This window comes from Ranitomeya imitator, chromosome 4 (genome assembly GCF_032444005.1).
Source record: "Ranitomeya imitator isolate aRanImi1 chromosome 4, aRanImi1.pri, whole genome shotgun sequence".
Classification (NCBI taxonomy): domain Eukaryota; kingdom Metazoa; phylum Chordata; class Amphibia; order Anura; family Dendrobatidae; genus Ranitomeya; species Ranitomeya imitator.
This window is the reverse complement of record NC_091285.1, coordinates 104,791,115-104,863,203: the sequence shown is the minus strand read 5'-3', so window position 1 is coordinate 104,863,203 and position 72,089 is coordinate 104,791,115. Positions and strand designations below refer to the sequence as shown.

Genomic DNA, 72,089 nt, shown 5'->3' with positions numbered 1-72,089 from the left:
TATGATTAGGCGATGCTGGGGAAGGTTCAAAGAACGCTGATAGGTCTGCATACGGCTGGAGTGTACGGGCGAACGGCGGATATGTGAGCAAAGTCCACGCACTTTGAGGAGCAGGTCGGATAACCCCGGATACCTTTTCAGGAAGCACTGCACCACCAGGTTTAAGGTGTGAGCCAGGCAAGGAATGTGTTTCAGTTGGGAAAGGGAGATGGCAGCCATGAAATTCCTTCCGTTATCACTCACTACCTTGCCTGCCTCAAGATCTACAGTGCCCAGCCACGACTGCGTTTCTTTCTGCAAGAACTCGGACAGAACTTCCGCGGTGTGTCTGTTGTCGCCCAAACACTTCATAGCCAATACAGCCTGCTGACGTTTGCCAGTAGCTGCCCCATAATGGGAGACCTGGTGTGCAACAGTGGCAGCTGCGGATGGAGTGGTTGTGCGACTGCGGTCTGTGGACGAGCTCTCGCTTCTGCAGGAGGACGAAGAGGAGGAGGAGGGGGTGCGAACGGCTACAGCCAATTGTTTCCTAGACCGTGGGCTAGGCAGAACTGTCCCAAACTTGCTGTCCCCTGTGGACCCTGCATCCACCACATTTACCCAGTGTGCCGTGATGGACACGTAACGTCCATGGCCATGCCTACTGGTCCATGCATCTGTTGTCAGGTGCACCTTTGTGCTCACAGATTGCCTGAGTGCATGGACGATGCGCTCTTTAACATGCTGGTGGAGGGCTCGGATGGCTTTTCTGGAAAAAAAGTGTCGACTGGGTAGCTCGTAGCGTGGTACAGCGTAGTCCATCAGGGCTTTGAAAGCTTCGCTTTCAACTAACCGGTAGGGCATCATCTCTAACGAGATTAGTCTAGCTATGTGTGCGTTCAAACCCTGTGTACGCGGATGCGAGGCTAAGTACTTCCTTTTTCTAACCATAGTCTCATGTAGGGTGAGCTGGACTGGAGAGCTGGAGATCGTGGAACTAGCGGGGGTGCCGGTGGACATGGCAGACTGAGAGACGGTGGGAGATGGTATTGTTGCCACCGGTGCCCTAGATGCAGTGTTTCCTACTACGAAACTGGTGATTCCCTGACCCTGACGGCTTTGGCCTGGCAAAGAAACCTGCACAGATACTGCAGGTGGTGCGGAAAATGGTGGCCCTACACTGCCGGAAGGGATGTTGCGTTGCTGACTAGCTTCATTGGCCGAGGGTGCTACAACCTTAAGGGACGTTTGGTAGTTAGTCCAGGCTTGCAAATGCATGGTGGTTAAATGTCTATGCATGCAACTTGTATTGAGACTTTTCAGATTCTGTCCTCTGCTTAAGGTAGTTGAACATTTTTGACAGATGACTTTGCGCTGATCAATTGGATGTTGTTTAAAAAAATGCCAGACTGCACTCTTTCTAGCATCGGATACCTTTTCAGGCATTGCAGACTGAGCTTTAACCGGATGGCCACGCTGTCCTCCAACAGGTTTTAGCTTTGCCACGCGTTTTGGGCAAGATACGGGCCCGGCAGATGGAACCTGTTGCGATGTTGATGCCTGCTGCGGCCCCTCCTCCTCCGCTTTAGAACTGCTGCCGCCTGCACCCTGTTCTCCCAATGGCTGCCAATCGGGGTCAAGAACTGGGTCATCTATTACCTCTTCTTGTAGCTCGTGTGCAACTTCGTCTGTGTCACCGTGTCGGTTGGTGGTATAGCGTTCGTGATGGGGCAACATAGTCTCATCAGGGTCTGATTCTTGATCAGCACCCTGCGAGGGCAATGTTGTGGTCTGAGTCAAAGGACCAGCATAGTAGTCTGGCTGTGGCTGTGCATCAGTGCACTCCATGTCAGATTCAACTTGTAATGGGCATGGACTGTTAACTGCTTCACTTTCTAAGCCAGGGACGGTATGTGTAAAGAGCTCCATGGAGTAACCCGTTGTGTCGCCTGCTGCATTCTTCTCTGTTGTTGTTTTTGCTGAAGAGGACAAGGAAGCGACTTGTCCCTGACCGTGAACATCCACTAACGACGCGCTGCTTTGACATTTACCAGTTTCACGAGAGGAGGCAAAAGAGCTAGAGGCTGAGTCAGCAAGATAAGCCAAAACTTGCTCTTGCTGCTCCGGCTTTAAAAGCGGTTTTCCTACTCCCAGAAAAGGGAGCGTTCGAGGCCTTGTGTAGCCAGACGACGAACCTGGTTCCACAGCTCCAGACTTAGGTGCAATATTTTTTTTCCCACGACCAGCTGATGCTCCACCACTACCACTACCCTCATTACCAGCTGACAATGAACGCCCCCGGCCACGACCTCTTCCACCAGACTTCCTCATTGTTTTAAAAATGTTACCAAACGAACGGTATTTGTTGCTGTCACACAACTTACACGGTGAGCTATAACTTCAGTATGATTTAGCTACCCCTTTACAGGTGGGTGAGACCACAACGAAAATCAGCCACAATGTTACACACTCTGTTGTTGTTGGCAACAAATGAGATGGCACACACGCAGGACTGTCACTGAAGCGCAAATGTAAATATTTATCTCCCACTGATTTGTGTTTGTTTTTTTTAAAAGGGAGACTTCAGAAAAAAAAAAAATTTAAAAAAAATTATTTTTTACAGAAGAATTTATAAAACAAATAAAATGAAATGATTGTTTCAGGGAGAATTTAGGAAAAAAAAAAAAAAAAAGGCTTTGTAGGGCCCACTGAGTGAGAGAGGACGCACACAGGAGTCAGGAGTGCCACACAAGCCCAGAGGCCAATATTAATCTCCCACCGATTGATTTAGTTATTTTTTTTGGGAGATTTTGGAACCCAAATCAAGCAAAAAAATTAATAGGCTTTCTATGGCCCACAATTGGGGAGAGAGAGATGGCACACCCAGGAGTCAAGACTGGCACACAAGCAGAAGGGGCAATATGAATCTCCCACAGATTTTTTTTTTTTTTTTTTTTTTTTTTAGGGAGACTTGAGAGAAAAAAAAATACAAAAAAAATGATTTTTTTCAGGAATAATTTAGAAACCAAAGAAAATAAAATGATTTGTTTCAGGGAGAATTTAGAAAACAAATAAAACAAAAAATAGGCTTTCTAGGGCCCACTGAGTGACAGATGACGCACACAGGAGTCAGGAGTGGCACACAAGCCCAGAGGCCAATATTAATCTCCCACTGATTGATTTAGTGATTTTTTTTGGTAGATTTTGGAACCCAAATCAAGCAAAAAAATTAATAGGCTTTCTATGGCCCACAATTGGGGAGAGAGAGAGAGATGGCACACCCAGGAGTCAAGACTGGCACACAAGCAGAAGGGGCAATATGAATCTCCCACAGATTTTTTTTTTTTTTCAGGGAGACTTGAGAGAGAAAAAAATACAAAAAAATGATTTTTTTCAGGAATAATTTAGAAACCAAAGAAAATAAAATGATTGTTTCAGGGAGAATTTAGAAAACAAATAAAACAAAAAATAGGCTTTCTAGGGCCCACTGAGTGACAGATGACGCACACAGGAGTCAGGAGTGGCACACAAGCCCAGAGGCCAATATTAATCTCCCACTGATTGATTTAGTGATTTTTTTTGGTAGATTTTGGAACCCAAATCAAGCAAAAAAATTAATAGGCTTTCTATGGCCCACAATTGGGGAGAGAGAGAGAGATGGCACACCCAGGAGTCAAGACTGGCACACAAGCAGAAGGGGCAATATGAATCTCCCACAGATTTTTTTTTTTTTTTCAGGGAGACTTGAGAGAAAAAAAAATACAAAAAAAATGATTTTTTTCAGGAATAATTTAGAAACCAAAGAAAATAAAATGATTGTTTCAGGGAGAATTTAGAAAACAAATAAAACAAAAAATAGGCTTTCTAGGGCCCACTGAGTGACAGATGACGCACACAGGAGTCAGGAGTGGCACACAAGCCCAGAGGCCAATATTAATCTCCCACTGATTGATTTAGTGATTTTTTTTGGTAGATTTTGGAACCCAAATCAAGCAAAAAAATTAATAGGCTTTCTATGGCCCACAATTGGGGAGAGAGAGAGAGATGGCACACCCAGGAGTCAAGACTGGCACACAAGCAGAAGGGGCAATATGAATCTCCCACAGATTTTTTTTTTTTTTTTTTTTTTTTCAGGGAGACTTGAGAGAAAAAAAAATGATTTTTTTCAGGAATAATTTAGAAACCAAAGAAAATAAAATGATTGTTTCAGGGAGAATTTAGAAAACAAATAAAACAAAAAATAGGCTTTCTAGGGCCCACTGAGTGACAGATGACGCACACAGGAGTCAGGAGTGGCACACAAGCCCAGAGGCCAATATTAATCTCCCACTGATTGATTTAGTGATTTTTTTGGTAGATTTTGGAACCCAAATCAAGCAAAAAAATTAATAGGCTTTCTATGGCCCACTATTTGTGAGAGAGATGGCACGCTCAGGACTGGCACACAAACCCAGAGGCCAATATTAATCTCCCATTTTTTTTTTTCCAGGGAAAATTTATAAACCCAATAAAAAAAATAATAATAAATAGGCTTTCTATGGCCCACTATCTGAGAGAGAGAGATGGCACGCTTAGGACTGGCACACAAGCCCAAAGCCCAATATTAATCTCCCACTGATTGATTGATTGATTGATTTTTTCAGGTAGAATTATGAACCCAAATCAACCAAAAAAATAAATAGGCTTTCTATGGCCCACTATTTGTGAGAGAGATGGCACGCTCAGGACTGGCACACAAGCCCAGAGGCCAATATTAATCTCCCACTTTTTTTTTTTCCAGGGAAAATTTATAAACCCAATAAAATAATAAAAAAATAGGCTTTCTATGGCCCACTATCTGAGAGAGAGAGAGATGGCACGCTTAGGACTGGCACACAAGCCCAAAGGCCAATATTAATCTCCCACTGATTGATTTAATGATTTTTTCAGGTAGAATTTAGAACCCAAATCAAGCAAAAAAATTAATAGGCTTTCTATGGCCCACTGAGTGAGAGATGGCACACACAGGAGTAAGGAGTGGCACACAAGCCCTGAGGCCAATATTTTTCTCCCACTGATTGATTGATTGATTTTTTCAGGTAGAATTATGAACCCAAATCAACCAAAAAAATAAATAGGCTTTCTATGGCCCACTATTTGTGAGAGAGATGGCACGCTCAGGACTGGCACACAAGCCCAGAGGCCAATATTAATCTCCCATTTTTTTTTTTTTTCCAGGGAAAATTTATAAACCCAATAAAAAAAATAATAATAAATAGGATTTCTATGGCCCACTATCTGAGAGAGAGAGATGGCACGCTTAGGACTGGCACACAAGCCCAAAGGCCAATATTAATCTCCCACTGATTGATTTATTGATTTTTTCAGGTAGAATTTAGAACCCAAATCAAGCAAAAAAATTAATAGGCTTTCTATGGCCCACTGAGTGAGAGATGGCACACACAGGAGTAAGGAGTGGCACACAAGCCCTGAGGCCAATATTTTTCTCCCACTGATTGATGTTGTGATTTTTTCTGGTAGATTTTGGAACCCAAATCAAGCAAAAAAATAAATAGGCTTTCTATGGCCCACTGAGTGAGAGATGACACAGACAGAGATGGCACTCTAGCAGAAATGTCAATCTTAATCTCCCACAAAAAACAAAAAGGAACTGTCCTTCAATTACTATCTCCCTGCAGTAATCTCAGCCAGGTATGGCAGGCAGCAATAAGGAGTGGACTGATGCACAAATTAAACAAAAAGTGTGGACAAACAAACAAGATAGCTGTGCAGAAAGGAAGGAACAAGAGGATTTGTGCTTTGAAAAAAAGCAGTTGGTTTGCACAGCGGCGTACACACAGCAATGCAGCTATCAGGGAGCCTTCTAGGGCAGCCCAATGAGCTACAGCGCTGAGGAAAAAAAAAAAAAAAGGAGCTTCCACTGTCCCTGCACACCGAAGGTGGTGTTGGGCAGTGGAAATCGCTACAGCACAAGCGGTTTTGTGGTTAATGGACCCTGCCTAACGCTATCCCTGCTTCTGACGAAGCGGCAGCAACCTCTCCCTAAGCTCAGATCAGCAGCAGTAACATGGCGGTCGGCGGGAACTCCCCTTTATAGCCCCTGTGACGCCGCAGACAGCAAGCCAATCACTGCAATGCCCTTCTCTAAGATGGTGGGGACCAGGACCTATGTCATCACGCTGCCCACACTCTGCGTTTACCTTCATTGGCTGAGAAATGGCGCTTTTCGCGTCATTGAAACGCGACTTTGGCGCGAAAGTCGCGTACCGCATGGCCGACCACGCACAGGGGTCGGATCGGGTTTCATGAAACTCGACTTCGCCAAAAGTCGGCGACTTTTGAAAATGTTCGACCCGTTTCGCTCAACCCTAGTAGAGAGCACTCTAGTGTGCTGTAACAGAGAGCGTACAGGTGCTGGGCTGACTGTCCATGGACATGTAGAGAGCACTCTAGTGTGCTGTAACAGAGGGAGCACAGGTGCTGGGCTGACTTTACATGGACATGTAGAGAGCACTCTAGTGTGCTGTAACAGAGAGCGTACAAGTGCTGTGCTGACTGTACATGGACATGTAGAGAGCACTCTAGTGTGCTGTAACAGAGAGCGTATAGGTACTGTGCTGACTGTACATGGAGACATGTAGAGAGCACTCTAGTGTGCTGTAACAGAGGTAGCACAGGTGCTGGGCTGACTGTACATGGAGACATGTAGAGAGCACTTTAGTGTGCTGTAACAGAGGGACCACAGGTGCTGGGGTGACTGTACATGGAGACATGTAGAGAGCACTCTAGTGTGCTGTAACAGAGTGCACAGGTGCTGGGCTGACTGTACATGGAGACATGTAGAGAGCACTCTAGTGTGCTGTAACAGAGTGCACAGGTACTGTGCTGACTGTACATGGAGACATGTAGAGAGCACTCTAGTGTGCTGTAACAGAGGGAGCACAGGTGCTGGTCTGACTGTACATGGAGACATGTAGAGAGCACTATAGTGTGCTGTAACAGAGTGCACAGGTACTGTGCTGACTGTACATGGAGACATGTAGAGAGCACTCTAGTGTGCTGTAACAGAGTGCACAGGTACTGTGCTGACTGTACATGGAGACATGTAGAGAGCACTCTAGTGCGCTGTAACAGAGGGAGCACAGGTGCTGGGCTGACTGTACATAGAGACATGTAGAGAGCACTCTAGTGTGCTGTAACAGAGTGCACAGGTACTGTGCTGACTGTACATGGAGACATGTAGAGAGCACTCTAGTGCGCTGTAACAGAGGGAGCACAGGTGCTGGGCTGACTGTACATGGAGACATGTAGAGAGCACTCTAGTATGCTGTAACAGAGGGAGCACAGGTGCTGGGCTGACTGTACATGGAGACATGTAGAGAGCACTCTAGTGTGCTGTAACAGAGAGTACACAGCTGCTGTGCTGACTGTACATGGAGACATATAGAGAGCACTCTAGTGTGCTGTAACAGAGGGAGCACAGGTGCTGTGCTGACTGTACATGGAGACATGTAGAGAGCACTCTAGTGTGCTGTAACGAGAGTGCACAGGTGCTGGGCTGACTGTACATGGAGACATGTAGAGAGCACTCTAGTGTGCTGTAACAGAGGGAGCACAGGTGCTGGGCTGACTGTATATGGAGACATGTAGAGAGCACTCTAGTGTGCTGTAACAGAGGGAGCACAGGTGCTGGGCTGACTGTACATGGAGACATGTAGAGAGCACTCTAGTGTGCTGTAACAGAGAGTGCACAGGTGCTGGGCTGACTGTACATCGAGACATATAGAGAGCACTCTAGTGTGCTGTAACAGAGGGAGCACAGGTGCTGTGCTGACTGTACATGGAGACATATAGAGAGCACACTAGTGTGCTGTAACGGAGGGAGCACAGGTGCTGGGCTGACTGTACATGGAGACATATAGAGAGCACTCTAGTGTGCTGTAACAGAGGGAGCACAGGTGCTGGGCTGACTGTACATGGAGACATGTAGAGAGCACTCTAGTGTGCTGTAACAGAGAGTGCACAGGTGCTGGGCTGACTGTACATCGACATGTAGAGAGCACTCTAGTGTGCTGTAACAGAGAGAGCACAGGTGCTGGGCTGACTGTACATAGAGACATGTAGAGAGCACTCTAGTGTGCTGTAACAGAGCGCACAGGTGCCTGGCTGACTGTACATGGACATGTAGAGAGCACTTAGTGTGCTGTAACAGAGAGCGCACAGGTGCTGGGCTGTCTGTACATGGACATGTAGAGAGCAATCTAGTGTTCAGTAACAGAGGGAGCACAGGTGCTGGGCTGACTGTACATGGACATGTAGAGAGCACTCTAGTGTGCTGTAACAGAGGGAGCACAGGTGCTGGACTGACTGTACATGGAGACATATAGAGAATACTCTAGTGTGCTGTAACAGAGAGCGTACAGGTGCTGGGCTGAATGTACATGGAGACATGTAGAGAGCACTCTAGTGTGCTGTAACAGAGAGCGCACAGGTGCTGGGCTGACTGTACAGGGAGACATGTAGAGAGCACTCTAGTATGCTGTAACAGAGGGAGCACAGGTGCTGGGCTGACTGTACATGGACATGTAGAGAGCACTCAAGTGTGCTGTAACAGAGAGCGCACAGGTGCTGGGCTGACTGTACAGGGAGACATGTAGAGAGCACTCTAGTATGCTGTAACAGAGGGAGCACAGGTGCTGGGCTGACTGTACATGGACATGTAGAGAGCACTCTAGTGTGCTGTAACAGAGGGAGCACAGGTGCTGGGCTGACTGTACATGGAGACATGTAGAGAGCACTCTAGTGTGCTGTAACAGAGGGAGCACAGGTGCTGGGCTGACTGTACATGGAGACATATAGAGAGCACTCTAGTGTGCTGTAACAGAGGGAGCACAGGTGCTGGGCTGACTGTACATGGAGACATGTAGAGAGCACTCTAGTGTGCTGTAACAGAGGGAGCACAGGTGCTGGGCTGACTGTACATGGAGACATGTAGAGAGCACTCTAGTGTGCTGTAACAGAGGGAGCACAGGTGCTGGGCTGACTGTACATGGACATGTAGAGAGCACTGTAGTATGCTGTAACAGAGGGAGCACAGGTGCTGGGCTGACTGTACATGGAGACATGTAGAGAGCATTCTAGTGTTCTGTAACAGAGGGAGCACAGGTGCTGCGCTGACTGTACATGCAGACATGTAGAGAGCACTCTAGTGTGCTGTAACAGAGGGAGCACAGGTGCTGGGCTGGCTGTACATGGAGACATGTAGAGAGCACTCTAGTGTGCTGTAACAGAGGGAGCACAGGTGCTGTGCTGACTGTACATGGAGACATGTAGAGAGCACTCTAGTGTGCTGTAACAGAGGGAGCACAGGTGCTGGGCTGACTGTACATGGAGACATGTAGAGAGCACTCTAGTGTGCTGTAACAGAGGGAGCACAGGTGCTTGGCTGACTGTACATGGAGACATGTAGAGAGCACTCTAGTGTGCTGTAACAGAGAGTGCACAGGTGCTGGGCTGACTGTACATGGAGACATGTAGAGAGCACTCTAGTGTGCTGTAACAGAGGGAGCACAGGTGCTGGGCTGACTGTACATGGAGACATGTAGAGAGCACTCTAGTGTGCTGTAACAGAGGGAGCACAGGTGCTGGGCTGACTGTACATGGAGACATGTAGAGAGCACTCTAGTGTGCTGTAACAGAGGGAGCACAGGTGCTGGGCTGACTGTACATGGAGACATGTAGAGAGCACTCTAGTGTGCTGTAACAGAGCGAGCACAGGTGTTGGGCTGACTGTACATGGAGACATGTAGAGAGCACTCTAGTGTGCTGTAACAGAGGGAGCACAGGTGCTGGGCTGACTGTACATGGAGACATGTAGAGAGCACTCTAGTGTGCTGTAACAGAGGGAGCACAGGTGCTGGGCTGACTGTACATGGAGACATGTAGAGAGCCCTCTAATGTGCTGTAACAGAGGGAGCACAGGTGCTGGGCTGACTGTACATGGAGACATGTAGAGAGCCCTCTAGTGTGCTGTAACAGAGGGAGCACAGGTGCTGGGCTGACTGTACATGGAGACATGTAGAGAGCCCTCTAGTGTGCTGTAACAGAGGGAGCACAGGTGCTGGGCTGACTGTACATGGAGACATGTAGAGAGCACTCTAGTGTGCTGTAACAGAGGGAGCACAGGTGCTGGGCTGACTGTACATGGAGACATGTAGAGAGCACTCTAGTGTGCTGTAACAGAGGGAGCACAGGTGCTGGGCTGTCTGTACATGGAGACATGTAGAGAGCACTCTAGTGTGCTGTAACAGAGGGAGCACAGGTGCTGGGCTGACTGTACATGGAGACATGTAGAGAGCACTCTAGTGTGCTGTAACAGAGGGAGCGCAGGTGCTGGGCTGACTGTACATGGAGAAATGTAGAGAGCACTCTAGTGTGCTGTAACAGAGGGAGCGCAGGTGCTGGGCTGACTGTACATGGAGACATATAGGGAGCACTCTAGTGTGCTGTAACAGAGGGAGCACAGGTGCTGGGCTGACTGTATATGGAGACATGTAGAGAGCACTCTAGTGTTCTGTAACAGAGGGAGCACAGGTGCTGGGCTGACTGTACATGGAGACATGTAGAGAGCACTCTAGTGTGCTGTAACAGAGAGTGCACAGGTGCTGGGCTGACTGTACATGGAGACATGTAGAGAGCACTCTAGTGTGCTGTAACAGAGGGAGCACAGGTGCTGTGCTGACTGTACATGGAGACATGTAGAGAGCACTCTAGTGTGCTGTAACAGAGGGAGCACAGGTGCTGGGCTGATCGTACATGGACATGTAGAGAGCACTCTAGTATTCTGTAACAGAGAGTGCACAGGTGCTGGGCTGACTGTACATGGAGACATGTAGAGAGCACTCTAGTGTGCTGTAACAGAGAGTGCACAGGTGCTGGGCTGACTGTACATGGAGACATGTAGAGAGCACTCTAGTGTGCTGTAACAGAGAGTGCACAGGTGCTGGGCTGACTGTACATGGAGACATGTAGAGAGCACTCTAGTGTGCTGTAACAGAGGGAGCACAGGTGCTGTGCTGACTGTACATGGAGACATGTAGAGAGCACTCTAGTGTGCTGTAACAGAGGGAGCACAGGTGCTGTGCTGACTGTACATGGAGACATGTAGAGAGCACTCTAGTGTGCTGTAACAGAGAGTGCACAGGTGCTGGGCTGACTGTACATGGAGACATGTAGAGAGCACTCTAGTGTGCTGTAACAGAGGGAGCACAGGTGCTGTGCTGACTGTACATGGAGACATGTAGAGAGCACTCTAGTGTGCTGTAACAGAGGGAGCACAGGTGCTGTGCTGACTGTACATGGAGACATGTAGAGAGCACTCTAGTGTTCTGTAACAGAGGGAGCACAGGTGCTGGGCTGACTGTACATGGAGACATGTAGAGAGCACTCTAGTGTTCTGTAACAGAGAGTGCACAGGTGCTGGGCTGACTGTACATGGAGACATGTAGAGAGCACTCTAGTGTGCTGTAACAGAGGGAGCACAGGTGCTGGGCTGACTGTACATGGAGACATGTAGAGAGCACTCTAGTGTGCTGTAACAGAGGGAGCACAGGTGCTGGGCTGACTGTACATGGAGACATGTAGAGAGCACTCTAGTGTGCTGTAACAGAGGGAGCACAGGTGCTGGGCTGACTGTACATGGAGACATGTAGCGAGCACTCTAGTGTGCTGTAACAGAGGGAGCACAGGTGCTGTGCTGACTGTATATGGAGACATGTAGAGAGCACTCTAGTGTGCTGTAACAGAGGGAGCACAGGTGCTGGGCTGACTGTATATGGAGACATGTAGAGAGCACTCTAGTGTTCTGTAACAGAGGGAGCACAGGTGCTGGGCTGACTGTACATGGAGACATGTAGAGAGCACTCTAGTATTCTGTAACAGAGAGTGCACAGGTGCTGGGCTGACTGTACATGGAGACATGTAGAGAGCACTCTAGTGTGCTGTAACAGAGAGTGCACAGGTGCTGGGCTGACTGTACATGGAGACATGTAGAGAGCACTCTAGTGTGCTGTAACAGAGAGTGCACAGGTGCTGGGCTGACTGTACATGGAGACATGTAGAGAGCACTCTAGTGTGCTGTAACAGAGGGAGCACAGGTGCTGTGCTGACTGTACATGGAGACATGTAGAGAGCACTTTAGTGTGCTGTAACAGAGGGAGCACAGGTGCTGTGCTGACTGTACATGGAGACATGTAGAGAGCACTCTAGTGTTCTGTAACAGAGGGAGCACAGGTGCTGGGCTGACTGTACATGGAGACATGTAGAGAGCACTCTAGTGTTCTGTAACAGAGAGTGCACAGGTGCTGGGCTGACTGTACATGGAGACATGTAGAGAGCACTCTAGTGTGCTGTAACAGAGGGAGCACAGGTGCTGGGCTGACTGTACATGGAGACATGTAGAGAGCACTCTAGTGTGCTGTAACAGAGGGAGCACAGGTGCTGTGCTGACTGTACATGGAGACATGTAGAGAGCACTCTAGTGTGCTGTAACAGAGGGAGCACAGGTGCTGGGCTGACTGTATATGGAGACATGTAGAGAGCACTCTAGTGTTCTGTAACAGAGGGAGCACAGATGCTGGGCTGACTGTACATGGAGACATGTAGAGAGCACTCTAGTGTTCTGTAACAGAGAGTGCACAGGTGCTGGGCTGACTGTACATGGACATGTAGAGCGCACTCTAGTATGCTGTAACAGAGAGTGCACAGGTGCTGGGCTGACTGTACATGGAGACATGTAGAGAGCACTCTAGTGTGCTGTAACAGAGAGTGCACAGTTGCTGGGCTGACTGTACATGGAGACATGTAGAGAGCACTCTAGTGTGCTGTAACAGAGGGAGCACAGGTGCTGGGCTGACTGTACATGGAGACATGTAGAGAGCACTCTAGTGTTGTGTAGCAGAGGGAGCACAGGTGCTGGGCTGACTGTACATGGAGACATGTAGAGAGCACTCTAGTGTTCTGTAACAGAGAGTGCACAGGTGCTGGGCTGACTGTACATGGAGACATGTAGAGAGCACTCTAGTGTGCTGCAACAGAGGGAGCACAGGTGCTGGGCTGACTGTACATGGAGACATGTAGAGAGCACTCTAGTGTGCTGTAACAGAGGGAGCACAGGTGCTGTGCTGACTGTACATGGAGACATGTAGAGAGCACTCTAGTGTGCTGTAACAGAGGGAGCACAGGTGCTGGGCTGACTGTATATGGAGACATGTAGAGAGCACTCTAGTGTTGTGTAGCAGAGGGAGCACAGGTGCTGGGCTGACTGTACATGGAGACATGTAGAGAGCACTCTAGTGTTCTGTAACAGAGAGTGCACAGGTGCTGGGCTGACTGTACATGGAGACATGTAGAGAGCACTCTAGTGTGCTGCAACAGAGGGAGCACAGGTGCTGGGCTGACTGTACATGGAGACATGTAGAGAGCACTCTAGTGTGCTGTAACAGAGGGAGCACAGGTGCTGTGCTGACTGTACATGGAGACATGTAGAGAGCACTCTAGTGTGCTGTAACAGAGGGAGCACAGGTGCTGGGCTGACTGTATATGGAGACATGTAGAGAGCACTCTAGTGTTCTGTAACAGAGGGAGCACAGGTGCTGGGCTGACTGTACATGGAGACATGTAGAGAGCACTCTAGTGTTCTGTAACAGAGAGTGCACAGGTGCTGGGCTGACTGTACATGGACATGTAGAGCGCACTCTAGTATGCTGTAACAGAGAGTGCACAGGTGCTGGGCTGACTGTACATGGAGACATGTAGAGAGCACTCTAGTGTGCTGTAACAGAGGGAGCACAGGTGCTGGGCTGACTGTACATGGAGACATGTAGAGAGCACTCTAGTGTGCTGTAACAGAGAGAGCACAGGTGCTGGGCTGACTGTACATGGAGACATGTAGAGAGCACTCTAGTGTGCTGTAACAGAGGGAGCACAGGTGCTGGGCTGACTGTACATGGAGGCATGTAGAGAGCACTCTAGTGTGCTGTAACAGAGAGAGCACAGGTGCTGGGCTGACTGTACATGGACATGTAGAGAGCACTCTAGTGTTCTGTAACAGAGAGTGCACAGGTGCTGGGCTGACTGTACATGGACATGTAGAGCGCACTCTAGTATGCTGTAACAGAGAGTGCACAGGTGCTGGGCTGACTGTACATGGAGACATGTAGAGAGCACTCTAGTGTGCTGTAACAGAGAGTGCACAGTTGCTGGGCTGACTGTACATGGAGACATGTAGAGAGCACTCTAGTGTGCTGTAACAGAGGGAGCACAGGTGCTGGGCTGACTGTACATGGAGACATGTAGAGAGCACTCTAGTGTGCTGTAACAGAGAGTGCACAGGTGCTGGGCTGACTGTACATGGAGACATGTAGAGAGCACTCTAGTGTGCTGTAACAGAGGGAGCACAGGTGCTGTGCTGACTGTACATGGAGACATGTAGAGAGCACTCTAGTGTGCTGTAACAGAGGGAGCACAGGTGCTGTGCTGACTGTACATGGAGACATGTAGAGAGCACTCTAGTGTTGTGTAGCAGAGGGAGCACAGGTGCTGGGCTGACTGTACATGGAGACATGTAGAGAGCACTCTAGTGTTCTGTAACAGAGAGTGCACAGGTGCTGGGCTGACTGTACATGGAGACATGTAGAGAGCACTCTAGTGTGCTGCAACAGAGGGAGCACAGGTGCTGGGCTGACTGTACATGGAGACATGTAGAGAGCACTCTAGTGTGCTGTAACAGAGGGAGCACAGGTGCTGTGCTGACTGTACATGGAGACATGTAGAGAGCACTCTAGTGTGCTGTAACAGAGGGAGCACAGGTGCTGGGCTGACTGTATATGGAGACATGTAGAGAGCACTCTAGTGTTCTGTAACAGAGGGAGCACAGGTGCTGGGCTGACTGTACATGGAGACATGTAGAGAGCACTCTAGTGTTCTGTAACAGAGAGTGCACAGGTGCTGGGCTGACTGTACATGGACATGTAGAGCGCACTCTAGTATGCTGTAACAGAGAGTGCACAGGTGCTGGGCTGACTGTACATGGAGACATGTAGAGAGCACTCTAGTGTGCTGTAACAGAGGGAGCACAGGTGCTGGGCTGACTGTACATGGAGACATGTAGAGAGCACTCTAGTGTGCTGTAACAGAGAGAGCACAGGTGCTGGGCTGACTGTACATGGAGACATGTAGAGAGCACTCTAGTGTGCTGTAACAGAGGGAGCACAGGTGCTGGGCTGACTGTACATGGAGACATGTAGAGAGCACTCTAGTGTGCTGTAACAGAGAGAGCACAGGTGCTGGGCTGACTGTACATGGAGACATGTAGAGAGCACTCTAGTGTGCTGTAACAGAGAGAGCACAGGTGCTGGGCTGACTGTACATGGAGACATGTAGAGAGCACTCTAGTGTGCTGTAACAGAGGGAGCACAGGTGCTGTGCTGACTGTACATGGAGACATGTAGAGAGCACTCTAGTGTGCTGTAACAGAGGGAGCACAGGTGCTGTGCTGACTGTACATGGAGACATGTAGAGAGCACTCTAGTGTTCTGTAACAGAGGGAGCACAGGTGCTGGGCTGACTGTACATGGAGACATGTAGAGAGCACTCTAGTGTTCTGTAACAGAGAGTGCACAGGTGCTGGGCTGACTGTACATGGAGACATGTAGAGAGCACTCTAGTGTGCTGTAACAGAGGGAGCACAGGTGCTGGGCTGACTGTACATGGAGACATGTAGAGAGCACTCTAGTGTGCTGTAACAGAGGGAGCACAGGTGCTGGGCTGACTGTACATGGAGACATGTAGAGAGCACTCTAGTGTGCTGTAACAGAGGGAGCACAGGTGCTGGGCTGACTGTACATGGAGACATGTAGCGAGCACTCTAGTGTGCTGTAACAGAGGGAGCACAGGTGCTGTGCTGACTGTATATGGAGACATGTAGAGAGCACTCTAGTGTGCTGTAACAGAGGGAGCACAGGTGCTGGGCTGACTGTATATGGAGACATGTAGAGAGCACTCTAGTGTTCTGTAACAGAGGGAGCACAGGTGCTGGGCTGACTGTACATGGAGACATGTAGAGAGCACTCTAGTATTCTGTAACAGAGAGTGCACAGGTGCTGGGCTGACTGTACATGGAGACATGTAGAGAGCACTCTAGTGTGCTGTAACAGAGAGTGCACAGGTGCTGGGCTGACTGTACATGGAGACATGTAGAGAGCACTCTAGTGTGCTGTAACAGAGAGTGCACAGGTGCTGGGCTGACTGTACATGGAGACATGTAGAGAGCACTCTAGTGTGCTGTAACAGAGGGAGCACAGGTGCTGTGCTGACTGTACATGGAGACATGTAGAGAGCACTCTAGTGTGCTGTAACAGAGGGAGCACAGGTGCTGTGCTGACTGTACATGGAGACATGTAGAGAGCACTCTAGTGTTCTGTAACAGAGGGAGCACAGGTGCTGGGCTGACTGTACATGGAGACATGTAGAGAGCACTCTAGTGTTCTGTAACAGAGAGTGCACAGGTGCTGGGCTGACTGTACATGGAGACATGTAGAGAGCACTCTAGTGTGCTGTAACAGAGGGAGCACAGGTGCTGGGCTGACTGTACATGGAGACATGTAGAGAGCACTCTAGTGTGCTGTAACAGAGGGAGCACAGGTGCTGTGCTGACTGTACATGGAGACATGTAGAGAGCACTCTAGTGTGCTGTAACAGAGGGAGCACAGGTGCTGGGCTGACTGTATATGGAGACATGTAGAGAGCACTCTAGTGTTCTGTAACAGAGGGAGCACAGATGCTGGGCTGACTGTACATGGAGACATGTAGAGAGCACTCTAGTGTTCTGTAACAGAGAGTGCACAGGTGCTGGGCTGACTGTACATGGACATGTAGAGCGCACTCTAGTATGCTGTAACAGAGAGTGCACAGGTGCTGGGCTGACTGTACATGGAGACATGTAGAGAGCACTCTAGTGTGCTGTAACAGAGAGTGCACAGTTGCTGGGCTGACTGTACATGGAGACATGTAGAGAGCACTCTAGTGTGCTGTAACAGAGGGAGCACAGGTGCTGGGCTGACTGTACATGGAGACATGTAGAGAGCACTCTAGTGTGCTGTAACAGAGAGTGCACAGGTGCTGGGCTGACTGTACATGGAGACATGTAGAGAGCACTCTAGTGTGCTGTAACAGAGGGAGCACAGGTGCTGTGCTGACTGTACATGGAGACATGTAGAGAGCACTCTAGTGTGCTGTAACAGAGGGAGCACAGGTGCTGTGCTGACTGTACATGGAGACATGTAGAGAGCACTCTAGTGTTGTGTAGCAGAGGGAGCACAGGTGCTGGGCTGACTGTACATGGAGACATGTAGAGAGCACTCTAGTGTTCTGTAACAGAGAGTGCACAGGTGCTGGGCTGACTGTACATGGAGACATGTAGAGAGCACTCTAGTGTGCTGCAACAGAGGGAGCACAGGTGCTGGGCTGACTGTACATGGAGACATGTAGAGAGCACTCTAGTGTGCTGTAACAGAGGGAGCACAGGTGCTGTGCTGACTGTACATGGAGACATGTAGAGAGCACTCTAGTGTGCTGTAACAGAGGGAGCACAGGTGCTGGGCTGACTGTATATGGAGACATGTAGAGAGCACTCTAGTGTTCTGTAACAGAGGGAGCACAGGTGCTGGGCTGACTGTACATGGAGACATGTAGAGAGCACTCTAGTGTTCTGTAACAGAGAGTGCACAGGTGCTGGGCTGACTGTACATGGACATGTAGAGCGCACTCTAGTATGCTGTAACAGAGAGTGCACAGGTGCTGGGCTGACTGTACATGGAGACATGTAGAGAGCACTCTAGTGTGCTGTAACAGAGGGAGCACAGGTGCTGGGCTGACTGTACATGGAGACATGTAGAGAGCACTCTAGTGTGCTGTAACAGAGAGAGCACAGGTGCTGGGCTGACTGTACATGGAGACATGTAGAGAGCACTCTAGTGTGCTGTAACAGAGGGAGCACAGGTGCTGGGCTGACTGTACATGGAGGCATGTAGAGAGCACTCTAGTGTGCTGTAACAGAGAGAGCACAGGTGCTGGGCTGACTGTACATGGACATGTAGAGAGCACTCTAGTGTTCTGTAACAGAGAGTGCACAGGTGCTGGGCTGACTGTACATGGACATGTAGAGCGCACTCTAGTATGCTGTAACAGAGAGTGCACAGGTGCTGGGCTGACTGTACATGGAGACATGTAGAGAGCACTCTAGTGTGCTGTAACAGAGAGTGCACAGTTGCTGGGCTGACTGTACATGGAGACATGTAGAGAGCACTCTAGTGTGCTGTAACAGAGGGAGCACAGGTGCTGGGCTGACTGTACATGGAGACATGTAGAGAGCACTCTAGTGTGCTGTAACAGAGAGTGCACAGGTGCTGGGCTGACTGTACATGGAGACATGTAGAGAGCACTCTAGTGTGCTGTAACAGAGGGAGCACAGGTGCTGTGCTGACTGTACATGGAGACATGTAGAGAGCACTCTAGTGTGCTGTAACAGAGGGAGCACAGGTGCTGTGCTGACTGTACATGGAGACATGTAGAGAGCACTCTAGTGTTGTGTAGCAGAGGGAGCACAGGTGCTGGGCTGACTGTACATGGAGACATGTAGAGAGCACTCTAGTGTTCTGTAACAGAGAGTGCACAGGTGCTGGGCTGACTGTACATGGAGACATGTAGAGAGCACTCTAGTGTGCTGCAACAGAGGGAGCACAGGTGCTGGGCTGACTGTACATGGAGACATGTAGAGAGCACTCTAGTGTGCTGTAACAGAGGGAGCACAGGTGCTGTGCTGACTGTACATGGAGACATGTAGAGAGCACTCTAGTGTGCTGTAACAGAGGGAGCACAGGTGCTGGGCTGACTGTATATGGAGACATGTAGAGAGCACTCTAGTGTTCTGTAACAGAGGGAGCACAGGTGCTGGGCTGACTGTACATGGAGACATGTAGAGAGCACTCTAGTGTTCTGTAACAGAGAGTGCACAGGTGCTGGGCTGACTGTACATGGACATGTAGAGCGCACTCTAGTATGCTGTAACAGAGAGTGCACAGGTGCTGGGCTGACTGTACATGGAGACATGTAGAGAGCACTCTAGTGTGCTGTAACAGAGGGAGCACAGGTGCTGGGCTGACTGTACATGGAGACATGTAGAGAGCACTCTAGTGTGCTGTAACAGAGAGAGCACAGGTGCTGGGCTGACTGTACATGGAGACATGTAGAGAGCACTCTAGTGTGCTGTAACAGAGGGAGCACAGGTGCTGGGCTGACTGTACATGGAGACATGTAGAGAGCACTCTAGTGTGCTGTAACAGAGGGAGCACAGGTGCTGGGCTGACTGTATATGGAGACATGTAGAGAGCACTCTAGTGTTCTGTAACAGAGGGAGCACAGGTGCTGGGCTGACTGTACATGGAGACATGTAGAGAGCACTCTAGTGTTCTGTAACAGAGAGTGCACAGGTGCTGGGCTGACTGTACATGGACATGTAGAGCGCACTCTAGTATGCTGTAACAGAGAGTGCACAGGTGCTGGGCTGACTGTACATGGAGACATGTAGAGAGCACTCTAGTGTGCTGTAACAGAGGGAGCACAGGTGCTGGGCTGACTGTACATGGAGACATGTAGAGAGCACTCTAGTGTGCTGTAACAGAGAGAGCACAGGTGCTGGGCTGACTGTACATGGAGACATGTAGAGAGCACTCTAGTGTGCTGTAACAGAGGGAGCACAGGTGCTGGGCTGACTGTACATGGAGACATGTAGAGAGCACTCTAGTGTGCTGTAACAGAGAGAGCACAGGTGCTGGGCAAACTGTACATGGAGACATGTAGAGAGCACTCTAGTGTGCTGTAACAGAGAGAGCACAGGTGCTGGGCTGACTGTACATGGAGACATGTAGAGAGCACTCTAGTGTGCTGTAACAGAGGGAGCACAGGTGCTGTGCTGACTGTACATGGAGACATGTAGAGAGCACTCTAGTGTGCTGTAACAGAGGGAGCACAGGTGCTGTGCTGACTGTACATGGAGACATGTAGAGAGCACTCTAGTGTTCTGTAACAGAGGGAGCACAGGTGCTGGGCTGACTGTACATGGAGACATGTAGAGAGCACTCTAGTGTTCTGTAACAGAGAGTGCACAGGTGCTGGGCTGACTGCACATGGAGACATGTAGAGAGCACTCTAGTGTGCTGTAACAGAGGGAGCACAGGTGCTGGGCTGACTGTACATGGAGACATGTAGAGAGCACTCTAGTGTGCTGTAACAGAGGGAGCACAGGTGCTGGGCTGACTGTACATGGAGACATGTAGAGAGCACTCTAGTGTGCTGTAACAGAGGGAGCACAGGTGCTGGGCTGACTGTACATGGAGACATGTAGCGAGCACTCTAGTGTGCTGTAACAGAGGGAGCACAGGTGCTGTGCTGACTGTATATGGAGACATGTAGAGAGCACTCTAGTGTGCTGTAACAGAGGGAGCACAGGTGCTGGGCTGACTGTATATGGAGACATGTAGAGAGCACTCTAGTGTTCTGTAACAGAGGGAGCACAGGTGCTGGGCTGACTGTACATGGAGACATGTAGAGAGCACTCTAGTATTCTGTAACAGAGAGTGCACAGGTGCTGGGCTGACTGTACATGGAGACATGTAGAGAGCACTCTAGTGTGCTGTAACAGAGAGTGCACAGGTGCTGGGCTGACTGTACATGGAGACATGTAGAGAGCACTCTAGTGTGCTGTAACAGAGAGTGCACAGGTGCTGGGCTGACTGTACATGGAGACATGTAGAGAGCACTCTAGTGTGCTGTAACAGAGGGAGCACAGGTGCTGTGCTGACTGTACATGGAGACATGTAGAGAGCACTCTAGTGTGCTGTAACAGAGGGAGCACAGGTGCTGTGCTGACTGTACATGGAGACATGTAGAGAGCACTCTAGTGTTCTGTAACAGAGGGAGCACAGGTGCTGGGCTGACTGTACATGGAGACATGTAGAGAGCACTCTAGTGTTCTGTAACAGAGAGTGCACAGGTGCTGGGCTGACTGTACATGGAGACATGTAGAGAGCACTCTAGTGTGCTGTAACAGAGGGAGCACAGGTGCTGGGCTGACTGTACATGGAGACATGTAGAGAGCACTCTAGTGTGCTGTAACAGAGGGAGCACAGGTGCTGTGCTGACTGTACATGGAGACATGTAGAGAGCACTCTAGTGTGCTGTAACAGAGGGAGCACAGGTGCTGGGCTGACTGTATATGGAGACATGTAGAGAGCACTCTAGTGTTCTGTAACAGAGGGAGCACAGATGCTGGGCTGACTGTACATGGAGACATGTAGAGAGCACTCTAGTGTTCTGTAACAGAGAGTGCACAGGTGCTGGGCTGACTGTACATGGATATGTAGAGCGCACTCTAGTATGCTGTAACAGAGAGTGCACAGGTGCTGGGCTGACTGTACATGGAGACATGTAGAGAGCACTCTAGTGTGCTGTAACAGAGAGTGCACAGTTGCTGGGCTGACTGTACATGGAGACATGTAGAGAGCACTCTAGTGTGCTGTAACAGAGGGAGCACAGGTGCTGGGCTGACTGTACATGGAGACATGTAGAGAGCACTCTAGTGTGCTGTAACAGAGAGTGCACAGGTGCTGGGCTGACTGTACATGGAGACATGTAGAGAGCACTCTAGTGTGCTGTAACAGAGGGAGCACAGGTGCTGTGCTGACTGTACATGGAGACATGTAGAGAGCACTCTAGTGTGCTGTAACAGAGGGAGCACAGGTGCTGTGCTGACTGTACATGGAGACATGTAGAGAGCACTCTAGTGTTGTGTAGCAGAGGGAGCACAGGTGCTGGGCTGACTGTACATGGAGACATGTAGAGAGCACTCTAGTGTTCTGTAACAGAGAGTGCACAGGTGCTGGGCTGACTGTACATGGAGACATGTAGAGAGCACTCTAGTGTGCTGCAACAGAGGGAGCACAGGTGCTGGGCTGACTGTACATGGAGACATGTAGAGAGCACTCTAGTGTGCTGTAACAGAGGGAGCACAGGTGCTGTGCTGACTGTACATGGAGACATGTAGAGAGCACTCTAGTGTGCTGTAACAGAGAGAGCACAGGTGCTGGGCTGACTGTATATGGAGACATGTAGAGAGCACTCTAGTGTTCTGTAACAGAGGGAGCACAGGTGCTGGGCTGACTGTACATGGAGACATGTAGAGAGCACTCTAGTGTTCTGTAACAGAGAGTGCACAGGTGCTGGGCTGACTGTACATGGACATGTAGAGCGCACTCTAGTATGCTGTAACAGAGAGTGCACAGGTGCTGGGCTGACTGTACATGGAGACATGTAGAGAGCACTCTAGTGTGCTGTAACAGAGGGAGCACAGGTGCTGGGCTGACTGTACATGGAGACATGTAGAGAGCACTCTAGTGTGCTGTAACAGAGAGAGCACAGGTGCTGGGCTGACTGTACATGGAGACATGTAGAGAGCACTCTAGTGTGCTGTAACAGAGGGAGCACAGGTGCTGGGCTGACTGTACATGGAGGCATGTAGAGAGCACTCTAGTGTGCTGTAACAGAGAGAGCACAGGTGCTGGGCTGACTGTACATGGACATGTAGAGAGCACTCTAGTGTTCTGTAACAGAGAGTGCACAGGTGCTGGGCTGACTGTACATGGACATGTAGAGCGCACTCTAGTATGCTGTAACAGAGAGTGCACAGGTGCTGGGCTGACTGTACATGGAGACATGTAGAGAGCACTCTAGTGTGCTGTAACAGAGAGTGCACAGGTGCTGGGCTGACTGTACATGGAGACATGTAGAGAGCACTCTAGTGTGCTGCAACAGAGGGAGCACAGGTGCTGGGCTGACTGTACATGGAGACATGTAGAGAGCACTCTAGTGTGCTGTAACAGAGGGAGCACAGGTGCTGTGCTGACTGTACATGGAGACATGTAGAGAGCACTCTAGTGTGCTGTAACAGAGAGAGCACAGGTGCTGGGCTGACTGTATATGGAGACATGTAGAGAGCACTCTAGTGTTCTGTAACAGAGGGAGCACAGGTGCTGGGCTGACTGTACATGGACATGTAGAGAGCACTCTAGTGTTCTGTAACAGAGAGTGCACAGGTGCTGGGCTGACTGTACATGGACATGTAGAGCGCACTCTAGTATGCTGTAACAGAGAGTGCACAGGTGCTGGGCTGACTGTACATGGAGACATGTAGAGAGCACTCTAGTGTTCTGTAACAGAGAGTGCACAGGTGCTGGGCTGACTGTACATGGAGACATGTAGAGAGCACTCTAGTGTGCTGCAACAGAGGGAGCACAGGTGCTGGGCTGACTGTACATGGAGACATGTAGAGAGCACTCTAGTGTGCTGTAACAGAGGGAGCACAGGTGCTGTGCTGACTGTACATGGAGACATGTAGAGAGCACTCTAGTGTGCTGTAACAGAGAGAGCACAGGTGCTGGGCTGACTGTATATGGAGACATGTAGAGAGCACTCTAGTGTTCTGTAACAGAGGGAGCACAGGTGCTGGGCTGACTGTACATGGAGACATGTAGAGAGCACTCTAGTGTTCTGTAACAGAGAGTGCACAGGTGCTGGGCTGACTGTACATGGACATGTAGAGCGCACTCTAGTATGCTGTAACAGAGAGTGCACAGGTGCTGGGCTGACTGTACATGGAGACATGTAGAGAGCACTCTAGTGTGCTGTAACAGAGGGAGCACAGGTGCTGGGCTGACTGTACATGGAGACATGTAGAGAGCACTCTAGTGTGCTGTAACAGAGAGAGCACAGGTGCTGGGCTGACTGTACATGGAGACATGTAGAGAGCACTCTAGTGTGCTGTAACAGAGGGAGCACAGGTGCTGGGCTGACTGTACATGGAGGCATGTAGAGAGCACTCTAGTGTGCTGTAACAGAGAGAGCACAGGTGCTGGGCTGACTGTACATGGACATGTAGAGAGCACTCTAGTGTTCTGTAACAGAGAGTGCACAGGTGCTGGGCTGACTGTACATGGACATGTAGAGCGCACTCTAGTATGCTGTAACAGAGAGTGCACAGGTGCTGGGCTGACTGTACATGGAGACATGTAGAGAGCACTCTAGTGTGCTGTAACAGAGAGTGCACAGTTGCTGGGCTGACTGTACATGGAGACATGTAGAGAGCACTCTAGTGTGCTGTAACAGAGGGAGCACAGGTGCTGGGCTGACTGTACATGGAGACATGTAGAGAGCACTCTAGTGTGCTGTAACAGAGAGTGCACAGGTGCTGGGCTGACTGTACATGGAGACATGTAGAGAGCACTCTAGTGTGCTGTAACAGAGGGAGCACAGGTGCTGTGCTGACTGTACATGGAGACATGTAGAGAGCACTCTAGTGTGCTGTAACAGAGGGAGCACAGGTGCTGTGCTGACTGTACATGGAGACATGTAGAGAGCACTCTAGTGTGCTGTAACAGAGGGAGCACAGGTGCTGTGCTGACTGTACATGGAGACATGTAGAGAGCACTCTAGTGTTCTGTAACAGAGAGTGCACAGGTGCTGGGCTGACTGTACATGGAGACATGTAGAGAGCACTCTAGTGTGCTGCAACAGAGGGAGCACAGGTGCTGGGCTGACTGTACATGGAGACATGTAGAGAGCACTCTAGTGTGCTGTAACAGAGGGAGCACAGGTGCTGTGCTGACTGTACATGGAGACATGTAGAGAGCACTCTAGTGTGCTGTAACAGAGGGAGCACAGGTGCTGGGCTGACTGTATATGGAGACATGTAGAGAGCACTCTAGTGTGCTGTAACAGAGGGAGCACAGGTGCTGGGCTGACTGTACATGGAAACATGTAGAGAGCACTCTAGTATGCTGTAACAGAGGGAGCACAGGTGCTGGGCTGACTGTATATGGAGACATGTAGAGAGCACTCTAGTGTTCTGTAACAGAGGGAGCACAGGTGCTGGGCTGACTGTACATGGACATGTAGAGAGCACTCTAGTATGCTGTAACAGAGAGCGTACAGGTGCTGGGCTGACTGTACATGGAGACATGTAGAGAGTACTCTAGTATGCTGTAACAGAGGGAGCACAGGTGCTGGGCTGACTGTACATGGACATGTAGAGAGCACTCTAGTGTGCTGTAACAGAGAGAGCACAGGTGCTGGGCTGACTGTACATGGAGGCATGTAGAGAGCACTCTAGTGTGCTGTAGAGAGCGCACATGTGCTGGGCTGACTGTACATGGACACATGTAGAGAGCACTCTAGTATGCTGTAATAGAGGGAGCACAGGTGCTGGGCTGACTGTACATGGAGACATGTAGAGAGCACTCTAGTGTTCTGTAACAGAGAGTGCACAGGTGCTGGGCTGACTGTACATGGACATGTAGAGCGCACTCTAGTATGCTGTAACAGAGAGTGCACAGGTGCTGGGCTGACTGTACATGGAGACATGTAGAGAGCACTCTAGTGTGCTGTAACAGAGGGAGCACAGGTGCTGGGCTGACTGTACATGGAGACATGTAGAGAGCACTCTAGTGTGCTGTAACAGAGAGAGCACAGGTGCTGGGCTGACTGTACATGGAGACATGTAGAGAGCACTCTAGTGTGCTGTAACAGAGGGAGCACAGGTGCTGGGCTGACTGTACATGGAGACATGTAGAGAGCACTCTAGTGTGCTGTAACAGAGGGAGCACAGGTGCTGGGCTGACTGTATATGGAGACATGTAGAGAGCACTCTAGTGTTCTGTAACAGAGGGAGCACAGGTGCTGGGCTGACTGTACATGGAGACATGTAGAGAGCACTCTAGTGTTCTGTAACAGAGAGTGCACAGGTGCTGGGCTGACTGTACATGGACATGTAGAGCGCACTCTAGTATGCTGTAACAGAGAGTGCACAGGTGCTGGGCTGACTGTACATGGAGACATGTAGAGAGCACTCTAGTGTGCTGTAACAGAGGGAGCACAGGTGCTGGGCTGACTGTACATGGAGACATGTAGAGAGCACTCTAGTGTGCTGTAACAGAGAGAGCACAGGTGCTGGGCTGACTGTACATGGAGACATGTAGAGAGCACTCTAGTGTGCTGTAACAGAGGGAGCACAGGTGCTGGGCTGACTGTACATGGAGACATGTAGAGAGCACTCTAGTGTGCTGTAACAGAGAGAGCACAGGTGCTGGGCTGACTGTACATGGAGACATGTAGAGAGCACTCTAGTGTGCTGTAACAGAGAGAGCACAGGTGCTGGGCTGACTGTACATGGAGACATGTAGAGAGCACTCTAGTGTGCTGTAACAGAGGGAGCACAGGTGCTGTGCTGACTGTACATGGAGACATGTAGAGAGCACTCTAGTGTGCTGTAACAGAGGGAGCACAGGTGCTGTGCTGACTGTACATGGAGACATGTAGAGAGCACTCTAGTGTTCTGTAACAGAGGGAGCACAGGTGCTGGGCTGACTGTACATGGAGACATGTAGAGAGCACTCTAGTGTTCTGTAACAGAGAGTGCACAGGTGCTGGGCTGACTGTACATGGAGACATGTAGAGAGCACTCTAGTGTGCTGTAACAGAGGGAGCACAGGTGCTGGGCTGACTGTACATGGAGACATGTAGAGAGCACTCTAGTGTGCTGTAACAGAGGGAGCACAGGTGCTGGGCTGACTGTACATGGAGACATGTAGAGAGCACTCTAGTGTGCTGTAACAGAGGGAGCACAGGTGCTGGGCTGACTGTACATGGAGACATGTAGCGAGCACTCTAGTGTGCTGTAACAGAGGGAGCACAGGTGCTGTGCTGACTGTATATGGAGACATGTAGAGAGCACTCTAGTGTGCTGTAACAGAGGGAGCACAGGTGCTGGGCTGACTGTATATGGAGACATGTAGAGAGCACTCTAGTGTTCTGTAACAGAGGGAGCACAGGTGCTGGGCTGACTGTACATGGAGACATGTAGAGAGCACTCTAGTATTCTGTAACAGAGAGTGCACAGGTGCTGGGCTGACTGTACATGGAGACATGTAGAGAGCACTCTAGTGTGCTGTAACAGAGAGTGCACAGGTGCTGGGCTGACTGTACATGGAGACATGTAGAGAGCACTCTAGTGTGCTGTAACAGAGAGTGCACAGGTGCTGGGCTGACTGTACATGGAGACATGTAGAGAGCACTCTAGTGTGCTGTAACAGAGGGAGCACAGGTGCTGTGCTGACTGTACATGGAGACATGTAGAGAGCACTCTAGTGTGCTGTAACAGAGGGAGCACAGGTGCTGTGCTGACTGTACATGGAGACATGTAGAGAGCACTCTAGTGTTCTGTAACAGAGGGAGCACAGGTGCTGGGCTGACTGTACATGGAGACATGTAGAGAGCACTCTAGTGTTCTGTAACAGAGAGTGCACAGGTGCTGGGCTGACTGTACATGGAGACATGTAGAGAGCACTCTAGTGTGCTGTAACAGAGGGAGCACAGGTGCTGGGCTGACTGTACATGGAGACATGTAGAGAGCACTCTAGTGTGCTGTAACAGAGGGAGCACAGGTGCTGTGCTGACTGTACATGGAGACATGTAGAGAGCACTCTAGTGTGCTGTAACAGAGGGAGCACAGGTGCTGGGCTGACTGTATATGGAGACATGTAGAGAGCACTCTAGTGTTCTGTAACAGAGGGAGCACAGATGCTGGGCTGACTGTACATGGAGACATGTAGAGAGCACTCTAGTGTTCTGTAACAGAGAGTGCACAGGTGCTGGGCTGACTGTACATGGACATGTAGAGCGCACTCTAGTATGCTGTAACAGAGAGTGCACAGGTGCTGGGCTGACTGTACATGGAGACATGTAGAGAGCACTCTAGTGTGCTGTAACAGAGAGTGCACAGTTGCTGGGCTGACTGTACATGGAGACATGTAGAGAGCACTCTAGTGTGCTGTAACAGAGGGAGCACAGGTGCTGGGCTGACTGTACATGGAGACATGTAGAGAGCACTCTAGTGTGCTGTAACAGAGAGTGCACAGGTGCTGGGCTGACTGTACATGGAGACATGTAGAGAGCACTCTAGTGTGCTGTAACAGAGGGAGCACAGGTGCTGTGCTGACTGTACATGGAGACATGTAGAGAGCACTCTAGTGTGCTGTAACAGAGGGAGCACAGGTGCTGTGCTGACTGTACATGGAGACATGTAGAGAGCACTCTAGTGTTGTGTAGCAGAGGGAGCACAGGTGCTGGGCTGACTGTACATGGAGACATGTAGAGAGCACTCTAGTGTTCTGTAACAGAGAGTGCACAGGTGCTGGGCTGACTGTACATGGAGACATGTAGAGAGCACTCTAGTGTGCTGCAACAGAGGGAGCACAGGTGCTGGGCTGACTGTACATGGAGACATGTAGAGAGCACTCTAGTGTGCTGTAACAGAGGGAGCACAGGTGCTGTGCTGACTGTACATGGAGACATGTAGAGAGCACTCTAGTGTGCTGTAACAGAGAGAGCACAGGTGCTGGGCTGACTGTATATGGAGACATGTAGAGAGCACTCTAGTGTTCTGTAACAGAGGGAGCACAGGTGCTGGGCTGACTGTACATGGAGACATGTAGAGAGCACTCTAGTGTTCTGTAACAGAGAGTGCACAGGTGCTGGGCTGACTGTACATGGACATGTAGAGCGCACTCTAGTATGCTGTAACAGAGAGTGCACAGGTGCTGGGCTGACTGTACATGGAGACATGTAGAGAGCACTCTAGTGTGCTGTAACAGAGGGAGCACAGGTGCTGGGCTGACTGTACATGGAGACATGTAGAGAGCACTCTAGTGTGCTGTAACAGAGAGAGCACAGGTGCTGGGCTGACTGTACATGGAGACATGTAGAGAGCACTCTAGTGTGCTGTAACAGAGGGAGCACAGGTGCTGGGCTGACTGTACATGGAGGCATGTAGAGAGCACTCTAGTGTGCTGTAACAGAGAGAGCACAGGTGCTGGGCTGACTGTACATGGACATGTAGAGAGCACTCTAGTGTTCTGTAACAGAGAGTGCACAGGTGCTGGGCTGACTGTACATGGACATGTAGAGCGCACTCTAGTATGCTGTAACAGAGAGTGCACAGGTGCTGGGCTGACTGTACATGGAGACATGTAGAGAGCACTCTAGTGTGCTGTAACAGAGAGTGCACAGGTGCTGGGCTGACTGTACATGGAGACATGTAGAGAGCACTCTAGTGTGCTGCAACAGAGGGAGCACAGGTGCTGGGCTGACTGTACATGGAGACATGTAGAGAGCACTCTAGTGTGCTGTAACAGAGGGAGCACAGGTGCTGTGCTGACTGTACATGGAGACATGTAGAGAGCACTCTAGTGTGCTGTAACAGAGAGAGCACAGGTGCTGGGCTGACTGTATATGGAGACATGTAGAGAGCACTCTAGTGTTCTGTAACAGAGGGAGCACAGGTGCTGGGCTGACTGTACATGGACATGTAGAGAGCACTCTAGTGTTCTGTAACAGAGAGTGCACAGGTGCTGGGCTGACTGTACATGGACATGTAGAGCGCACTCTAGTATGCTGTAACAGAGAGTGCACAGGTGCTGGGCTGACTGTACATGGAGACATGTAGAGAGCACTCTAGTGTTCTGTAACAGAGAGTGCACAGGTGCTGGGCTGACTGTACATGGAGACATGTAGAGAGCACTCTAGTGTGCTGCAACAGAGGGAGCACAGGTGCTGGGCTGACTGTACATGGAGACATGTAGAGAGCACTCTAGTGTGCTGTAACAGAGGGAGCACAGGTGCTGTGCTGACTGTACATGGAGACATGTAGAGAGCACTCTAGTGTGCTGTAACAGAGAGAGCACAGGTGCTGGGCTGACTGTATATGGAGACATGTAGAGAGCACTCTAGTGTTCTGTAACAGAGGGAGCACAGGTGCTGGGCTGACTGTACATGGAGACATGTAGAGAGCACTCTAGTGTTCTGTAACAGAGAGTGCACAGGTGCTGGGCTGACTGTACATGGACATGTAGAGCGCACTCTAGTATGCTGTAACAGAGAGTGCACAGGTGCTGGGCTGACTGTACATGGAGACATGTAGAGAGCACTCTAGTGTGCTGTAACAGAGGGAGCACAGGTGCTGGGCTGACTGTACATGGAGACATGTAGAGAGCACTCTAGTGTGCTGTAACAGAGAGAGCACAGGTGCTGGGCTGACTGTACATGGAGACATGTAGAGAGCACTCTAGTGTGCTGTAACAGAGGGAGCACAGGTGCTGGGCTGACTGTACATGGAGGCATGTAGAGAGCACTCTAGTGTGCTGTAACAGAGAGAGCACAGGTGCTGGGCTGACTGTACATGGACATGTAGAGAGCACTCTAGTGTTCTGTAACAGAGAGTGCACAGGTGCTGGGCTGACTGTACATGGACATGTAGAGCGCACTCTAGTATGCTGTAACAGAGAGTGCACAGGTGCTGGGCTGACTGTACATGGAGACATGTAGAGAGCACTCTAGTGTGCTGTAACAGAGAGTGCACAGTTGCTGGGCTGACTGTACATGGAGACATGTAGAGAGCACTCTAGTGTGCTGTAACAGAGGGAGCACAGGTGCTGGGCTGACTGTACATGGAGACATGTAGAGAGCACTCTAGTGTGCTGTAACAGAGAGTGCACAGGTGCTGGGCTGACTGTACATGGAGACATGTAGAGAGCACTCTAGTGTGCTGTAACAGAGGGAGCACAGGTGCTGTGCTGACTGTACATGGAGACATGTAGAGAGCACTCTAGTGTGCTGTAACAGAGGGAGCACAGGTGCTGTGCTGACTGTACATGGAGACATGTAGAGAGCACTCTAGTGTGCTGTAACAGAGGGAGCACAGGTGCTGTGCTGACTGTACATGGAGACATGTAGAGAGCACTCTAGTGTTCTGTAACAGAGAGTGCACAGGTGCTGGGCTGACTGTACATGGAGACATGTAGAGAGCACTCTAGTGTGCTGTAACAGAGGGAGCACAGGTGCTGTGCTGACTGTACATGGAGACATGTAGAGAGCACTCTAGTGTGCTGCAACAGAGGGAGCACAGGTGCTGGGCTGACTGTACATGGAGACATGTAGAGAGCACTCTAGTGTGCTGTAACAGAGGGAGCACAGGTGCTGTGCTGACTGTACATGGAGACATGTAGAGAGCACTCTAGTGTGCTGTAACAGAGGGAGCACAGGTGCTGGGCTGACTGTATATGGAGACATGTAGAGAGCACTCTAGTGTGCTGTAACAGAGGGAGCACAGGTGCTGGGCTGACTGTACATGGAAACATGTAGAGAGCACTCTAGTATGCTGTAACAGAGGGAGCACAGGTGCTGGGCTGACTGTATATGGAGACATGTAGAGAGCACTCTAGTGTTCTGTAACAGAGGGAGCACAGGTGCTGGGCTGACTGTACATGGACATGTAGAGAGCACTCTAGTATGCTGTAACAGAGGGAGCACAGGTGCTGGGCTGACTGTACATGGAGACATGTAGAGAGTACTCTAGTATGCTGTAACAGAGGGAGCACAGGTGCTGGGCTGACTGTACATGGAGGCATGTAGAGAGCACTCTAGTGTGCTGTAACAGAGAGAGCACAGGTGCTGGGCTGACTGTACATGGAGACATGTAGAGAGTACTCTAGTATGCTGTAACAGAGAGCGTACAGGTGCTGGGCTGACTGTACATGGAGACATGTAGAGAGTACTCTAGTATGCTGTAACAGAGGGAGCACAGGTGCTGGGCTGACTGTACATGGACATGTAGAGAGCACTCTAGTGTGCTGTAACAGAGAGAGCACAGGTGCTGGGCTGACTGTACATGGAGGCATGTAGAGAGCACTCTAGTGTGCTGTAGAGAGCGCACATGTGCTGGGCTGACTGTACATGGACACATGTAGAGAGCACTCTAGTATGCTGTAATAGAGGGTGCACAGGTGCTGGGCTGACTGTATATGGGGAAAACGTGCTGTCAGGTTCCCTAGTGTGTAGGATCATCTAGGATGAGGGGCTCCCAGCCTCCTCCAAAGCGAGGCCCTGGCTGCCTATGACGTATACAACCTGCCATAAGGCGGGGCGGTGTTACAGCGCATGCCCAGCATTTCGAGTGTAGAGACCGCCTGCAGTCCAGAGCTCCTTCTTGGCCAGAGAGACATCTGCTGTAACAGAGGTGAGAGCCGGGTGTGTAGCCGCAGCGAGCCGACCTGCCGTGGTTACTGGGCAGCATCGTACTGTGTGAGGGCCGCGTAGTTGTTTCGCCATTTGTGTACTGACTGTGTATGCATTGTGTAGCTTCGTGTGCGTACTGCCCAGCGTTTCTGCCACGTCACCATACTGTTGTGGCCGTGCACGCTACCTTGCTAACGAGTGACCGGTTCTCCTCTGTATTGTGTTCACGTTGTGCTGCAGGTTCAGTCTTAGCCGCGCGCCGCCGCCATTTTGTCTTTGTGACGAAACAGCCAGTCACGTGTTTGTACTTTCCGCCCTTCTGTGTCTGTGACGGAGAAAATGTCTGAAGGCGGTGAAGGCAACGTTGTGAAGATCCGCGGGCTCCCGTGGTCCTGCTCTGCGGAGGAGATTGAGAGCTTCTTCGCCGGTGAGTACAATGGCCGCTGTGCCGCGTGCCGGCCGGGCCGTCCTGGTGACACTCTGCCTTGTCCTCAGAATGTAAGATCCTGAATGGCAGCTGCGGAGTGCACTTCATCTACACCCGGGAAGGCCGGCCGAGCGGGGAGGCGTTTGTGGAGTTTGAAAGCGAAGAGGATCTCAATATTGGCCTGAAGAAAGACCGAGAAACCATGGGCCACAGATACGTGGAAGGTGAGTGCAGTGTGTGAGGGGCTGCCTATGTGTGTGTGTGTGTCCGGCAGGCCGTGTGTGTGTGTGTCCGGCAGGGCGTGTGTGTGTGTGTGTGTGTGTGTGTGTGTGTGTCCGGCAGGCCGTGTGTGTGTGTGTCCGGCAGGCCGTGTGTGTGTGTGTGTCCGGCAGGCCGTGTGTGTGTGTGTGTCCGGCAGGCCGTGTGTGTGTGTGTGTCCGGCAGGCCGTGTGTGTGTGTGTGTGTGTGTGTGTGTGTGTCCGGCAGGCCGTGTGTGTGTGTCCGGCAGGCCGTGTGTGTGTGTCCGGCAGGCCGTGTGTGTGTGTCCGGCAGGCCGTGTGTGTGTGTCCGGCAGGCCACGTGTGTGTGTGTGTCCGGCAGGCCGCCTGTGTCCGGCAGGCCGCCTGTGTCCGGCAGGCCGCCTGTGTCCGGCAGGCCGCCTGTGTCCGGCAGGCCGCCTGTGTCCGGCAGGCCGCCTGTGTCCGGCAGGCCGCCTGTGTCCGGCAGGCCGCCTGTGTCCGGCAGGCCGCCTGTGTCCGGCAGGCCGCCTGTGTCCGGCAGGCCGCCTGTGTCCGGCAGGCCGCCTGTGTCCGGCAGGCCGCCTGTGTCCGGCAGGCCGCCTGTGTCCGGCAGGCCGCCTGTGTCCGGCAGGCCGCCTGTGTCCGGCAGGCCGCCTGTGTCCGGCAGGCCGCCTGTGTCCGGCAGGCCGCCTGTGTCCGGCAGGCCGCCTGTGTCCGGCAGGCCGCCTGTGTCCGGCAGGCCGCCTGTGTCCGGCAGGCCGCCTGTGTCCGGCAGGCCGCCTGTGTCCGGCAGGCCGCCTGTGTCCGGCAGGCCGCCTGTGTCCGGCAGGCCGCCTGTGTCCGGCAGGCCGCCTGTGTCCGGCAGGCCGCCTGTGTCCGGCAGGCCGCCTGTGTCCGGCAGGCCGCCTGTGTCCGGCAGGCCGCCTGTGTCCGGCAGGCCGCCTGTGTCCGGCAGGCCGCCTGTGTCCGGCAGGCCGCCTGTGTCCGGCAGGCCGCCTGTGTCCGGCAGGCCGCCTGTGTCCGGCAGGCCGCCTGTGTCCGGCAGGCCGCCTGTGTGTGTGTGCCTGTGTCCGGCAGGCCGCCTGTGTGTGTGTGCCTGTGTCCGGCAGGCCGCCTGTGTGTGTGTGCCTGTGTCCGGCAGGCCGCCTGTGTGTGTGTGCCTGTGTCCGGCAGGCCGCCTGTGTGTGTGTGCCTGTGTCCGGCAGGCCGCCTGTGTGTGTGTGCGTGTGTCCGGCAGGCCGCGTGTGTGTGTGTGCGTGTGTCCGGCAGGCCGCGTGTGTGTGTGTGCGTGTGTCCGGCAGGCCGCGTGTGTGTGTGTGCGTGTGTCCGGCAGGCCGCGCGCGCGTGTCCGGCAGGCCGTGTGTGTCCGTTATTGTCCCTGAGCTTTCCTTCATTGTTTTCTTTAGACTATTTAATATTCTGTGTAGGGATACTGAGCAGGACCCATCTCGTACCCGTTGTCCTGTACTGTGGGGCAGAAGCAGCCCTTGGAGCAGGATAATACTCCGGCCTACATGTCCAATGCCTTCTCCCGCATGGCCTCTGGCTTCTAGAGGCCAGAAGCTCCATAGCTTCCAGCACTCATGGAGGCCCAGATATAAGGCCCACTCAGAGCCAGACTGCTCTGAATCCTGGGACTTGTGTTCAGGATACAGGGAATGGGGATGCTGCATTAAAATAATGAAGTGCTGATTGTAGCAGGGGGCAGAAGGCAAAGCCAAACTGGGGACAGGACCGGATCATGGGAGCTTGTGAGCACACTAGTGGTGTATGATATGTGCACACATTCTCGGGATCCACTGCCGGCAGCTCTGTTTGCTATTGCTAATCAATGATGTGCTCTATAGCAGACACACTTTAGATAAATGGCCATTTCATTGGTTCCGCCATCAAATTGGTATAATGCTTTGCTGTTGGTGTGACTGCAGTGATGTCTGGCTAGCGTACATTGTGCCAGATGTGTTTGGTAGGAGACATGTCCGGAGATGCTGATGCCATGTTTAACCCCTTAGTGACCGCCGATACGCCTTTTAATGGCGGCAGCTAAGGGTACTTAAACCACAGTGCCGTTAATTAATGGCGCTGTGGAAAAAGTCCATTGCGCCCCCCAGAGGCCGATTTTTCTCCGGGGTCTCGGCTGCTGAGGGTAGCCGAGACCCCAGAGAACATGATTCGGGGGGTTTTTAACCCACCCCGCATTTGCGATCGCCGGTAATTAACCGTTTACCGGCGATCGCAAAAAAAAAAAAGCGATCTCTTTTTAATTTCTCTGTCCTCCGATGTGATCGCACATCGGAGGACAGAGAAAAGGGGTCCCAGGTGGCCCCCCAATACTCACCTAGCTCCCCCGATGCTCCTCGTGTCTCCCGGTGGGCGCCGCCATCTTCAAAATGGCATGCGCAGTGCGCCCGCCGGCCGGCACCGGGAGAATCTTTGGGGTCTCGGCTGCCGGGGGTAGCCGAGACCCCAAAGAGCATGATCGGGGTCGGTATTACCGACCCCTGTTTTGCGATCGCCGGTAATTAACTGTTTACCGGCGACCGCAAAAAAAAAAAAAAAAAGTAAAGTGTAATTCTCTGTCCTCTGATGTGATCGCACATCAGAGGACAGAGAAATAGGGGGATTCGGGGACCCTAGCATACTCACCTAGGTCCCTGGATCCTCTTGCTGCTCCTCCTGGCCGCCGGCAGAAGAACATGGCGGACGCATGCCCAGTGCGCCCGCCATCTGTCTCCATCTGCCGGCCGGCAGGAGAACAGCAGTTGGGGCTAAAATTAGGGTTAGGGTTGGGGCTAAATTTAGGGTTGGGGCTAAATTTAGGGTTAGGCTTCTTTCACACTTACGTCGGTACGGGGCCGTCGCAATGCGTCGGCCCGACATACCGACGCACGTTGTGAAAATTGTGCACAACGTGGGCAGCAGCTGTAGTTTTTCAACGCATCCGCTGCCCAATCTATGTCCTGGGGAGGAGGGGGCAGAGTTACGGCCACGCATGCGCGGTCAGAAATAGCGGATGCGACGTACAAAAAAAATGTTTCATTGAACGTTTTTTTGTACCGATGCTCCGCCAAAACACAACTGATCCAGTGCACGACGGACGCGACATGTGGCCATCCGTCACGATCCGTCGGCAATACAAGTCTATGGGCAAAAAAACGCATCCTGCGGGCACATTTGCAGGATCCGTTTCTTGTCCAAAACGACGGATTGTGACGGAATGCCAAATGACGCAAGTGTGAAAGTAGCCTTAGGGCTAGGGTTGGGGCTAAAGTTAGGGTTAGAGCTGGGATTAGGGTTAGGGTTTGGATTAGGGTTGGTATTAGGGTTAGGGTTGGCATTAGGGTTACGCTTGGGATTAGGGTTAGGTTTGGGATTAGGGTTAAGGTTAGGGTTGTGATTAGGGGTGTATTGGGATTAGGGTTAGGTTTGAGGTTAGGGTTGAGATTAGGATTAGGGGTGTGTTGGATTTAGGGTTTTGATTAGGGTTATGGTTAGGGTTGACATTAGGGTTGTTTTGGGGTAAGGGTTGTGATTATGGTTAGGGTTAGTGATTAGGATTATGGATCAGGTTGGGATTAGGGTTAGGGGTGTGTTGGGGTTAGGGTTGGAGCTAGAATTGGGGGGTTTCCACTGTTTAGGTACATCAAGGGGTCTCCAAACACGACAGCCAATTTTGCGCTCAAAAAGTCAAATGGTGCTCCCTCCCTTCTGAGCTCTGCCGTGCGCCCAAACAGTGGGTTACCCCCACATATGGGGCATCAGCGTACTCTGGATAAATTGGACAACAACTTCTGGGGTCCAATTTCTCTTGTTACCCTTGTGAAAATAAAAACTTGGGGGCTACAAAATCTTTTTTGTGAAAAAAAAAAAATATTTTTTATTTTCACGACTCTGCATTCTAAACTTCTGTGAAGCACTTGGGCATTCAAAGTTCTCACCACACATCTATATAAGTTCCTTGGGGGGTCTAGTTTCCAAAATGGGGTCACTTGTGGGGGGTTACTACAGTTTAGGTATATCAGGGGCTCTGCAATCGCAACATAATGCCCACAGACCATTCTATCAAAGTCTGCATTCCAAAAAGGCGCTCCTTCCCTTCCGAGCTCTGCCGTGCGCCCAAACAGTGGTTTACCCCCACATATGGCGCATCAGCGTACTCGGGATAAATTGGACAACAACTATTGCAGTCCAATTTCTCCTGTTACCCTTGTGAAAATAAAAACTTGGGGGCTACAATATCTTTTTTGTGGAAAAAAAAATATTTTTTATTTTCACGACTCTACATTATAAACTTCTGTGAAGCACATGGGGGTTCAAAGTGCTCACCACACATCTAGATATGTTCCTTAAGGGGTCTAGTTTCCAAAATGGTGTCACTTGTGGGGGGTTTCCACTGTTTAGGCACATCAGAGGCTCTCCAAACACGACATGGCGTCCAATCTCAATTCCTGCCAATTCTACATTGAAAAAGTAAAACGGCGCTCCTTCACTTCCAAGCTCGCCATATTTCCGTTTTTTTCATAAATAATCGCAAGTAATATCGAAGAAATGTTACCACTAACATGAAGTACAATATGTCACGAAAAAACAATCTCAGAATCAGCGGGATCCGTTGAAGCGTTCCAGAGTTATAACCTCATAAAGTGACAGTGGTCAGAATTGCAAAAATTGGCCTGGTCATTAAGTACCAAATTGGCTCTGTCACTAAGGGGTTAAAAACTGCTCCAGGGACACTTTTTTTAGATGTTCTTGTGAAGGCCTTTGCCCACATGGTCTCCAAACCAATCTCGATCTATAATTGTCGAAAGCAAAAGTCAGTTTGTTTGTTTTTTGTCTGAAAATTCAGAATAAAATGCAATTTTAAAATGTTAAGTACCCTAATAAAAATTTGATGTCACCCCACATAAGTTGTAGCTCTTAACGAAGACAATGAAGAAAAAAATCAGCTTTTAAAAAAAAAAAAAAAAAATAGTTCTTGATTTAGTAGTAACCCTAAAAATAAAGCCCTATAAAAAAAATTTTTGTACCTGATGTTTATTCAATTTCCCCCAAAATGAGATTCAGACGATAATCCAACTGAAATCGCTCACTGTAAGGGCGCGGTCACACACAATGTATAAAAAATCTGTCCGATTTTTGTCTACTGAGAATCGCACAAATGTTCTCCATATGGTGATCCGTATCTCATCCGTGTGCAATGCCAGGATGCGTTTTTTCTCAAAAAAGTATACGTGTGTCACCGGTATCTCATCCGTATGGTGAAATTTTCTCACACACTTGCAAAATGAGCAAATAATGGCTGAGCCTTTCCTGTCACCTGCCCAATGCCGGAGAATGATGGTCCGTGTGTAATCCGTATTTTTCTTGCCCCCATAGACTTGCATTGGCGTTTCTCAGCTGAGATACGCGGACAATCGCAGCATTCTGCGATTTCACTCGCAAGTGTAATACGGACAAGAAAAAAAACGGATGATGGGAGTTGCCCCATAGATTAACATTGGGCAGAGTGTTATGCATGGTTTTTTTTTTTTTTTTGTTTTTTATCGCTGAACACTCATCTGTATTATGCTGTAGTGTGACCCCAGCCTAAGGCAGATGGGGTCACTTTAGTCTCTGTCTGGCCTCTGTTGCGGCAGTATCTGTTTTTATTTATTTTATTTTGGGTGTCTTTTTGGTGTAACAAGATGTGGCCCACTGCATTTGTGTGCACTTCTAAAACTATGGGACCCTTCTGGAACAGAAGCCAAATAGACCAAGTTGACTCCACCTATCTCTTAGGGAGAGGGTTATGACCGAATTTCGTTTTTGGGGAATTTGGAATGAAACCCCCTGGAATAAGTGCTCAGTATAGTGCATATTATTTATTTATATAGCACCATTAATTCCATGGTGCTGTACATGAGAAAGGGGTTACATACAGGGTTATAGATATCGTTTACAGTAAACAGGTTTACAGTGACAGACTGGTACAGAGGGGAGAGGACCCTGTCCTTGCGGACTTACATTCTATGGGATAGTGGGGAAGAGACAGAAGGTAGGGTTGAGGCGGTGGCATTGTTATTGTAGGCTTTCCTGAAGAGATGGGTTTTCAGGTTCCGTCTGAAGGATCCGAGGGTGGTGGATAATCGGATGTGTTGAGGCATTGAATTCCAGAGGATGGGGGATATTCGGGAGAAATCTTGGAGGCGGTTGTGTGAGGAACGAATAAGTGGAGGAGAGTAGGAGGTCTTGGGAGGATCAAAGATTGTGAGGGAAGATATTGGGAGATTAGTTCAGAGATATAGGGAGGGGTCAGGTTGTGGATGGCTATGTAGATCAGTGTTAGTAGTTTGAACTGGATTCATTGGGACATTGGGAACCAGTGGAGGGATTTGCAGAGGGAGAAGCAGGGGAGTAGCGAGGAGAGAGGTGGATTAGCTGGGCAGCAGAGTTGAGGACAGACTGGAGTGGTGCAAGGGAGTTAGCAGGGAGGCCACAGAGGAGGGTGTTGCAGTAATCGAGGCGGGAGATGATGAGAGCATGCACGAGTTTTGGTAGATAGTGGGTTGAGGAAGGAACAGATTCTGGCAATATTTTTGAGTTGGAGGTGGCAAGAGCTTGGACGTGCGGTTTGAAGGACAGGGCAGAGTCGAGAGTTACCCTGAGGCAGCGGATTTCAGGTGCGGGAGAGAGCGTGATGCCGTTTACCATAATAGATAGATCGGGTAGGGGGAGGATACGTGAGGTGGGGGAAAGATGATGAATTCGGTTTTGTCTACATTGAGTTTTAGGAAGCGAGAGGTGAAGGAGGATATGGCTGACATACTCTTCGGGATTCTGGACAGCAGGGAGGTGACATCTTTGCTAGAGAGGTAGATCTGACTGTCATCTGCATACAGGTGGTACTGGAAGCCATGGTACTTTGAGTTGTCCTAGGCCAAGCGTATAGATGGGGGAAAAAAGTAGGGGCCCTAGGACAGAGCCTTGAGGGACTCCAACAGAGAGAGGGCGGGATGAGGAGGTAGTGTGGGAATGGGAAACGCTAAATGTGCGGTTGGATAGGTATGAGGCAATCCAGGGCAAGGTCTTTGATGCCAAGGGAAGAAAGAATGAGCAGTGATCGACTTGTGTCGAAAGCAGAGGACCGGTCAAGAAGGAGAATTGTCTGTTAGCTTTGGCTGTGACTAATGGTACCGTCGCACTAAGCGATGCTGCAGCGATACCGACAACGATGTCGATCGCTGCAGCGTCGCTGGAGAGCTGTCACACAGACAGCTCTCCAGCGACCAACGATCCCGAAGTCCCCTGGTAACCAGGGTAAACATCGGGTTACTAAGCGCAGGGTCGCGCTTAGTAACCCGATGTTTACTCTGGTTACCAGTGTAAATGTAAAAAAAACAAACACTACATACTTACATTCCGATGTCTGTCCTCCGGCGCTCTGCTTTCCTGCACTGTGAGCGCCGGCCAGCCGGAAAGCAGAGCGGTGACGTTAAAAATTGTCCATTCCTGCTCAATTAAAAAAAAATAAAAATGTCAATCAATGCAGAGTGACTGTACTTGTAGCTAGAAGACATTATCTTGTCCCTGCTGCAGCATAGCACAAATGACTGGAAGGAGTAGCAAGCAGAGTTTATGTATCTGTCACTATTAGTATGGCTGCCCAAGAACATAAGGTCTGATTATTCAATTAACTATGTACTAATGGTTTCTTTCTTATTCCAGTTTTCAAGTCTAACAGTGTTGAAATGGACTGGGTTTTAAAGCACACTGGTCCAAACAGTCCCGACACTGCCAATGATGGCTTTGTTCGTTTAAGAGGTCTGCCCTTTGGCTGCAGCAAGGAAGAAATAGTTCAGTTTTTTTCAGGTACAGGAACCATTTTAATGGTGTGGTTTTTGAAAGATGATGATGCGTTAGGAAACTTCTTTCACAAAGTATATTAGAATGTTAACCGTTACTTTTAAAGTGTGTCTTATTGCCCATCATAGCAACTTTTAATTCAATAGTGTTGTTGCTTTTCATAATACTAGTGTAAAGAATCCTCATATTAAGCACCTGTATAAAATACACGTGAAAGATCTGCTAAGACCGATCATAGCCTTCATAATTTGTTTGTGTTTAGTACAATATTGTTGTGCATTATAAACAATATATTTACTTAATTACATTTTCAACTATGATTTTACTTAAAACTAGTTTTTAAGACCAAGTTTATAGTATAATTTCCTTTATTATAACCCAGATTTCCACTGCTCCACATCATATATCCGTTACAGGGATAGGTAATATAAACTATTTATAAAATGGGTGATAATTCCTTGATTGCTGCATGTGTGATTGCAGGGAATGCGCCGCTGCTCCATTCTACTGGGGATTACATTTGTTGGAATAAAAAATTCCCTATTCTAGTGGGGTTTCAGCTGTCAGATCCCCAATGATCAACAAGTTATCACCTATTCCTTTAAGTGACTTAATATCCTCTTAAAAGAGAACTTAAGAATTTGTTTCCTGTATGATGTTTGTTTTTAAAGGTACATTATTTTATTTACAGCCCTCGTTTCCATAAACTTTGTTAAATATTTACATTACAAATATGAGGGGGAATATTAAAGCTGCATTTACACTGCAAGAGAACTCTGAACAAGCGTTCTTAAAAACATTTAATTTGACAATTCTGTTCTAGTGTAAACGGGCTGCCAATGAACAAGCCAAACGCTCTTTCATCTTGTGATATATTTTTGTGCGATGCACAAAAGATCGTCGTTCTCAGCTGTGCATTGTCCTGTGTTGCCAAAAGCAATGACTGCCTATCTATTACAGATTGCTCAATGTGTATCGTTTATTTTGGTCTGCCTATGCAAATAAACATTTAAACAAACCCTTCTACTCTGGTTCTCAGGTGAATAGACAGCTTAAGGTGCCCATACACTTAAAGGGAACCTGTCAGCAGGGTTGTGCTGAGTAACCAACCTACAGACACTGTCAGGTAGGCACCTTTATACGAATTTAAAATGATACTGTGGTTGTTTATTCTTTTTGTGGTTTTCAGTTAATGAGATTCTCGTGCTTCGGGATGACCTGTGGGGGGAAAAAGGGGTCTTTATGTGGTGCTCTGCTTACATATGTATCTATATGACTTATGACCCATCCCTCAGTGACCTGCCCCCTATTCCACATACTGTATATGTTTGAAGAAAAGAGAAATTACATTAATCATGCAAGCGGCACCTGCACTGTAACATGATTGGATCTATAATATCCATATATTATATTTAGCGATATAAATTTAAGATGAAAAAATTGCAGTAGCACAATCCGGAAGGTGATAAATACTACTGCACAGACTCCACCGCTGGCGCCACTTTGCTTTAGAGGAAAAAAGTCTCCACCAAGATGGCGCTGGCCGCACCTTTGCAGTAGCATCTATTGGCGATCCGACAAATGCGACTGCGCAGGATTGTGACATCTTGGTGGGTTTTTTTTTTTTTTTTTTTCTGCCGCTAGTAAAATGGCAGTGATGCCTTTTGCAGTAGCATCCATCACGTTACGAATTATACTTCTGCACTGGCGCAGCCGGTGCCACTTTGAGGAAGACTTTTTTTTTTTTCACATTTATATTATAAATAAAATGAATATATGGATATTATAGATCCGATCATGCTACAGCACAAGCACCTGCATGATGAATGTAATTTTTTTTTTCTTCAAAGAATCACATATACAGTATGTAAAATAGGGGGCAAGTAACTGAGGGATCAATGACCTGTTATAAGCATACAGATAAATATGTAAACAAAGCACCCCCCCCCCCCCCCCCCCCCCCAGATCATCCCAAAGCACGAGAATCTCATTAACTGAAAACTACACATAAAGATTACACAACAGGATGGATCTCGTTAACCTAGGTATCACTTTAATCAGTATAACGGCGCCAACCTGACACTGTAGGTTACTGTGCACAATCCTGCTGACAGGTTAATTTTAAGATAATTGTGATCGCTATATTAACCAACTCTTAGACACATGAATACTTACCTGGGCCTTTTTAGAGAGCACAGTAAAGGTCTTTTAACATGGACCAACCAGCAGCTCGATATGGCCACAAATCAGTAAAAAAAATTGACTATTTGGCAGTCAAACTGGTAAATCGGTTTGTTTTTGTTTAGAGGCAGAACAAGGCAAACGATGCGCTCGTAACATGCTATATTAGGTTGCCATAGTTTCTGACCGCTCGAGTCCTGTTTACACAGGGTGATGCACCTCTCAAGAACGTGGTGGTTTTTTTTGTTTTTTTCTCTGCGCAAACTATCATTTCACCCAATGAACAAGCGTTGTGATCTTCAGCCTGTTTACACGGCAAAGTAATCGTGAAATGAGCATTTTTATCAAGGTTTACTAACAAGTATGTTGCAGTGTAAATGTCTGTCACCTGTTTTGTGGTGGAAGCTTATGTGCTTGCAGAATAAAAGTTGACCAATTTTTACATTCGTTGCTGCTCCTTCTCTCCCCCTCACCCCTTTTATATTTTCTCAGCAAGCACCCATACATAATAGATGGTCTGCAAAAATAGTTTGGCCAACTACAGTCTATTGTGTATAGGGGCCTTTAAGGGATTTTCGCCATGAGAACTTATACCCTATCCATAGGAAAGGGTATAACTTCTAATTCCTTAGACCCCCACACAATCCCAGCCCTGTTTTGAATGGAGCATAGACCAAATATTCGCTACTTCGCTCCATTCATTTTTAATAGGACTGCCAGAGATGGCCAAGCTCTCTAGCTTGAGTATTTATTGCAAACGAAAGCTGCATTAATTAATTGGCGGGGGAAGCCTTATTACTGTCTAAATGTATTTTCTTGAAAAGCACTTTTTTTTTTTTTTCATATTTTAAGAATAAAATGATTTAATGCAATGTTTGCTGCTGCCCTTATCTGGTGTTTAAAACAGAAAAGAAAGATGTCTGTCTGGGCTTGTAATTTTATTTTTACAAATATTTATACATAAAATGTTAACCCCCCACTGGGGTTATTTGTCCTTGGGTTGAAGGGTTGGAAATCGTGCCAAATGGGATAACATTGCCGGTGGACTTCCAGGGGAGGAGTACGGGGGAGGCCTTCGTGCAGTTTGCTTCACAGGAAATAGCTGAAAAGGCTCTAAAGAAACACAAGGAGAGAATAGGGCACAGGTGGGGATGGATGGTTGGATGTCACTTTTCTTATGGTATAGATGCGTAACTTTAACAATATTTTAGAATTTGTAATGTGTATGAGTTGGTTCTAAAGTGAATTTATTGGCTTAATGTTATCATGAAATTAGATTAGTACTGCCATAAGAAAATGTGATTGACTGTTTTATTTATGTATAGTATATGGTATCAAATGCAATTGATTTGTCACAATGGGTTTACTTGCACCTGTGACTATACAGACCATGTGTGCTTCAATGTTTCTTATGTTGTAATGACTCATGCACCATACTGAGACAATCTATGGTCAAATGTTAAGATTACAGTAAGTGTTTGCAACATTTTTTTTGTTAAAATATATGTAGATTAAATTTATACTGTCACATATCAGAATTGCATTAGTAGCTTGTGAATATGTATCTTACTGCACTTTTGATTTCCTTCCAACTTTTCCAGGTATATAGAAATATTTAAAAGCAGTAGAGCTGAGGTTCGTACACACTATGATCCTCCCAGAAAGCTTTTTGGTATGCAGCGCCCAGGGCCCTATGATCGACCTGGTATGGGGAGAGGCTACAATAATTTGGGAAGAGGTTTTGATAGAATGAGGCGTGGTGGATATGGTGGAGGTAAGCCGAAGTATTTTTTGCTAGACTTCTGATGTACAATAACAAATGTATAATTTGTAATCTTGCCTGAGGAAGGAGCCACTGTGCTCTGAAAGCTTGCAAACATATTATTTTCTGGTTAGCCAATAAAGGTATCACTCCTAGAATACTTGTCATCATTGGGCAGAAAAGTATTCACATTGCTAGACTTCTGTAACCTGTTTGTTCTAATATTGGGGGGTATCACACCTAGTACTAATGGTACCAATGTCAAAAATAGGTCATTAATGGTTTACAACAGAAACTTCCTCAGGCTGATTTAAAACAAACACATTTATAATTTTTTTTCTTTTTTGAGATTTTGAAATGTAATAAAATGTTAGAGGTGGGTGTTTTAATTAAAATACATGGAGGCCTTGAAGTTTTGATCACACAGCATCATGGCGAATTGCCTAGACTGTGGGCTGTAAATGACAAGTCTTTCTGTTCTGCAGGTTACAGTGGTTATGAGGAATATAACGGATACAATGAATATGCATTTGGTGCAGACCAAAGGTTTGGAAGAGGTATATCTTATAGCTGTTGCACTTGCCCCACACTCCTTGGTGTCCTCTGTTTGCCTTAACATTGTATGTGGTGTTTTTTACCAACAGTTTCAGATCATAGATATGCAGATGGATCTAGCTTTCAAAGCACAACCGGTCACTGCGTACATATGAGAGGTCTCCCTTACAGAGCAACTGAAACTGACATATATACTGTAAGTATAGCATGTCTAATACATTTAAGTGTATACCTCCAGGAGAAAATGATGCACAACAAAGCACACATTGACTATAACAATCAATGCGAACAGTCAGTGGGCTTGAAGGCTCATACTCCCAAATCCCATTTTGCGGGGGGGGGGGAGAGATATGTACGTAAGCTCCGATGGGACCACTGAACATGGGACAAAGTGCAGTGTGGAAGGGTCTTGACCAGTATGCTAAGTTGGCCTCGTGTATGCCAGACCTTTGACGCTTTTAACCTGCAGATCTAGGGTTATTAGTGTTATGAAGGTGCCCAGCTGCTGCAATAAACATTAATCCTGATTCCTCCCAGGGGCTGCTGGCTTTCAGTCATGCTGTTAGTTGCCTCTCGCTGTACTGAGAGCGATGGCTGTAAGCACGCCGCAGCACTGAATAATGGCCTACTCTGTACTGACTCGCGGCTTAGCTAGCTTTAAGTGCTAGATTGCTTTTAGCCACCGCTCCCAGTGCTGTGAGCACTGACTGCAACAGTGTCTGGCACACCTGCGTGATTGAAAGCCTTCAGCTTCCAAGAAAAATAATCGTAAGTTTTCTCCCAAGTGCTGCTATTTCAGGACTGTGGCCAGGTACCTATTTGAAACTATTAACCTGCAGAATTACCCTATATTTGCCGGTTAACAGCATTCATCCCTTTTTATAGGTTCCCTTGAACTATGCAAGCAAGTCTGCTGAAATGCTGCAGCCTTCTGCCCACCTCTGTCAGTGCTCTACCAATACTTGCTATAGGACTAACTACTGCCTGCCCATTTTATGTCATATGGAGTACGGTGCCCTTAGTTTCTCTTTTTCTGTTTGCAGTTTTTCTCTCCATTGAATCCAGTCAGAGTTCATATAGAAATTGGAGCAGATGGCAGAGTAACTGGAGAAGCTGATGTTGAGTTTGCTACTCATGAAGATGCTGTGGCTGCAATGTCCAAAGATAAAGCCAATATGCGTAAGTAACTGTTGATACAGTTCTGTGGCAGAGTTAAATGTGCACTAGGTTCTTTTATCACCTTATACAACGTGTGGTGTTCTAGTGAGATGCAAGAGACAATTTCCCGGTCTTAAAGGGTTTGTATGGGCAAAATAAAACTCAGTAGGCTAGATATCTTTTAAAAAAAAAAAACAGCGCATAGTCATACCACATCAGATTGTGCTGCTCAAATCAGCTGACCTCTGCAGTCAATCACAAGCGCACACCACAGATCAGTTGGGTAGGAGTATGATTGAGTGAGTCTTTTTTTTGTTTTTGTACGTAACCCATCTCCGGGCAAAAAAATGTTTTTATTTTGCCACGAAAACCCATTTAACCCCTTCCTACTGCCAGGATATAGATAAGAGATGTGTGTATGTAGGTGTGGGTATATAGTCAACGTTTATTTTCTTATTTTTTTTTTTGTCTTTTTCATGATTACTCTTTCATTTTTTTTTTTTCCTGCTCTCTTGCCCACCCTTTTTAGTATGTTGTTTACATAACCATAGGAGGACTTTGTTTTATTGCTGTACGAATTGTAGTTTTGAATGGCACCATTAGTTATACAATTTCATGCTAATAAATGGGGGGAGGAAAGTGCAGTTAAATTGGGAGGTGGAATGCATTCTGCCATTGTTTTTTGGGCTTTGTTATTAAAGTAGTCACTGTTTGCTGAAAGGAACCAGGTAAGATAATTCTCAGCCGTTTTGACTACATCTATACCCAACTTGAATATAATTTCCCCCCCCCACCCGATGTAACCTGAAAGATAAGAAAAACAAGTTGGATTATACTCACCCAGGGGCGGTCTGGTCCGATGAGCGTCACGGTCCGGTCCAGCGCTTCCTATCTTCATACGATGATGTCCTTTTCTTTGCTTCCTGTCGCGGCTCTGGCGTTCTTTGTCTGCTCTGTTGAGGGCAGAGCAAAGTACTCCAGTGCGCAGGCATCGGGAAAGGTCAGAGAGGCCCAGCGCCTCAACAGGGCAGACAAAGTACGCCTGCACAGGAGCCGCAACGGGAGGCAAAGAGGACGTCATCATATGAAGATGGGAGGCCCCGGACCGTGACGCCCATCGAACCGCATCGGGACCGCTCCTGGGTGAGTATAATCTAGCTTGTTTTTCTTACCTTTCTGGTTACATCGGGGACTTATCTACAGCATTATAGAATGCTGTAGATAAGCCCCTGATGGCGGTGGCCTTAGCTTATAGGCCTAAAATGGGGTGACAGATTCCCTTTAAAATAGCTTTATTTATACATAAAATTATACTTTTTTTTTTTTTTTTTTTTTGTGTGTGTGTGCTTAGACTAAGTTACTTGTCTTTGGTGCAGGCTCACATGCTGAGCCCTCATCCTTCCCTTCAGATAATGGCCGATTTCCCTGTCTTTGGTGCAGGCTCACATGCTGAGCCCTCATCTTTCCGATAATGGCTGATTTAGGCAGCATTCCCAAGATGACCTTTTGGTGAGTTTTGGACTCTGCATATGTTTGCTGCATCAAAATCACAGCGTCTTACAGTTTCAGTAAATTTGATGTCATTTGTAGAAATGTAATATGCACTGTGCTTTTATTTTATTCAGCATAAGCTGACCTGTGGTGTTTTAAATTCCCAGCATGTCAATTTCTTTTGCCGATACGCAGAGTTCTCTGCAGATTTTCACCATAGACTTGCATTAAAAAAATGCACATGTGGTTTTAGTATGTTTCTACTGCGGAAAAGCATCTATTACCCATGTAATCCGCACCTAAAGTATATAAAAGTCCTGTCAAAGCCAAAAACCAGGAAGTATTAAAAAGAAGCCGCTTTATTTAAAGCGTGACACACCATAACGAGACAAAAAAACGCAGTGACAAACGAATGTTAAACAAAAATGTACACAAACATGCAATGAAAAAAATGTTAGAATCCGACTTTATATAATGGGTGCAGAAATGGTGAAAACTTTTGCAGCGTCAAAAACTCACTCATGGGAACGATTAATAGAACTTCATGATGGCCGAACAGCTGCCATTTCACCCCGCTTGGAAATTGATTCCCATTTTCAGTACATAGTATGGTAAAGTGAATGGTGTCATTCAAAAACTACAGGTCATCCTGCAAAAAGAACAAGCCCTCGTATGGCTATGTGAATTCAAAAATAGTTATGGATTTTGAAAGGGGGAAAAACAATAGCAAATGAAAATATCTGGGTCCTTAGGGTTAAATGTTTTATATAAATTCTTAAAGATTTATTTGATTTGATTGTTTTTTTAATATATCTATACAGAACACAGATATGTGGAGCTGTTTCTTAATTCAACAGCTGGTGGATCTAGCAGTGCATACAGTAGCCAGTTGATGGGAGGACTTGGTAAGTGTAAAGTCATGTTTGTGTGCTTTTAAAGTTTACATTAATTTTTAAAACTGTTCATGCAAACTGCTACATATCACTAGGCTTTAAGATTTAAGTTCCCTTGATTACTGCACATCTTTTGCTGTATTTCTATACTTAAAGCTATTGAATTTCTATAAATCTTTTTGTGGCATTTAACTTATTTTTTTTGCTTAAGTTTGTTAAAAATAAACTACTTGTTTCAATAATTTGTAGCAGCAGGCGCACAAACAAGTTATGGCAGCCCTGGATCACAGGCCTTGAGTGGCAGTTATGGTGCAGGATATGGAAGTCAAGCCAGCTTAAGTGGTTATGGTAAGATTCTTGTTACAGTGCTGTGATGCATGTATTTTTTAGTGCAATCTCTGCTCTTGCAAACTTGTTTTCCCACACACCTGACAAGCGCACAGACATACAGCTAGTTTTTAAGACTTTCTACATAATAAAATAAATGTTTCAAGATGATTCAGATGTAGACATATGTTAAAAGGTATCAACATTTTATTTGTCCTATCACTATTTGGTTTAAAGTGATTCAGTCATCACAGAATGACTGATCAAATAAAGTACAGGTGTTTGGTGCTTCATCACGGAGCCAATCATTTAAAATACACCTTCCCAATCGCTTGTTTTCCCGCTTTCCTTCTCTGGCTCTATAAAGCCAGAGCCGTCAATCAAATAAGGGCTGTGGTGGAAATGGAGGGAAGACAAGCAGGTGGGAAGGTGTATTTAAATGATTTGCTTTGCCATTAAGCACCAAGCAGCGGGACTTGGTTCCGTCATGAGCAAACAGTCTCTTTAAAAGGAATCTGTCAGCAGGTTTTTGCTTTGTAAGCTGAAACAGTTCAGGAATGTCACTTGTGAACCACAGCATGCATGCAGTTTGACTAAGGCTATGTGCACACGTTCAGGATTTCTTGCAGAATATTCCTGAGAAAAACCTAAAAGTTTCTGCAAGAAATCTGCATGCGTTTTTGGTGCGTTTTTGATGCGGTTTTTTTCCGGACATTTCCCAATGCATTTTATAGTGGGAAATCCACAAAAAACCCGTAAAATTAATGAACATGCTGCTTTTTTACCGCAATGCGCTTTTTTTTTCGCAGAAAAACGCATCATGTGCACAAAAATGGCGGAATTCATTCTAAGTGATGGGATGCATATTGTATGCTTTTTTTTTATTTTTTTTATTTTTTTTTTTTTTGCGGTTTTATAGCGCTCTTATCGCCAAAAAACGTGAAAAATCAGCAACGTGTGCCTGGTGTGGGCGGGGGCAGCTTTCTGAGCTCTGCTTCATTCTAAAGGTACCGTCACACTTAGCGACGCTGCAGCGATACCGACAACGATCCGGATCGCTGCAGCGTCGCTGTTTGGTCGCTGGAGAGCTGTCACACAGACCGCTCTCCAGCGACCAACGATGCCGGTAACCAGGGTAAACATCGGGTTACTAAGCGCAGGGCCGCGCTTAGTAACCCGATGTTTACCCTGGTTACCATCGTTAAAGTAAAAAAAACAACCACTACATACTTACCTACCGCTGTCTGTCCCCGGCGCTCTGCTTCTCTGCTCTGGCTGTGAGCACAGCGGCCGGAAAGCAGAGCGGTGACGTCACCGCTCTGCTTTCCGGCTGCCCGGCGCTCACAGCCAGAGCAGAGAAGCAGAGCGCCGGGGACCGACAGCGGTAGGTAAGTATGTAGTGGTTGTTTTTTTTTTTACTTTAACGATGGTAACCAGGGTAAACATCGGGTTACTAAGCGCGGCCCTGCGCTTAGTAACCCGATGTTTACCCTGGTTACCAGCGAAGACATCGCTGAATCGGTGTCACACACGCCGAGTCAGCGATGTCTGCGGGAGAGCCAGCGACGAAACAAAGTTCTGGACTTTCTTCCCCGACCAGCGATATCACAGCAGGGGCCTGATCGCTGCTGCCTGTCACACTGGACGATATCGCTAGCGAGGACGCTGCAACGTCACGGATCGCTAGCGATATCGTCTAGTGTGATGGTACCTTAAGTCTAAAAGCTGCTGCACCCAGTAAACTAAATGATGATGGTTGGATTCGGCTTCTTTACCTAAATTACGCTGCTCTCATATGAGGTAACAAAAACCTGCTGACAAGATTCCCTTTAACTCCTTAATATCTCAAATATATTTTCAGCACCAGTCACTGAGGGCTGTATGGCTCGGAGCTGGCTCAGAAACTAAGCCCACTTCATATTCAGAAGATGCTGACAATTACAAAGCCAGCATCTGCCTGCAGCTGCTCCGATTGCACAAAAATCACTGGCTGCCCTCTTGGTTCCCCTGTGAAGTTGTCTGAGCATGGGCTTAGAACTGCACTGTGCATATCACAGTATTGTAGAATATGGTATAGGCTATCGAATGTTTGCAGGTTCAAGCCCCTAACTGACAAACTGAACTAAAAGTAAGCATGTAGAGAAAAAAAAAGTTTGAAAGTATGAGACCCCTTTTTTCCAACCCTTGTTTTTCCTTATTCAAGAATACATTTTAAAACCTCTTTATCATTGGTTTAGAAAAAAAAATCCAATCACAATCTAAAATTACTTGGCCCATATTTTAAGCGTCAAAAAAGGAAAAAAGTGGAAGTGGATTTTTGCTTTCTTGTTAGTCACTTTGAGACACTGAACCACTAGAGCAGTGTTCCGCAACTCCGGTCCTAAAGAGCCACGAACAGGTCATGTTTTCAGGATTTCCTTAGTATTGCACAATGTATTGAATTATTACCTGTCCAGGTGATGCAATTATCACCTGTGCAATACTAAGGAAATCCTGAAAAACGTGACCTGTTGGTTGCTCTTGAGGACCGGACTTGGGGAACACTGCACTAGAGTATGCTTTCTTTCTCATTGGCCGCATGCTTTAAGGTTTCCCTGCAAGTCTTCTCTTGTGTCAGCACTATTTGCGGCCTGTAATGCATATTCCGCCACTGTTTAATGCTTCACCTGGATCAAATCGTGGTCACCCTTAACAGGTTTGTCTCGTGCCTTGGTGACCTCATAAAGTATACTTCTGGGGAAAATACTATTGTGTCCCTGGAATCTGAAGCGCTCCTAGGAGGGTTTACTTTTTTTTTTTTTTTTTTGTATTCCACGGTCCTTTGAATACACTGCAATAAGGAGTTATTCCCTTGTTTCATCTTTTTTGGATAAGAGGATATCTTCTCTCCTGTAAAGAGATTTGGATTTCTCATGTGAATGACGCCTGGGTTAGAGATGGTATCTTTCAGCAATAAGCTCTTCACTTTCCTGTCCCTCAACAGTTTCTTCCGCCCTTGCAAAGTTTCTATCTTGCGCCCTCGTGTCCTCTGAGCCATCAGGTACATGGGGTTGTCGTCTTTGTTCATAACATGGAATGTTTTCAAGGATACTATTCCAACTTTCTTATTTTACAAGAAGGACTGCTTTATCAGACCCATCCTGGTCTTGAGTAGGCAAAACAAATTTGTATGGGTATGAACATGTCACTTGGACTCTCCTTGTCGTTTTTTTTTTTTCCTTTGGCACTGAAACTATAATGCCTATCTTCAATAAACCCTAGGTGAATAAATCATTCAGACACTAGAATCTTCAGGTCTCCAAATCTCCTTGTATTTATTTGTTCTCATTGTTTTTTTTTTTTTTTTTCCTCCACTCACCAGAGAAGCTTCTCCATTTTGGATCCACAGTGCCTTTGCTCAGCTTTTGTCAATTTGTCCTTTACCCTCATTGGCAAGTGGTGTTTTGTTGCATATGTTTCAACCACTTAATCATCTGTCTCAGAAGAAGCAGATTAGCGTTTTGTATTGAGAACCATTTTCTCACTTGTCCTCCCACACAAACGACCACTCTTGAGCACATGCCAACACCCCAATTGCATGTTAAGCCTGAACCGTTCTTTCCACGATTTGAACTCTCTGCTTGGGAGAAACTGGGCCACAGACTTTCTAAGGCTGACACTCTGGATCTGTGGTATTGTTTTTATCATCTACGCCGTCTGCAATTTATGCCTCCATTGAGGCAGCCTCAATATGAACCTCCTCCCATCCAATCACAAGGTTCACCCTAAGTTTCCAGGCTTTGAAGACATTTTGTACAGACCTGTTTCACAAGGTTCCCTATTCAAGTTCACTTTACGTCAGCTGTATTTAATGGTGTAACTGGAAATATAGTTCGTCTGGCAAACAAGAAAGCAGCTTAGTCAGCATCAGTCTGATTTAAGGTTTAGAAAAGTATTCCCATCTCGAAAATCCAATCCCGATATATGTAGTAGGTGTAGTAATATTTTACACAAATGCCTCCAATTAGAAATCGCTAAACGGCGTAGCGAGAAATTTCAAAACGCCAGAATTAAATTTTTCTTTGGTCACCCCGTGACATTGCATTAAAATGCAATAATGGGCGATCAAAACAACTTATCTGCATCGAAATGGTAGAATTAAAAACGTCAGCTCGGCGTGCAAAAAATAGACCCTCAACCGACCAGAGAGCCCGAAAAATGGAGACACTACGGGTATTGGAAAATTGCACAATTTTTTTTTTTTTGTTTTTAAGCAGTTTACTGTAAGCGCTGTCCAAACCACCACCCCCCAACCTGGGACTGAAGCCGCTAATCATTTCTTCTCTCCAGCATCATTCCAAACCCATAGGGGTGGAGCCGCATATTCATCACTGTAATGGGCGGCACCATGTGACTGCTCATACAGGAGAAGCTGCGGTGAGGACAGGAAGCAGTGAGGGAGCCTGGTAAGTATTTTATTAACAGCGGGTGGGAGGGGGTTGGGGACAGGAATTTTTTTTTTTTTTTTTAACAAAAAGTTTTCATATCTTCTCTCCAGCGAACGATGCTGGAGAGAAGAAATGATTAGCGGCTTCAGCACCAGATGCAGGGGACAGCGCTTAACTCTAGCGCTGTCTCCTGCACGGTCCGTGTGGAACTCAGTCGGCATTCAGATGCCGCACGTGTGCCACACTGATGTGCCACATAAACGCACGGACACGGATAATTCCGGTACCGATGTTTCCGGTACCAGAATTATCTGGACGTGTGAGACTGGCCTAAAAAGAATTAATCCGATCAGTAAACAGCGCAGCAAAAAAAGTCAAAATGCTAGAATTGTTTTCTTTGGGCACCACAACATTGCATTAAAATGCAATAATGGGCGATCAAAAGATCGTAGCCACACCAAAATGGTATTCCTAAAACGTCAGCTCGGCAGGCAAAAAATAAGCCCTTACCCAGCCCCAGATCACGAAACATGGAGGCGCTAAATGTCCTGGAATATGTTTCTTTTTTTTTTTTAAACCCTCCTTGACATGATTTGTTTGCACTGTCTACCCCTCCCCCCTTTTTTTTTTTTTTTGAGCCATTGCTAATTTTTATTTGTAGATTGTGAGCCCTCACAGGCAAGGTCCTCTTCTTATGTACACCCCTCCTCACATGTAAGGAGCCATGGAATAAATGGCGCTATAATAATAAAAAATATACCTGTAAAAGGGCTTGTTCTTTGCAGCACGAGTTGTACTTTTTAGTGATGACAGTTTCCGAGACCTGTAACTTTCTTATTCCGTTGATGGAGCTGTGTGAGGGCTTAGTCTGTGCTCTGAGCTGATGGTTTTCTGGTTAGAATAGAACACTGTACTTCCTGACTTTGTGCTGTGAATGTGGCTGTCAGATTGACAATGGCATTCAGCAGGTTAACAACCGTATGAGAAGCCCTACACGTGGCTGTTTGAGGCAGATAGCTAAATAAAGCAAAGAATTCAAAGCCTCTGCAGTCATGTACAAAGAAAGCCGACCGCACACTGGACAGAGAACCCCACAAAGAGCAGAGGTTTGAACACTTAAAACACAGGTTATATTAAATTTGCTTGCACTCCCTGCTCTATAACATGGTGCCTGCAGATGTAATGGGTTCCCTTTTAAACAGTAGGTGATTGCCTCCCTGTTAGAAGTTAAGATTGTATTGAAAAATCTGGTGATTAATTCTCCTCATCCCTTTCCTTAAGTGACTGTTTAACTTTTTTTTTTTTTTTTTTTTTTTATAAAGGAAGTCAAAGTGGCTTAAACAGCAGTTACTACAGCAGTGGAACACGAGGCTCACTAGGAGTGAACGGAATTGCTGGAATGTCGAGCAGCATGAACATGAGTGCTGCATGGGGAATTTAAAATTGTTTTTTTTTATTTTTTTTTTTTGTACTCTTACTGTGAGACCATTTTTAATAACTAAATTTTCTTTAGTTTTCAGTTTGTCAAGATGCTATTAAATATTGTAACTAAAACATGCAGCTTTTCTGTAGGAATTTCAGTAGCTGTGTTTTTATATTTGCTTTAACAGTCAAATTGTGCCTGCCATATTCTTTTAATGCATAATGTTTTTTTTTTCCTCCCATATAAATCTGAGGGTTGTGGATTGTTTTTGTTTGTTTTGTTTTTTCCTTCCCTCTGATCATTTTCTGGATTTTTTTTCCAGCCATGTAATCTGTATAGCTGTTTCTCAAACTCTTGGCCAATAAATTCTGGAACAATATCGTGGCTGTTTGTGTGTGTGTGTGGGTTGTTTCTTCTTCCTAATCACCATTCATTGCATTTCCTTTCCAGTGTGTGGCGCACACCACCCCCCCCACCACCTATTTTTTTCAGTGCAATATATAAAACCTACAATACAGGCTAGTTAATAATTTCTAGCAGTAGCAGATGGTACTTCCAAACAAATGTAGGTAAGGACTAGCGTATCGGAATGCAAATTAAAACTAATATACTGTGTTTGGATTATATTAAAATAAAGACAATAAAGTGCACGTGCAAAGACAAACAAATTGCAGTGGTACCACACATTAAGGTACCGTCACATTTAGCGATGCTGCAGCGATCTAGACAACGATCCCGATCGCTGTTTGGTCGCTGGAGAGCTGTCACACAGACAGCTCTCCAGCGACCAACGATCCTGAAGTCCCTGGGTAACCAGGGTAAACATCGGGTTACTAAGCGCAGGGCCGCGCTTAGTAACCCGATGTTTATCCTGGTTACCAGCGTAAAAAAAACCAAACACTACATACTTACATTCCGGTGTCTGTACCCCGGCGTCAGCTTCCCTGCACTGTGTGAGCGCCGGCCGGAAAGCAGAGCACAGCGGTGACGTCACCGCTCTGCTTTCCGGCCGGCTCTTACACAGTTCAGAGAAGCACAGCGCCGGGGGACAGACACCGGAATGTAAGTATGTAGTGTTTGTTTGTTTTTTTTACATTTGCGCTGGTAACCAGGATAAACATCGGGTTACTAAGCGCGGCCACGCCGATTCAGCGATGTCTGCGGGAGTCCAGCGACGAAATAAAGTTCTGGACTTTCTGCGCCGACCAACGATGGCACAGCAGGATCCTGATCGCTGCTGCGTGTCAAACTCAACGATATCGCTAGCCAGGACGCTGCAACGTCACGGATCGCTAGCGATATCGTTCAGTGTGACGGTACCTTTACTCAGAGAGCCACCTAGGAACCCTTGAGAAGTTTGTAAAAGGACTTAACAATGACTAGGGTTGCATTTAACTCACGAAGTTAGCAACACCCATTTGGCATTCCTCGAGGTCTGCATCCAGAGAGACCCCGATGGCGAATTAGTGACCAGTAATTATCATAAACTGCTACAAACTCCCTCTTACGGTGGGAAACCAGCATCCAAGACCTCTTAAAAGGCGCATACCAGGGGTGTGGCCTGGACAGCATGTGTAGACGTGTTTGACACACCTGCTTTCCATCCTGAGAAATCCTTGGCTTTAAACGCACTCCTGCAGCCCAGAACTGACCAGTTTGTTGCCTCTTACTACGGTCTGTGTTCCAGGGACATCACTGAGGAGATAAAGCATGACATGCAGCGGGAAAGTGGGAGAGAAGGAGACCCGGCTGAGGAAGATGAATCCCCCAAAATGGCTCCTACACAAGGTACTCCAGCCCCAGATAGAGCAGCAGATGCTGCTGTAAGACTAGAACGTTTTGCAAGAGTCTCTGTGACTCCCCTGCGGCTTGAGGCACAATCCAGCTAGGAGAATGCTCACAATAGCAATGAGCAGCAACTGGGGATGGAAAAAGAGTTCCAAGATGGTAACATGGTGCGGACACTCACATACATCATTTGAGGAAAGATCACCCTTGCAGATCAAAGGGAGCAAGTCTGTGCTATGTGCTCCCTCAAAGCATGATGTCCCTGAACCAACTATGAGAGATGTATTTGCAGCAGGCTCCTTGTCTAGCAACGATTAGTGAACAAATGGGCAGCATGAAGGATATTCACTGCATTAAACAGGACCTCCAATACAGTAAATGAAAAAGTGGAGGAGAGGGTTGGATGCATGGAGGATAAAATGCCTCAAATCATTAGAGATGTTAAAACTGTGTAGAACACTTCCCTACTGTTGGATAAAATAAACAATTTAGAAAATGGGATGTGCAGAAATAATATAAGGCTGGTGGGGGTCCTCAGAAAATCCTGTGGGATTTTTTTGAAAAGTGGCTATATAACACCAGAGGAAAGGATGCATTCTTATCAGTTTTTGCACAGGGTCCCCAGCAGACTCCTTCAACCAGGTGCTCCCCCACGTCCAGTCATCATCTGCATGCTGCACTGTTGTAACAGACGCTATTCTAAAAAAAAGCCAGGGAACTTAGATCTATTAATGGATAGAAAACTTCCATTTACCCTGACTTTTTTGCAGAAATACAAAAAAGCAAGCAATTTTTATGTGTGTATATAAATAGATAGATGTATATAGAGAGAGAGAAAAAAAGGGAACAGCACAGTCTACTTATCTTCAGGTGCAGGGCCCCAGGATAAGTCCATGTATCCAAATGGTTCAATATATGGCAAAAAAGAGGCAGCACTCCATATTAGCAGTGTTAAACGTGCAGGATTTAATCAACCCACTGTTCAGGGCGACGTTTTGGCTCGGACTGAGCCTTTCTCAAGCCTTGAGAACACTGCTAATATGGAGTGCTGCCTCTTTTTTGCTATATATATATATATATATATATATATATATATATATATTTACACAAACATCAAATGCCCTGCTCCATGCTTTATCCTGCAAAAGGAGAGATGCATATCTTTTAGACCCCGCATGATGCCTTGGTGTGGCTGGACAATAACGAAAAAGACCTATGGAACAGGCGCCCCTGAGAGCTGTATGAGTGTGTTTTGTTATTTATTAGTTTTCTCAGTCGCCCATGACAGCACTACCAGAGAGGGGATCCGCCCTTCAGGGACAGGAAACCTACAGGATAAAATGGCGGTACCTCTCCCCTGCATCAGTTTTGGTTTCTTGTCCCTGACTGGAAACCTTCTAGGACGGTACCTGCTAAAAGACCGGAACCTTGAAATCACCGAAGAATTTGGAGCCGGCCAGTCCGGGTTCTGCCAGCGGGGAGGCCCCTGCCATGGCTGGTACGGTGTCCGAAGCCACCACTGCTACGACCGATGGGTCCGGAGCGGGGGGGAAGCACAGCTGCCACTCCGAATAGTGCACAGGACGCCTGCCTTCCAAGATGGCGCCGCACCGGAAGTGGTAAGAGAGCTTCCAGTTTGGGGACGGCGCAGTGACTGAGTGCACAAAGATGGCGCTGCCCCGGAACCGAAATCATTTCCGCGTCCCTGACTGCGCGCGCATGCGCAGTAGAGTAGGGGAAAAAAAAAAGTGAACGCTTCCTCAATAATGCAGCCACAGGGGGAGGGGCCGATAATAAGCGCCAAAAGAGGTGCACATGGAAGCTCATTGCTGCATGCCGTCCCAAGGTAGTACCGTGGAAGACAGTGATCAGCAGCGCCATCATCAGCGGCCGAAGTCGGACGCACAGAAGAAGTCAACTGCTGACAACCGGAGTTCTCGGTCTGGTAGCCATTCCATGCAGCATAGCAAGAATTCTAGCGTGGTAAACCAGCTACTGTCCACGGATCACACGCCTCAGGATCCTACCCCTCCTCCAGAACCGGTACCTGTGGCTGCGTCAGATTGGTGAGTGATCTTCGTGAAAGTTCACTTTTTTGTAATTGGGGTTCCCCTTCTCCATTTATCTTAGACGAGGAAGAAAAAGGGGAAGACAAAACACAGAACCTGCCCCTTATGCGGGAAAGCTCTACCACAATCTTGGGATAAGAAGCTATGTGACTCCTGTATAGAACGAGTACTCTGTGAGGAGACCCCAAACTTCGCCTCTGAGTTACGATCCGTAATTAAATCAGAGATCGAGACTGTGTTTAACTCCCTTAAAGGTGAAAACAAAGCTAGTAGGAAACAACCTATTCCTTATAGGAATTCTGACTCTTCCAGCTCTGAGAGTAAAAACTCAGATACACAGGACTCCTCCTTCTCTTCTTCGGATAATGAGAGTGGAGGTCGTCATTGCTTCCCCCTAGATGAGGTCGACGGCCTCGTAAAAGCAGTAAGATCAACAATGGGGGTATTGGACCCTCGTCCTGATAAAACTACAGGATATCATGTTTGGAGGGCTATGCCAAAAAAAGCGTAAAGTGTTCCCCCTTAATGAAAACATACAAGCGTTAATTAAAAAGAAGTGGGAAAAACCTGAAAGGAAAAATGCATCGGTGCCCTCTATTAACCCCTTCCCGACCTTTGACGCCACGTAGGCGTCATTAAAGTTAGTGCCAATCCAACCTATGACGCCTATGTGGCGTCATGGAAGGATCGCGTCCCTGCAGATCGGGTGAAAGGGTTAACTCCAATTTCACCCGATCTGCAGGGGCTTCCCCCCCCCCGTGGCTACGATCGCTCTGATTGGCAGTTTCACTTACAACAGCCAATCAGAGCGATTTGTAATACTTCACCTAAAAAACTGGTAAAATATTACAATCCAGCCATGGCCGATGCTGCAATACCATCGGCCATGGCTGGAAACACTGATGTGCCCCCCCCCCGCCACCGATCTCCACCCCAGTCCTCCGTTCTGTGGTCCGCTCCCCTCCGTCGCCCTGTTTGCTCCCCTGTCCTCCTGTCCGCTCCCCCCGTGCTCCTATGCCCCCCCCCCCCCCCCCATACTTACCGAGGCTCCCGGTGTCTGTCTTCTTCATGGGCGCCGCCATCTTCCAAAATGGCGGGCGCATGCGCAGTGCGCCTGCCGAATCTGCCGACTGGCAGATTCGTTCCATGTACATTTTGATCACTGTGATAAAACCTTTCAGTGATCAAAATAAAAAAAAACGTAAACAAACCTCCTCTTTATCACCCTCATAGGTAGGGACAATAATAAAATAAAGAAAATATTTTTTTTTTTACACTACAGTTAGAACTAGGGTTAGGGAATGTGCACACGTATTCTGGTCCTCTGCGGATTTTTCCGCAGCGGTTTTTATAAATCCGCAGTGCAAAACCGCTGCGGATTTACCACGGTTTTTCTGTGGATTTCACTGCGGTTTTCTATTGGAGCAGTTGTAAAACCGCTGCGGAATCCGCAGAAAGTGAAATGTGCAGAATGTAAACCGCTGCGTTTCCGCGCAGTTTTTTCCGCAGCATGTGCTGCGGATTCGTAGCAGTTTTCCATCAGCTTTACAGTTCCATGTAAACCTATGGAAAACCAAATCCGCTGTGCCCATGGTGCTGAAAATACCGCGCGGGAACGCTGTGCTGTATTTTCCGCAGCATGTCAATTCTTTGTGCGGATTCCGCAGCGTTTTACACCTGTTCCTCAATAGGAATCCGCAGGTGAAATCTGCACAAAAAACACTGGAAATCCACGATAAATCCGCAGGTAAAACGCAGTGCCTTTTACCTGCGGATTTTTCAAAAATAGTGCGGAAAAATCTCACACGAATCCGCAACGTGGGCACATAGCCTTAGGGTTGGAATTAGGGCTAGGGTTGGAAATGGGGTTAAGATTAGGCTTGTGGTTAGGGTTAGGGGTGTGTTGGGGTTAGGGTTTGGATTAGGGTTAGGGTTGGGATTAGGGTTAGGGGTGTGTTGGGGTTAGGGCTGTGGTTAAGGGTGTGTTGGGGTTAGAGTTGTCATTAGGGTTATGGCTAGAGTTGAGATTAGGGTTAGGGGTGTGTTGGGGTTAGTGTTGGAGTTAGAATTGAGGGGTTTCCACTGTTTAGGCACATCAGGGGTCTCCAAACGCAACATGGCGCCACAATTGATTCCAGCCAATCTTGCGTTCAAAAAGTCAAATGGTGCTCCCTCCTTTCCGAGCCCCGACGTGTGCCAACACAGTGGTTTACCCCCACATATGGGGTACCAGCATACTCTGTGCAAACTGGGCAACAACTATTGGGGTCCAATTTCTCCTGTTACCCTTGTGAAAATAAAAAATTGCTTGCTAAAACATCTTGAGGAAAGAAAAATTATTTTTTTATTTTCACGGCTCTGCGTTATAAACTTCTGAGAAGCACTTAGGGGTTCAAAGTGCTCACCACATATCTAGATAAGTTCCTTGGGGGGTCTAGTTTTCAAAATGGGGTCACTTGTGGGGGGTTTCCACTGTTTAGGCACATCAGTGGCTCTGCAAACGTAACATGATGCCCGCAGACCATTCCATCAAAGTCTGCATTCCAAAACGTCACTACTTCCCTTCTGAGCCCCGACGTGTGCCCAAACAGTGGTTCCCCCCACATATGGGGTATCAGCGTACTCCAGACAAACTGGACAACAACTTTTGGGGTCCAATTTCTCCTGTTACTCTTGTGAAAATAAAAAATTGCGGGCTAAAAAATAATTTTTGAGGAAAGAAAAATGATTTTTTATTTTCATGGCTCTGCGTTATAAACTGTGAAGCACTTGGGGGTTCAAAGTGGTCACCGCACATCTAGGTTAGTTCCATGGGAGGTCTAGTTTCCAAAATGGGGTCACATGTGGGGGAGCTCAAATGTTTAGGCACACAGGGGCTCTCCAAACGCGACATGGTGTCCACTATCGATTGGAGCTAATTTTTCATTCAAAAAGTCAAATGGCGCTCCTTCCCTTCCAAGCCCGGCCGTGTGCCCAAACAGTGGTTTACCCCCACATGTGAGGAATCACTGTACTCAGGAGAAATTGCCCAACACATTTTAGGATCCATTTTATCCTGTTGCCCATGTGGAAATGAACAAATTGAGGCTAAAAGAAATTTTTTGTGAAAAAAAATACTTTTTCGTTTTTACGGATCAATTTGTGAAGCACCTGGGGGTTCAAAGTGCTCACTATGCATCTAGATAAGTTCCTTGGGGGGTCTAGTTTCCAAAATGGGGTCACTTGTGGGGGAGCTCCAATGTTTAGACACACAGGGGCTCTCCAAACGCGACATGGTGTCCGCTAAAGATTGGAGTAAATTTTTCATTGAAAAAGTCAAATGGCGCTCCTTCCCTTCCGAGCCCTGCCGTGCGCCCAAACAGTAGTTCCCCCCCACATATGGTGTCGGCGAACTCAGGACAAATTGTACAATAACTTTTGGGGTCCAGTTTGTTTTTACCCTTGGGAAAATAAAAAAATTGTTGCTAAAAGATCATTTTTGTGACTAAAAAGTTAAATGTTCATTTTTTCCTTCCATGTTGCTTCTGCTGCTGTGAAGCACCTGAAGGGTTAATAAACTTCTTGAATGTGGTTTTGAGCACCTTGAGCGGTACAGTTTTTAGAATGGTGTCACTTTTGGGTATTTTCAGCCATATAGACCCTTCAAACTGACTTCAAATGTGAGATGGTCCCTAAAAAAAATGGTTTTGTAAATTGTGCTGTAAAAATGAGAAATCACTGGTCATCTTTTAACCCTTATAACTTCCTAGCAAAAAAAAAATTTTATTTCCAAAATTGCGCTGATGTAAAGTAGACATGTGGGTAATGTTATTTATTAACTATTTTGTGTCACATAACTGTCTCGTTTAACAGAATAAAATTTGAAAATTGCAAAATTTTCAACATTTTAGCCAAATTTCCATTTTTTTCACAAATAAACGCAAAAATTATCGACCTAAATTTACCACTAACATGAAGCCCAATATGTCACGAAAAAACAGTCTCAGAACCGCTAGGATTCGTTGAAGCGTTCCTGAATTATTACCTCATAAAGGGACACTGGTCAGAATTGCAAAAAACGGCCAGGTCATTAAGGTCAAAATAGGCTGGGTCATGAAGGGGTTAAAAGAAAATACCTGTTTGAAGAGCTTCTGTCTTGTGGAATAAAGCCCCCAAACTCGACGTTGCGGTAGCTAAGGCCTCAAAAAAGTTTGCATTACCATTTGAGGATATGGGAACCCTGAAAGATCCTCTTGATAAAAGAGCAGATACTTTTCTTAAAGGGGCCTGGGAGTCGGCAGGAGGATGCTTAAGACCAGCCATAGCAGCTGCTTGCACATCACGATCCTTAATGATCTGGGTTGATAACTTAGAGAAACAGCTTAGGGATGGGGTGCTGAGAAATAAAATTTTATAGTCTATCCCTATGATTAGAGGAGCCGTGGCATTTTTGGCAGATTCATTGGCCAACTCAATTAAATTAGCGTCTAAACCTGCAGCTCTTTCGAATGCAGCGCGTAGAACCTTATGGCTAAAGAGCTGGCCAGGGGATTTACAAACTAAGCAAAAACTTTGTTCAAATCCATGTGAGGGCAAGTTTCTTTTTGGAGAGACTCTGGACGATATCCTGGAAAAAGCGGGTGACAAAAAGAAAGGGTTTCCCATCCTGGCCCCAACGTTTTAATAAGCGGCCCTTTCGGAATAGGAAGTTTTTCAGGAGAATACCACCAAGGGAACAGAACCGATGGGATGACGGGAAAAGAAAGGACAGGGGGTTCCTTTTCGGTAATTCCCCACGGGATAGAAACAACCCCCCCAAGTGACTTCTCCCCAAGGGTGGGAGGGAAATTGTCTCAATTCCTCCCGCCCTGGGAGAAAATTTCGACCAGCCCTTGGATATTAAATTTAATAGGAGCAGGGCTTCGAATGGAATTTTTATCCCTATACCCCCACAACCCCCTCCACCCCAACCCCGAAACTATGTGGTAACACAGCTGAGGTCTTCAACAACAAGAAGCTCTAGAACTAGAAATCTTAAAACTGATAGACAAAGCTGTCATCCAGGAAGTCCCCCCTCTGGAGAGAGGGAAGGGATTTTACTCCCCATTATTCCTGGTTCCCAAACCGGACGGAACCTTCCGGACTATAATAAACTGACGGAAGTTGAATACTTATGTAAAGAACCAGAGATTCAATATGGAGTCAATAAAGTCAACAATAAAAAAGCTGTTTCCAAACTGTTTTATGATAGTTTTATATCTCAGCGACGCGTATTATCACGTCCCCATCCACAAGAACTCTCAAAAATTCCTCAGACTGGCAGTAATCATAAAAGGACAGATAAGGGAATACCAATACAGAGCTCTTTCCTTTTGGCATATCAATTGCACCCCGCATTTTCACCAAACTGATAGCGGAAATGATGGCACATCTGAGAGAGGAAGACGTCTTGATTATTCCATATGTAGCCGACTTTCTGATTGTGAGCAACTCGGCCGAACTCTGCCGTCAGCAATGCGACAGAGTGATAGACACTTTAAAAAAAATTAGGCTGGCTGGTGAACCTCCAAAAGTCAAAACTAGAACCAACCAGGGTTCAAGAATTTTTGGGTCTCACCTTGGACTCAAGTTCTCAAGTGTGTCGCCTTCCAGTCAAGAAAAAACAAAAGATAATACATCTAGTGTCAGAAGCTCGCGCAAACCCTACCATGACTCTAAGAAAGGCGATGTCATTAATGGGGTCCCTCTCGGCTTGCCTTCCAGCAGTTCAGTGGGCACAGCTCCACACAAGACCTCTCCAGTGGGACATTTTAAAGGTACCGTCACACTCAGCGATGCTGCAGCAATATAGACAACGAGCCGACCTAAACTAGATCGCTGGAGCGTCGCTGTTTAGGTCGCTGTAGAGACGTCAAACACAGCAACTCCAGAACGATGCAGGAGAGATCCAGTGACGTAACGGCGACTCACTTCTTGTTCTCGCTGGTTGTTAGCTCCATGTCAAACAGCCGGAGTGTACCGATCCGACACATCTAGGGGCCCTATGCGCGTTGCTGGTGTTGTTGCTTTTGATGTCAAACATGACGATACACGCCGACCTGGCGACGAAATAAAGTTCTGGACTTCTAGCTCCGACCAGCGATGGCACAGCGGGATCCAGATCGCTGCTGCGTGTGAAACACAACGAGATCGCTATCCAGGACGCTGCAACGTCATGAATTGTTGTCATTCTCTTTGCAAAGTTGCTGAGTGTGACGGTACCTTAAGGAACCAGAAACTACTAAGGGGGCGGTTAGAGGGTCGCATAACTCTTACGTTTGCTTACTATTCATTCCCTAGCTTGGTGGTTAAATCCCAGCAACCTGTCAAAAGGGATTCCCTGGGTGATAGAGGTGTCTCAGATAGTTACCACAGACGCAAGTCCCACAGGGTGGGGGGCTCATCTGGACAACAGAGTCGCTCAGGGGATATAGACAAGTCAGGAACTCGAGTCTTCCTCAAACCAAAAAGAACTGAGGGCCGTAAATCACACATTACTATTCTTCCTAAACAAGCTACAAGGGCATCATGTCCGAGTATTTTCGGAAAACAGAGTAGCAGTAGCCTACTTAAACCACCAGGGGGGGACCAGGTCTCAAACACTAATGAAAACCGCCTCAGAAATTTTCAGCTTAGTACAAAACAACTTTGTATCCCTATCGGCCCTACATATAAAAGGTGTAGAGAACCAGAAAGCGGACTTCCTGAGTCGTACCCAACTAAAGCAAGGGGAATGGTCTCTAAATCAGGGCATCTTCAACAAAATTACAGATCTGTGGGGAATCCCTGTAATAGACCACTTTGCCAACGTGCACAACAGAAAAGTGGAAACTTTCTGCTCCCTAGATTCCAGGGGGAACCCTCAGGCTGTAGATTCGTTCACAATTCCCTGGACACACTCTTGCATATGCATTTCCTCCCACTATCCTCATTCCAGCAGTCCTGCGGAATATCAGGCAGGACAGATCCAGACTCATCCTAATAGCCCCCTTCTGGCACAAAAGAGCCTGGTTCTCATGGCTGAGGATGCTATCGATCACCGATCCCTGGGTTCTTCCGGATCTTCCGGACCTCCTGTCTCAGGGATCGGTGTTCCACCCTCAATCAGAGAATCTCCACCTGACAGCATGGAATTTGAGAGGTCACTATTGAAGGAAAGAGGGTTTTCTGACAAACTAGTCTACACTAATGAAAAGTAGAAAACCTGTGACCACAAAAATATATGGCAAAACCTGGAAAAAAAATTTGTCCTCCTCCAGGGTAAGGTTGCAAGACGGGGTCCCAGTTTCTGAAATATTAGAATTTCTACAAAAGGGGTTAGACCTAGGCCTTTCAGTAAGTACTTTAAAAATACAGATAGCAGCTCTAGGAGCATTATACAGTGAAAACATAGCGGCCAACCCTTGGGTAATACGGTTTGTCAGAGCAGCCGCAAGGTCTAAACATGTAACTATATGTAGATTACCAACCTGGGATTTGAGCTTAGTCTTGTCAGCTTTAACAGAATCCCCGTTTGAGCCTATAGAATCAGTACCCCTTAAGATTCTTTCACTTAAAACGGCCCTCCTAATCTAATATCCCTGACATTGGCCCGTAGGATGTGATCTCCAAGCCCTGTCTGCAAACCCTTCCTTTACACAAATCCTGGACGATAAGGTTATACTAAAAACAGATCCTGCCTATCTACCAAAAGCTGCGTCCACATTCCATAGGTCACAGGAAATAATCCTTCCTTCCTTCTGTCCAGACCCTAGAAATAAGAAGGAAGAAAAATTCCACACACTAGATGTGAAAAGGTGTATAGTCCAATACATTGAAACCACCCAGCAGCATAGGAAGGAAGGGTCTCTTTTTATCTGCTTCCAGGGACCCAGGAAAGGACTCAGAGCCTCTAAGGGCACTATAGCTTGATGGGTAACAGACGCGATAGCCTTGGTGTACTCATCCACCGGGAACGCCGTTCCGCAGGTACCTCCTGGGCCGAAAGGTCGGAGGTACCATTAGATCAAATTTGTAAGGCGGCTTTGTAAGGTCATCACCTTCAACCTTTTTTGGACACTACTGCTTAGACCTAGCCTCTTCATCTGACCTAACCTTTGGAAGAAGGGTTCTGTAGGCTGTGGTCCCTCCCTAAGCAATAATCTCTGCAATTCTCTCTGGTAGTGCTGTCATGGGCGACTGAGAAAAGCGTAGTTACTCACCGATAACGGTGTTTCTCAGAGCCCATGTGTTGTGAATTCTGTTGTCGAACTCCCTCCTGTGGTCGTGAATGGTACTTCGGCGAGTTCTGTCCATGGACTCCCTCTGGTGGCTGTGAGTGGAGCTGCTGCTTCTGAGGTTCCTTCCACAGGTGACGTGATTTATCCTTTGGTTGGCTGCTCTATTTAACTCCACTCAGATCGTTACTCCATGCCAGCTGTCAATGTTCTTGCATTTGTTCAGTTCGCTCTTGGATCTTTCTGGTGACCTGTCTACTCCAGCAGAAGCTAAGTTCCTGCCAGTTATTATTTGTTCATTGTTGACTTGTCCAGCTGGATATCATGATTTTGCCTTACTAGCTGGAAGCTCTGGGATGCAGAGTGGCATCTCCGCACCGTTAGTCGGTGCGGAGGTCTTTTTGCACACTCTGCGTGGTCTTTTGTAGTTTTTTGTGCTGACCGCAAAGATACCTTTCCTATCCTCTGTCTGTTTGGTAAGTCTGGCCTCCCTTTGCTGAAACCTGTTTCATTTCTGCGTTTGTGACTTTCATCTTTACTCACAGTCAATATATGTGGGGGGCTGCCTTTTCCTTTGGGGAATTTCTCTGAGGCAAGGTAGGCTTTATTTTCTATCTCTAGGGCTAGCTAGCTCTTAGGCTGTGAAGAGGCGTCTAGGGAGAGTCAGGAACGCTCCACGGCTATTTCTAGTTGTTGTGATAGGATTAGGGGTTGCGGTCAGCAGAGCTCCCACATCCCAGAGCTTGTCCTGTGTCAGTTTAACTATCAGGTCGTGCCGGGTGCTCCTAACCACCAGGTCCATAACACCCATGACAGCACCTGCTTATTCCCCTCCTCATCACCTGTGCGGTGAGCACATTCCTTGTATAAAATGTATTTTTTTTTATATATAGACACGGTGTTCACTTGTTAAAGGGGTTGTCCACTACTTTCAATTAACCCCCCAATGTACCCCCCCGGGGCCCCTAATGAATTGTGCCATTACCTTCTGTTGACGTTTTCGCCTGTGAGCGGCGCTATTCCTGCTGCTGTGTCCGGGTCACATGACCCCCAGACTGCAGCCGCCGCTCATTTCCGCCGACGTCACGTCAATTTCCAGGCTCTGAAAATTGACGTGACGTCAGCAGCAGGTGTGACCAGCCCACACAGTAGGCAGTCACTCAGCAAGAGTGACTGGGCTGTGGGCGGTGCTGGGGGCTGCCTGCGGGGCTGTGCTGGTGGCGGGCGGGGCTGACAGTGTGTGCTCAGCTCACTGCTGGGATCTGAGGACGGGGCTGTGCTGCGGTCGCCGGGGCTGTGCTGCGGTCGCCGGGGGTCTGCCCGCTGGCGCCGGTGTTTTTGTGGACCGGCGTGTGCGGGGCTCTGCCCGCCGGCGTGTGCGGGGCTCTGCCCGCAGGCGTGTGCGGGGCTCTTCCCGCCGGCGTGTGCGGGGCTCTTCCCGCCGGCGTGTGCGGGGCTCTGCCCGCCAGCGTGTGCGGGGCTCTGCCCGCCGGCGTGTGCGGGGCTCTGCCCCCCGGCTTGTGCGGGGCTCTTCCCGCCGGCGTGTGCGGGGCTCTGCCCGCCGGCTTGTGCGGGGCTCTTCCCGCCGGCGTGTGCGGGGCTCTTCCCGCCGGCGTGTGCGGGGCTCTGCTCGCCGGCGTGTGCGGGGCTCTGCCCGCCGGCGTGTGCGGGGCTCTGCCCGCCGGCTTGTGCGGAGCTCTTCCCGCCGGCGTGTGCGGGGCTCTGCTCGCCGGCGTGTGCGGGGCTCTGCTCGCCGGCGTGTGCGGAGGTCTGCCCGCCGGCATGTGTGTGTGTCGGCGATGTGTGTGCCGGCGATGTGTGTGTGCGCGTGCCAGCGCTGTGTATGTGTGCGTGCCGGCAGTGCGTGTGTGTGCGCGCGCGCCGGCGCTGTGTGTGTGTGAAGGCATCATCCGATGGGACTACAAGTCCCATCGGGCTCTGCCTGCTACACTGACAGTAAGTGACACATTAGCCAATGATGGGGCAGTAGTAGTCCCATCATCCGGCTACTGTGTTGAATGTAAAAAAAAAAAACATACACAGTACATACATACATACAACACACACCATGCGACGACAAGCACCATGCGACGACATGCTGCATGCACCATGCAACAACATGCGACGACATGCACCATGCGACGACATGTGACATGCACCATGCGGCGACATGCACCAAGCGACAACATGCGCCATGCGACATTCGACGACATGCACCATGCGACGACATGCTGCATGCACCATGCGACATGCAATATGCACCATGCAACGACATGCAACATGCACCATGCGACGACATGCTGCATGCGACGACATGCACCATGCGACGACATGCACCATGCAACGACATGCACCATGCGACGACATGCTGCATGCACCATGCGACGACATGCACCATGCGACGACATGCTGCATGCACCATGCGACATGCACCATGCGACGGCATGCGACATGCACCATGCGACGACATGCGACAACATGCACCATGCGATGGCATGCTACATGCACCATGCGACGACATGCACCATGCGACGACATGCTGCATGCAACATGCGACGGCATGCGACATGCACCATGCGACGGCATACGACAACATGCACCATGCGACGACATGCACCATGCGACATGCACCATGCGACGGCATGCGACATGTACCATGCGACGACATGCGCCATGCGACGACATGCACCATGCGACGACATGCTACATGTGACATGCTACATGCACCATGCGACGGCATGCAACATGCGACATGCTACATGCACCATGCGACGACATGCACCATGCGACAACATGCACCATGCGACGGCATGCGACGACATGCTACATGCACCATGCGACAACATGCACCATGCGACGACATGCACCATGCGACGGCATGCGACATGCACCATGCGACAACATGCGACGACATGCACCATGCGACGACATGCACCAAGAGACAACATGCGCCATGCGACATTCGACGACATGCACCATGCGACTACATGCTGCATGCACCATGCGACGACATGCAACATGCACCATGCGACGACATGCTGCATGCGACGACATGCACCATGCGACGACATGCACCATGCGACGACATGCACCATGCGACGACATGCACCATGCGACGACATGCACCATGCGACTACATGCTGTATGCACCATGCGACGACATGCACCATGCGACGACATGCTGCATGCACCATGCGACAACATGCGACATGCACCATGCGACGGCATGCGACATGCACCATGCGACGGCATGCGACATGCACCATGCGACGACATGCGACAACATGCACCATGCGACGGCATGCTACATGCACCATGCGACGACATGCACCATGCGACGACATGCTGCATGCAACATGCGACGGCATGCGACATGCACCATGCGACGGCATGCGACATGCACCATGTGACGACATGCACCATGCAACATGCTACATGCACCATGCGACGGCATGCGACATGCACCATGCGACGGCATGCGACATGTACCATGCGACGACATGCGACATGTACCATGCGGCGACATGCGCCATGCGACAACATGCACCATGCAACGGCATGCGACATGCTACATGTGACATGCTACATGCACCATGCGACGGCATGCAACATGCGACATGCTACATGCACCATGCGACGACATGCACCATGCGACAACATGCACCATGCGACGACATGCTACATGCACCATGCGACAACATGCACCATGCGATGACATGCTGCATACACCATGCGACAACATGCGACATGCACCATGCGACGGCATGCGACATGCACCATGCGACGACATGCAACAACATGCACCATGCGACGGCATGCGACATGCACCATGCGAAGGCATGCGACATGCACCATGCGACGCCATGCGACATGCACCATGCGGCGACATGCACCATGCGACGACATGCGACGGCATGCACCATGCGACGGCATGCAACATGCACCATGCGACGACATGCACCATGCGACGACATGCTGCATGCAACATGCGACAGCATGCGACATGCACCATGCGACGGCATGCGACAACATGCACCATGCGATGGCATGCGACATGTATTATGCGACGACATGCGACATGTACCATGCGACGACATGCGCCATGCGACAACATGCACCATGCGACGGCATGCGACATGCTACATGCACCATGCGACAACATGCACCATGCGACATGCTACATGCCCCATGCGACGACATGTACCATGCGACGACATGCACCATGCGACGGCATGCGACATGTACCATGCGACGACATGCACCATGCGACGACATGCACCATGCGACGACATGCTACATGCACCATGCGATGACATGCACCATGCGACGGCATGCGACATGCACCATGCGACGGCATGCGACATGCACCATGCGACGGCATGCACCATGCGACGGCATGCACCATGCGACGACATGCTACATGCACCATGCAACGACATGCACCATGCAACGACATGCACCATGCAACGACATGTGACATACAGTACATACATACATACTACAGACATACAGTACATATAACATAGAGTACATACTCACCATCACTTGTCACTTTGTTCCCCGAAGCCATTGTCACCTGTAAAAAATATTAAAATAATAAACAAACAATATACTCCCTGTCCGCAGAAATCCAATTAAAACGAGTGTCCCACGACGATCTCCCGTGGAGAGCAGGAGCATCAGTTGATGCGACCACTCACCAGGGGCTCCAGGAACACAATGATGGAAGGTATCCTTCCATCATGTATTCCTCACAAGGTATTCCTACGCCCCTGTGAGAAAATAGTCCCTAGTCTCACTATTGGCATTGCTGGGTGAGACATTTTCCCACGCAGCAATTGCCATAAAGTGAGACCAGTGAACTAGAGTAACCTCAGTGATGCACTGCAGGAGCCATTGTCTCCTGTCAGTGTGTCACTGAGGGTCCTATAGAGCAGTGACATCACCCGATGTCACTGTTCTATAGGGGAGATCGTCGTGGGACACTCGTTATTAATTGGACTACGGCGGAAAGGTAGTATACGGTTATTATTTTACTTTTTTTTGCAGGCGCTGAAGT

At 48.2% G+C, this 72,089-nt stretch overlaps 1 protein-coding gene across 2 annotated transcripts; it reads left to right on the top strand.

Annotated features, from left to right (window-relative positions):
- The first annotated feature begins 31,797 nt into the window (after positions 1–31,797).
- LOC138675555 (heterogeneous nuclear ribonucleoprotein H-like) lies at positions 31,798–55,318 on the top strand. 2 transcript variants are annotated; one of them, XM_069763900.1, is made up of 12 exons: positions 31,798–32,215; positions 32,455–32,641; positions 32,710–32,865; positions 40,585–40,728; positions 43,910–44,048; positions 44,505–44,677; positions 45,151–45,222; positions 45,310–45,416; positions 46,264–46,399; positions 48,691–48,774; positions 49,012–49,110; positions 54,839–55,318. In XM_069763900.1, exons 2-12 carry the CDS (start codon positions 32,554–32,556, stop codon positions 54,955–54,957), a joined length of 1,317 nt encoding a protein of 438 aa, XP_069620001.1. In that variant the 5' UTR covers positions 31,798–32,215; positions 32,455–32,553; the 3' UTR covers positions 54,958–55,318. The 2 variants fall into 2 exon arrangements, with proteins under 2 accessions (XP_069620001.1, XP_069620002.1); XM_069763901.1 differs by having other exon boundaries at positions 32,114–32,215; positions 49,015–49,110; positions 54,839–55,173.
- Positions 55,319–72,089: the final 16,771 nt, after the last annotated feature.

Bases quoted from the DNA above. Each gene is read 5' to 3' on its own strand.
- LOC138675555 (XM_069763900.1), top strand. From the start codon at position 32,554: ATGTCTGAAGGCGGTGAAGGCAACGTTGTGAAGATCCGCGGGCTCCCG. The intron at 32,866-40,584 runs GTGAGTGCAGTG...TTCTTATTCCAG, and splicing joins GGGCCACAGATACGTGGAAG to TTTTCAAGTCTAACAGTGTT. The intron at 49,111-54,838 runs GTAAGATTCTTG...TTTTTTATAAAG, and splicing joins AGCCAGCTTAAGTGGTTATG to GAAGTCAAAGTGGCTTAAAC.